The 72,089-nt window shown below is 39.0% G+C and overlaps 1 protein-coding gene and 1 long non-coding RNA gene across 2 annotated transcripts; one reads left to right on the forward strand and one right to left on the reverse strand.

The window, feature by feature from the left end:
- Nucleotides 1-7,084: 7,084 nt before the first annotated feature.
- Nucleotides 7,085-16,998, reverse strand: LOC143753731 (uncharacterized). The gene is made up of 5 exons (XR_013207809.1): nt 15,530-16,998; nt 8,779-8,900; nt 8,525-8,624; nt 8,296-8,443; nt 7,085-7,551 (listed from the first exon to the last, which is right to left on the reverse strand). It is a non-coding gene; the product is annotated as an uncharacterized LOC143753731 (long non-coding RNA).
- Nucleotides 16,999-23,845: 6,847 nt separating this feature from the next.
- LOC143753705 (uncharacterized) lies at nt 23,846-49,343 on the forward strand. The gene is made up of 67 exons (XM_077246360.1): nt 23,846-23,978; nt 26,319-26,368; nt 26,541-32,075; nt 32,183-32,304; nt 32,393-32,454; nt 32,598-32,698; nt 32,803-32,866; nt 32,966-33,120; nt 33,228-33,349; nt 33,438-33,499; nt 33,643-33,743; nt 33,850-33,913; nt 34,013-34,167; nt 34,275-34,396; nt 34,487-34,548; nt 34,692-34,792; nt 34,897-34,960; nt 35,060-35,214; nt 35,322-35,443; nt 35,532-35,593; nt 35,737-35,837; nt 35,942-36,005; nt 36,105-36,259; nt 36,367-36,488; nt 36,579-36,640; nt 36,784-36,884; nt 36,989-37,052; nt 37,152-37,306; nt 37,414-37,535; nt 37,624-37,685; nt 37,829-37,929; nt 38,034-38,097; nt 38,197-38,351; nt 38,459-38,580; nt 38,671-38,732; nt 38,876-38,976; nt 39,081-39,144; nt 39,244-39,398; nt 39,506-39,627; nt 39,716-39,777; nt 39,921-40,021; nt 40,127-40,190; nt 40,290-40,444; nt 40,552-40,673; nt 40,764-40,825; nt 40,969-41,069; nt 41,174-41,237; nt 41,337-41,491; nt 41,599-41,720; nt 41,809-41,870; nt 42,014-42,114; nt 42,219-42,282; nt 42,382-42,536; nt 42,644-42,765; nt 42,856-42,917; nt 43,269-43,369; nt 43,454-43,493; nt 43,577-43,755; nt 43,979-44,100; nt 44,204-44,274; nt 44,438-44,541; nt 47,410-47,497; nt 47,607-47,788; nt 48,018-48,133; nt 48,249-48,304; nt 48,466-48,715; nt 48,899-49,343. The coding sequence occupies exons 1-67, from the start codon at nt 23,956-23,958 to the stop codon at nt 48,992-48,994; spliced, it is 12,237 nt and encodes a 4,078-aa protein (XP_077102475.1). The 5' UTR covers nt 23,846-23,955; the 3' UTR covers nt 48,995-49,343.
- The last annotated feature ends 22,746 nt before the right edge of the window (nt 49,344-72,089 follow it).

The following is a 72,089-nucleotide window of genomic DNA, read 5'->3' on the forward strand; positions in this document are numbered from 1 at the left end:
AATTTAGAAGGATGTCCTGTTACTTTATCCACTACAGTAAAAGACCTGGATGTTATACTAGACCGCAACTTGTCTTTCGAAAATCATATTTCATATGTTACAAGAACAGCCTTTTTCCACCTTAGAAACATTGCTTAGCTACGTAACATGCTATCTGTTTCTGATGCAGAAAAGTTAGTTCATGCATTCATGACCTCGAGACTAGATTAAGGTAATGCTTTATTAGCTGGCTGTCCTGCATCCTCAATAAACAAGCTACAGTTAGTGCAAAATGCAGCTGCTAGAGTTCTTACTAGGTCAAGAAAATATGATCATATAACACCAATTTTATCATCTCTACACTGGTTACCTATTAAGTTCCGTATCAATTACAAAGTATTACTACTGACCTATAAAGCCCTAAATGGTTTAGCTCCTGTGTATTTAATGGACCTTCTATCGCCCTACAATCCATCGCGTTCTTTAAGATCACTAAATTCGAGGCTTCTGGTCATTCCTAGGATATCTAAGTCCACTAAAGGAGGGAGGGCGTTCTCGCATTTAGCTCCTAAACTCTGGAATAGCCTTCCTGATATTGTTCGAGGCTCAGACTCGCTGTCCCAGTTAAAAAATAGATTAAAGACGCATCTCTTTAGCCAAGCATTCAAATAATGCTTGCCTTTTACACCACTGTTGAATCAGATCGAATGCATTAATATTATGAACAGCACCTATGCTAATTATCTCCCATCTGCTCTTCTGCTGTTATCTCGGGATAATAGTCCCGAGGTAAATAGCGTTCGTCAGCTCCAGTTTGTATCCAGCATCTCACGGAGACTTCAGATGCCCCAACACCTGCGATGAGATGACTAAACGCCTGTGAAGAGACGACTCAACGCCGGCGATATGTTATGCCCTAAATTACTACATGATTAACTAACTGTATTTTTTCTATGTACATTTCTGAAATGCACTTTCTGTAAAGCTGCTTTTAAACAATATGAATTGTGAAAAGCGCTATACAAATAAATTTGAATTGAATTGAATTAAATGAAGTCAAAAGGGAACGCGCAAAAGAATTTCAAATGTCATTTGTCACGTCACGCAGGCAAAACATGATACAGGACTGTAAATACTGTGGCAGAGACCACCGTAAAATGAATCACTTTTCAAGGAAATGCATGTCCAAAGCATTGTCATATCCAACAAAAAAGCCAGTACACATGGTAGAAGAACATGTGAACATCAGTCTGACTCAGATTCAGAAGAAATGTTTATAGACATGGTAAAAGCAAATAATGGTGAAGACTCGGAAGTAGACCTCATAATAAATGACAGGAAAATAAGATTTAAAATAGACACAGGAGCTCAATGCAATATCATATCAGAATCAATCCACAGACAGACTCGTGCACAACTTGGGAAGTCCAAAGCAAAGTTAGTGACTTACGAAGGGCAATTATTAAAGCCAATAGGAAAATACCTGTTGCTGACAGAATACAAAAAAAAAAAAAAAGATTCCATCACGTTCAAATTCCAAGTTTTAAATCAGAGTTCAACACCACTACTAGGACTAACAACCTGCGTACGCCTTGCCCTCATAAAACCCATCAGTGTGGTAAAGACATGGCCAAGGCAAGATATACAGGAGAAGTATGCAGACATGTCTGATGGACTGGGCTGTTTGGAAGGAGAACAGCACATCAAGATCAGAGCGGACGCACAGCCTATCATCCATGCTCCAAGGAAGGTCCCCATGGCCTTGAGAGACAAAGTAAAGGCAGAACTGATAAGAATGGAAAACCTGGACGTCATTGAAAAAGTAACAGAACCCAGGCAGTGGGTAAGCAGCATGGTTACGGTATGAAAACCAGAAAAACAGAAGATCCGGATATGCATGGACCCCAAGGACTTGAATGCTGCTATTGAAAGGGAACACTACCCCAGGAGGACGATCGAAGAAGATGGCTCGGATGGCAGGAGTTAAAGTGTTCTGCACATTAGATGCTCAATGTGGATACTGGCAGGTCAAGTTGGATAAAGAAAGCTCAGCGCTATGGTTGAAAAGGGTAGAGGTTTAAAAGGGTGTTGGAGCGAGTGAGAGAAAATAACATAAAACTCAACTCAGAAAAATTCACATTCACTACACAAGAAGTCAAATACATGGGGCACATCCTAACAGCTGAAGGACTTAAGCCAGACCCCAAGAAAGTAGAGGCAGTCAGGAAAATGCAAAAACCCACTAACAAGACTGAGTTACAGATATATTTAGGGATCGTAGCATATTCAGGGAAGTTCATACCGCAGCTATCCATCTTAACTGCCCACTCCGAAACCTGTTAGAGAAGAACACAGAATAGAGCTGGATGGAGGAACAAGACAAGAGTTTTGAGAAGCTGCAAAAGATGGTCACAGAAGTTCCAGTACTAAAATACTATGACGCATCAAAACCAGTTAAACTGAGCACAGACGCTTCTAATTGTGGAATAGGAGCTGTGCTTTTTCAAGATGAGTGTCCCATAGCTTACGCCTCAAAAGCCTTTACCGACACACAAAAAAGATATGCACAAATAGAAAAGGAGTTGGCCGCCATCATGTTTGGATGCGACAAGTTCTACCAGTATCTGTTCGGACGGGCGTTCGAAGATGAAACAGACCACAAACCTTTGGAAACCATAATGATAAAACCCTTGGCCGAGACCCCACTAAGACTCCAGAAAATGCTCCTCAGGCTCCAGAAATACAACATGACTGTGAAATACAAAAAAGGAAAGGAACTTTAGAAGTAGAAGATGGAAGAGTAGAAGATGGGCTGATATTCAAAGGCAACAAACTAGTAATGCCAAACACCCTGAGAAGGATGATGCTGAAAAAAGTGCACTCCAGCCACCAAGGAATCGAAAAAACAAGGAGACTAGCAAGAGATGTCATATTCTGGCTGGGGATTCAAGCCCAGATAGGTGACACAGTCTCAAGATGTGCCATATGGAACAACTACAGAAGACAGAATAGAAAGGAGCCCATGATTGGGCATGACATACCAGAAAGGCCATGGCAAAAAGTAGCTACTGATATTTTCGAACTCGATGGAGAACACTACCTCGTCCTGGTTGACTACTATTCAAACTTCATCAAAGTAAGCAAGCTAGACATCAACATCTGTTCTCAAACAGCAGTTCTCAAATAGCAGTTCTCCAGACACGGGATACCCGATGAAGTCTGCTCTGACAACGGCACACAGCATTCCGCCGCCGAATTCAGGATGTTCAGTGAAGAGTATGGAATCAAACATGCCACATTATCTCCCACGTACCCCCAATCCAACGGGAAAGCTGAAAAGGGAGTACAGATAGCAAAAAGCCTTCTCAAGAAAGCCAAAGCTGACAAACGAGACCCTCACCTCGCCCTCCTGGATTATCGAAATACACCCCTGGATGGACTACCCTCACCTGCACAGCTGCTTATGGGCCGCAGAACAAAGACAAGACTACCCACAACACAAAAACTGCTACAACCAGGAACAGTGGAAGGGGTGCAGGATAGAATGAAGATCAACCAAGACAGAGAGAAACACTACTATGACAGAGAATCAGCCCTCAGCCCAGGAGACGCAGTGAGGTTAAGGGAGGGCAAGCAGTGGAGACCAACTAAAGTAGTATAACCAACGCCACGGTCATATCTAGTGGAAGGAGACGGACAGCAGTACAGGCGAAATAGAAGAGATCTCATCAAAACAGAGGAAGACACCCCTGCATGTGCAGGGGGGAAAGGAGAGAACACTGAGAGAAAGGAAAGACGATACACATTCAGAAAAACCAAACCCAAAGAAAGACTGAATTTGTAACCAAGAGAATGAACTTTTTAGGTTCAACTTTATGTAGTACTGTTGCCCTATATTTCTGTTAAATCACTTTAGAAAAGGGGAGATGCAATGATATGATAAGATCCCTAGGACACAAGAGGGCGCTGTTGTATAATGAATGTTCACAGACTAGTAGTTGCTATACAGGATGTTATTGTTTTCATTAAAGCATTGCAGTCTAGCACTCAATGGAGTAAGTTGCATTCTCATTACAGTCATTTATCTTTTTCCATATTGTTAAAGCATTTTGTTTTTTCTTTTCAGCTTCATAAACTGTACTTGATGTCTGCCTAATGCCTATAATGTGGCATATATAGCAGGTGTTTGTCTGAACAATTGAAGATAGTGTGAGTGTTTAGGAAAACCTTTTGAAAAAGCAATCAATATTTATGGAATTCTGTTTGGTGCTGAAAGAGTATTGCAGAAATAACACACTTGACATACTGGAAATTATTCTGTGAGTTCGTTACCTTTACATTTAGATGGACTTGATGTTTTGCATTTACCTTGATTATACCTTTTATTACAGTGGTCACTATAGTAAATGTCCACCATAACTACATCTATGGTAATATTAAATCACAGCCTGGTTAATGTAAATGTAACCCGTGAATGTATTTTATAGAAGTATTTTCTTGCTGACATTTATAATCATTAACTATTTTAAGTTGCCTTTCATTTAGTTACAATAAAAGTGAACAATAATCACAAGGATATAGAATTAATGTTGAGAATGTAAAATGTTGTGCTTAAGTTTTTGCCTATTTGTTCTTTAAAAGGAGGAAGAAACAAATATATTTTCACATAACAAAGTTGAATCTCATCTTTTGGTTTGTAAAAAAATATTATTATTACTTCATCGTAGTGTTTTTTTTTTTACGTTACTGTATGTGTCACTATAATAGATTGCCTCTGTATCAGGCTATTTTATTGTATAATTAACTTATTTTTATACTGTTGTGCAGTAGTTTTGGCACTACATTTGTCTTTAAACAGTGTGACATTAAATATTAGAATATGCTTTCAAAATTGTGTGCATTCATTATGCTATTGTAACATTTATTCGAATTCCAAGAATTCATGTAACGGTCACCAGTTGGAGTGCCTTTGAGAGCTACCAGAGGGGACTCCACATCAGACTATTGCCATTCCCTCACTGCCCGGACTCATCATCACTAATCACATTCACCTGTATGACATTACCTTGTTTAGCTCACCTCATAAAAGATTGGCTCACCCTGTCACTCACTGTGAAGTTTTGTATGTTGTTGTGTTGCATTTTTGAGCTTTTCTCTGGTTCCAAGTATTTCATTTTTTGGACTCTCTGCCTGCCTCTGGATTACCCGTTTGCCTTGTTCCCAGCCTTGTGTGTTTTGTTTGTTTGGACTGCCTACATGTGTTTTGACCTGTTGCCTGTTTATTGGATTAAGTGTCTGGATTGCCCCATTATTAAAAGCTACATTTGGATCTCAAACTTCTTAAGAAGAAGACAATTTTTCTGACAATTGTCTCAGAAAAGTTTGAAACAGTTCAAATGGTGGAGAATGGCATAAAGAAGTGTTTAAGTTTATACCTTTGATATGCTATACATACATTGTAAATGTTAGAAGCACTTTAGTACATGCAATTATATTTAAGTAAAATACTGCAAAACTACCCCCTGTAGGCCATTGCTTAGAAAAAAAGTTTCTCTTTCAAATGTATTGATGCATCACTCTAATTAAATAAGTGGATTTGTGGATGGTAACCACACAAAGGAGTCTTTTAGAAGGAATACATATTTAATATCCCCAAATATTCAATATTTAAGGAATCTATCCCTGCAGCCCAGGAATGGGCAACTCCGGTCCTCGAGGGCCACTGTCCTGCAGAGTTCAGCTCCAACCCTTACAAAAATTATTTTTTAGTAATCCTGAAAACATTGATTAGCTTGTTAAGGTGTGTTTAATTAGGGTTGGAGCTAAACTCTGCAGGACAGTGGCCCTCGAGGACCGGAGTTGCCCATCCATGCTGCAACCGAACCAGAAGAGATCTGTCATAATTTAACATAAATGGGCAAGTAAGTGTGAAGCATCTGTTCAGCTGGGTTGTCATTGGCTGTGACTTTATCGCAGAACTTGCTGTGATTGGACTATCTTTTAACCCATATAAAACGGCGCTTCATGTTGCAAAGTATGTTTTGGTGTTATAATAACGTTAGTTATACATTAATTTAATTATAAAGTGTCTCTATGTTGTGAGAAATTACTCCTTTACCGAGATCCTAACCCTAAGCATTTCTGCACATTTCAATGAACTACAGCACCATGTTTCCTGTTCCATTGATAAAATGACAGAGATATGTGGGTAATGTAGTTTAAAACGTTTAGCAATGAAACAATAAATGTTAAATAAATCATATTTATTGGACAACTGGATATCTAAATATGTTCATTGTGAAAACATTTATGACATATATGAGGGATAGGCTGAAATTTGATATTTTACTGTGAGCATTTTTTTTTTAAAACGTTATGCCAGCTTTCCATATACAGTATGTCTGAAAACTGTGCCCAACATTATTTAGTAGACATATAGCATAAGCTGGTGTCCTGCATATTTTCTCTTTGATACACTAACCGGACTTTGAGTTATATCCATTTGAAATGTGTATTTGTTAGCTCTTGCGGAGACCGTGCTGGGCCCCTGGGGGTGGAATGAAAGTACAATCTACACAGATCTATCAATTAAAAAAATCAATATAATCAATTTATATATTTACACTTCTCTATTACTATTACACAAGGATAATGCACCATTCAGTAAAACAACAAAGAAACAGTGCCAAAATTTCCTTTTCACCCCCTCTGATTGCTTCTTATATGGTGTATATATACACCAGTAATGTCTATTCATTTTAGTTTCATTTTAAATGCAGTAGTAGATGTACTAGAATGATCGTCATGGATCATCTTTAATTTGCTTGAAGTGTTTGTAGCAATTTAGCCCACTGCAGCCGCTCATAATTCACATACCTTCCCTTTATTTCACTGAAAACTGGCATACTTCTCACAACATGCAAATATGTGCAACTTTTGGTGCATTGTTGTCCCAAATATCATTAACCAGGTCAAAAATGTGTATGTCCTAAGTAAAAGAATCTTGGTAATTAATTATATGTAGTTATTTTTAAATTATGAACTGAACTCATAAGAAATTAAAATTTCTCAAATAAAATTGTACATTTACTGTACCAAACACCACTTTCAATACACAATATTCACCATGCTTTATTACACAACACTTTTGGAGGACACAACACTATTGGAGGACACAGCATAAAGATGATAAAGTAGCATAAAGACAAATGTGATGAAGATAAATACAAATGGGTCTTCAAAAATACATTAAAATCATATTAATCAATTCACAGCTGCTGAAGCCACAAGATTGAGTGCCAAAGAATCCTATTCAGTCACCTATGATACAGAAAACAGATTTGATTTTTTGGAAAATAATGATTCATTATAACAGCTAAACTGGTTTCTTACTCTTCCCTGTACATGTCTCTATCATGTCCATGGTCTTCTTCCTCGTCTAAATAGTTTGTTCAGTTGTACCCTACTTTACAACTGATGAAAAAAAGATGTGATCACTGATGTGGTGTAGCTTTTTCTCAACCAGAGGAAGAAGTCTCAACATCCCATTGTCAGGCATTCTCCAGTCCTGGTCTGAAAGTAAAACAAAAAACACAAACAATTCAAATTACATTGTTGGTTACACCTTATTTCAATAGTCCACATTAGACATTCTACTAATTATAAGTAACTTTTCAACTAAGTGTCAACTAAATCTCATTAGAGTATTAGAAGGCTGTAGTAGACTGTCAATATACTGTTAGGTTATGGTTAGGTGTTAGGGTTCGGGTTAGTAGAATAAGTTGACTTGTAGTTGCCAAGTTACTAATAGTCAGTAGAATATCTGTTGGGGCACCAACAAAATAAAGTGTTAGCATACAGGCTACTAATCCTCTAATGACAGTTAGTTAACATGTAGCTGCAAAGTTACTAATAGTTAGTAGAATGTCTAAAGTGGACTATCGAAATAAAGTGTTACCAAGTTGTTTAATGGACAGTCAGGTCAGCTTATGTTCTGCATGATTTAAAGCAGTGATGGTCTACTCTGGCCCTCGGTATCCACTGTCCTGCAGATTTAGCTCCGAACTCAAACCCACCTGCCTATTGTCTAAAAATAAATCTAAAGACTTTGGTCAAAAATTTCAGGTGTGCTCAATTAGGGTTGGAGGTAAACCCCCCACCTCAAAAAGGAGAATGCAAAAGGGCCAGAGTTGCCCGTTCCTGATTTAAATTTACAAAGCAGCAGTCAGTATATAATATAATATACACATTAAAGTATTATATATATAAAATTGCAGCACATAATATAAGCTAAGTACTGAACAAAAACTGTTTTACCCATATCAACAGCAACCTGTTTTAAAATATATTTTAGAAAGGCATGGACTTTTGAGCCTTTGCCAGTGATGCTTGATTTCTTTCAAGGCAACATGATCTTCTGTCACTTGTTTCAAGTATTTCACGTGGTCAAAAACCAAGTATTGACCTGTAAAATATAAAATTGTCAACATCAACTTACAGTATGTACTACATATTACAGCATTGTTTCAATACAAGACTAGCGCACCTTTCTATCTTGTTTGGGCACCAGATGTTCCTTCCTCATCCTAAACAAAGGACTTATTCGATTAGCTTGCTTTGATAAAAAGACTGGTCTTTCTTCTTTGCTGTAAAACAAGAAAGTCTCTACTTACTCTATGTGCAATTACTATTGTTCTTGAAACATAAATTAAGACAGTTATACATAAGGTAATTTACCATATGATTCAGGAGAGAGCATTTGATGAGTAAATACTAATTTAAATATTCTATAAACTGTACCTGGGAAGGGCTGATCACGGCAAGATTCGCTGTGACTCACTAGTAGCTCTTGTGAGGGTTGGCTCTTAAAAGAGCTGTTGAATTGGATGTTGTAGAGATCTTAAAAAAAGGACCAAGAAATCCTGCAAGACAGAAAGGAAGGTAATTTTATTACATTATATGCAAGTTAAAAACAATAAAGATTATCCATAACTGTAGGATTTATTACTGGATTATTTAGGTTTAAATCCATTTTTATGTAATAAGTTTACTGATATGATGGCATTTCTATGAATGTCTTTAATAGCTAGCAATATTCATATGAATTTGTTTAAAAATAACACGATTTACATGCAAACGGGACAGTTATCAGCAGTGTAACTGATCTGATCATGACAAAATAATCAAGCATCTGATGTCATGTGACAAGTCAAATTAGCTTTTCCACTCTTGCAGACAGAGGTACTGTAGGTTATGAGGTGTGAAGAGACATCATGTATCATTGGAACATGAACCGACAGGGCCCAATTTTTAATAACTTTAAAGAATTATAACAATTTTTAATAACTTTAAAGAATTTTTTTTTTTTTTTTTTTTTGAAGATCAAGATGGCGGCGCGAATACATCGCGAGGCTCGCGGTCTCTCCAGATTCTGCAATTTTGCTTTATTTTTCTTGCTCATTTCGGGTCTGTTCGTGCAGAACAGTTGTGCCTTCACATCGTTCACCCGATGCGAGCTTTTGGATATTGGTTGGCGAACTTCCAACAGTTTTATGGACAACCTTCGACTGCTTCCTGAGATCGCCAGAACACCCGAGGCTATGCACCCTGCCCGGCCGGGCGGAAGTGCTCGCAGGCTGCGTCGAGATCGTAAACAAAGGCGGGGGAAGCGCGGAGGACTAAGAGCTAAGCTAAAGCTAACACCACATAGGCTCTCTTTACCCAGCATTTTCCTTGCCAATGTACGGTCGCTGTTGAACAAAATGGACGAGATTCGACTCAACATCACATGCAACAAGAGACTTTTGAACTGTAATGTCCTAATCTTCACAGAAACATGGTTAAACAGCGGAATACCGGACAACGCTATTGAGCTAGCGGGACGCCATACATTTCGGGCGGATAGAACATTAGATGGCTCCGGTAAGACCAGAGGTGGTGGATTGTGCATTTACATTAACAAAGCTTGGTGCACAAACTCTGCTATTGTTGGGAGACATTGTTCAGCTAACCTTGAGTTTCTCATGGTTAAATGTAGACCGTTTTATCTACCGCGGGAGTTCACTTCCACTATTATCACTGCAGCCTATATTCCCCCGGATGCTGATGCCAAGTTTGCTATGAAAGAACTTCACGCAACCATCAGTAAACAACAGACCGTCCACCTGGAAGCTGCGTTTATTGTTGCTTAAAGTCAGTGCTACCGAAATTTCACCAGCATGTTTCCTGTCACACCAGAGGAAACAAAACTTTAGACCATGTTTACACAAGCATGGCTGGAGCTTACGTCGCGACACCCCTCCCCCACCTGGGACAGTCAGACCACCTTTCTTTGTTCCTCACGCCCAAGTATGCACCTCTCATCAATCGCGTGAAGCCATCAGTGAAGACCATCAAGGTGTGGCCTGCGGGGGCAGATTTCTCACTCCAGGAAAGGTTTCTACACACTGACTGGAGTATGTTTGCCTCTCAAGCCACCAGTGACTCTCACACGGACATTGACTGCTACATCTCCTCTGTACTGGATTATATTAATACCACCATTGACAGTGTTACAACCCAGAAGCAGATCACCACATACCCAAATCAGAAGCCATGGATGAACAGGGAAGTGTGACTCCTATTGAAGACACGCAACACTGCCTTCAGATCAGGAGATGCACAAGCCTATAGCACTTCCAGAGCAAATCTGAAAAGGGGCATCAAAGAGGCCAAGCACTGCTACAAGCTTAAGATAGAGGGACACTTTTCCAACGCTGACCCTCGACGCATGTGGCAGGGCATTCAGGCCTTCAGTGACTACAAACCCACTCACTCCACCTCCGCACCCACTGATGTCAACTTCCTGAACGAGCTAAATGACTTTTATGCTCGCTTTGAAAGAGACAACAGTGAAACTGCCACCAAGCTCAAATCCCCAGCAGACCACCCGCCAATCACACTCTCCTCCACAGATGTCTGCAAGGCACTGAGCAGGATCAGCGGGCACAAGGCTGCTGGACCAGACAACATCCCTGGACGCGTACTCAGGGCATGTGCGGAGCAGCTCGCTGGGGTTTTTACAGACATTTTCAACCTGTCTCTTGCCCAAGCAGCAGTACCAACATGCTTTAAATGCACTTCCATTGTGCCAGTGCCAAAACACTCCAGCCCGAAGTGCCTTAACGACTACCGCCCTGTAGCACTCACACCCATCCTAATGAAGTGCTTTGAGCGGCTGGTCCTGGCACACCTAAAAGACTCTCTACCATCCACATTTGACTCACATCAGTTTGCCTACCGTAGCAATAGGAGCACAGAGGATGCAGTTTCCATGGCACTGCACTCTGTGCTCACACATCTGGACAAAAAGAACACCTATGCACGCATGCTGTTTGTTGACTTCAGTTCAGCATTCAACACTGTCATCCCAACTAAGCTAATAGCCAAACTTGGAGACCTGGGCATCAACACCTCCATGTGCAACTGGATTTTGGACTTTTTGACCAAGAGACCCCAGTAGGTTCGATCTGGCTCCACCTGCTCCACGTCCATTACACTCAACACTGGTGTACCACAGGGCTGTGTGCTAAGCCCGTTTCTCTACTCCCTCTTCACCTCCGACTGCAAGCCTGTGTACGGATCTAATTCCATCGTCAAGTTTGCGGACGACACTACGGTGATTGGTCTCATCAGCAACAACGATGAGACTGCCTATAGGGAGGAGATCAAGCACCTGGCCACATGGTGCAATGAAAATAACCAGCTCCTCAACACCACCAAAACAAAGTAGCTCATTGTGGACTTCAGAAAAGAGTGAAGAGGCACACATGACACCATCCACATCAATGGAATGGCTGTTGAGCGTGTCTCCAGTTTCAAGTTCTTGGGAATCCACATCTCGGCGGACATGTCCTGGACAACCAACACCTCCTGCCTGGTCAGGAAGGCTCACCAGCGCCTTTTCTTCCTGAGGACACTGAGGAAGAATCAGCTTTCCTCGACTATCCTGGTGAACTTCTATCGCTGTGCAATAGAAAGCATCCTGACCAACTGTGCTACAGTGTGGTATGGGAGCTGTTCTGTTGCAGAGCGCAAGGCACTGCAGCGGGTGGTGAAAACCGCCCAACGCATCACTGGGACTCAACTACCTGCCATCGAGCACATCCAGAGGAAACGCTGTCTGCACCGAGCTCGCAGCATCCTTAAGGACTTTTCTCTACTGCCCTCCGGCAGGCGTTTCAGGTGCCTCCGGACCAGGACCAGCAGACTAAAGAACAGCTTTTTCCCCAGAGCTGTCTCTTTACTGAACTCTAACCCTCACTGATCCCACTCCCCTCATATACTGATAATCTCTCCTCTCCTTCCTCACACCTAACTCCATTTTGTTATTGGTTATTTGTTATTTGCAATGCTATAATGTTAATTTGCACTGCTGACTATTATCATAGTAACAACTGTTTACATATGCATCTTGCACTACTCACCTGACTAGAATATCAATTTGCACTGCCGACTGTTTATTTACAGTACCAATTGTTTACATATACATTGCAATACCGTACTTTAACTGTAATATGCAATTACTCTCCATTGCACTTTTACTCGGATAGCTTCTGTCCAACTTAATTTGCACTATTTTAAATCCATTGTTATAATGCTCATTTAGCCTTACTTATTACATATATCTATCTGAAAATCCTGTTTATAGTAATAACCATCTGTTTATTATGCTCACATTCTGTATATTATCACATTCTATATATATCACATTAGTACACTAAGCTCACATTCTGTTTATAGTAATAGCCATCTGTATATATATTCATAGTACACATTCACCTGTAAACTCTGTTTATAGTAATAATCATCTGTATATTATGTTCATTGTACATATCTGTAAAAATTCTGTTTATAGTAATAGCCATCTGTATATTATATTCAGTACATATCTAGCTATATTTATTCAGTACATATCCATGTACTGCACTTACGGAACCATTGTATATCCTGCACTTGCTGCTATTGCACTTCTGGTTAGACCCAAACTGCATTTCGTTGCCTTGTACCTGTACTTGTGTAATGACAATAAAGTTGAATCTAATCTAATCTAATCTAATCTAATACAATGCGATTAATATAAACTTTCTGACAGTGTGCGGGACATCTGACTAGTTTCCAAGAAGGGAAGCAACTGATTTACAAATATCGCGATAAATATACAGGAATTGAGGCAGTAGCCAACAGTGTTGTGCAAGTTACTTCCAAACTGTAATACATTATATATTACTTGTTACTGGTATTTAAAAGTAATTCATTACCTTACAATATTACTGTCTCAGAATTGTAATGCGTTACATTACTCCTGTATTACTTTGGAGTTACTTTCACCAAAATAACTATACAGAAGTAGAACTTAACATTGTAAAATGATTAGGGCTGTAATATGCGATATGAAACCGAAATCGAGACACTCAGATCCACGAACCTGTGAGACAGAATGGCGACACACCCCTTCCAACTCCCAGCGTTATCCATACCGTCCAGATCCAATGCTACCACATCTTTAAATTACTATTAGCCTAGTATTATTTGAAGATAACTTAACATTATAAAATATGTAGACCTACACCACAAAGCTAGTTGAGGATAAATTATTTAAAATTTGGGAATTCCAGCGTTATGGACATGACATTTGCAGACTTGCAGTCAAAACTTATATATAAATTCTCAGAAAATGCATTAATACCAAAATATTGAAACGTCTGTTTATCCATAGGCTCCTCCCAGAAAGGAGTCCAGACATTAGAAAAATATCAGTCTACACATGCGTTTTATATTTAATATTAGGGAAATCGACAGTCATGTGTGACAAAAAAAAAATCTTTAACTTTTAGGAGGCAACGATTTTTTTTTTGTTGTAATTCTGTAAATTACACTGCGCAAATCTAATGAAGAAGGGTTGGCTCTCCACAGAACATAAAATATTCATTTTAATTTATTTTTCGTGTTCGCATTTATGAGGAAAAAATGTTAGAGACGTGACAGTTCTCCGTTACGGACGCGACCGCTCTGAAGCGGCACTAAAAGACTGCTTTAAAACTTTCACAGACACCTTACACAGAAGACACGAAGCCTTTCTTTAAAGTGAATTTCGTTTTGTATTAATTGTACGGACCTGAAAAATATATCTATATTGAAATGTCTACTTGTAAACAGAACAATTCAAAACGAAAGAAAACAGACTGCTCTCTGCTTATGAAATGAAATGTGCATTTCTCTCTGGTGCATTCAATACTGCGAAGATCGCGAGTCAGCATAGTCAACTTCATCTTGACTTTATTAATAAACAATCAACATGTCTCCTTGCTATATTTGACATATGCATAATCATTGCTTTTGCCGGTTCTTTGTGACAGCTTTTAGGTGCTTTATCGGCAGCGCCGCCGCCCTTACATGAACGCGTCACCACCTCACCAAAAACATGATTGCGTGATGAAAACATGAAAAATACCATATAAACATAGCCTAACTGTTTAGAAAGAAAACACAGAACGAATAGCCTAATGCGCATACGTCCATCTCGCGAATGTAGTCTTCTTCATGCCATCTTCACCATTAGCCGCTTTTCCTCTGGCCAGCGCGAGCACAGAGGCCGAAATCATACCTCACGGCACTCCTGTAAAAAATAAATCGCTATACAAATATATCAGACGCTGCCATTTAGTCTTTAATTACAGACTTGGACACCACACGCGGCTATTGACTGACCACGAACAGGTAATTTAGCCTACTTGCATCTTTCATTCGTTAATGTCTGGCGGTCTTGCTGTTTTTTTTTTTTTTTTTACAATTAAAACTAAAAGTCTGTTGTAACGCAAGCCTTACCGAACATGTACCGAGTAAAATATTACTGAAAATTGATTAGTAATGCCTTACACTACTGCGTTACAGCAAAACGTAATATGTTACTGTAATGCATTACTTTTGTAACGCGTTACTCCCAACACTGGTAGCCAATGACAGCAGTAGGAGTAAAAGCTGCAGGATTCTGTACGAGTATACAAATATGTACGAGTATCGAACAAATTTGACAACTTGTTAAATCTTGTGAATTATTACGACTTTGAAAGTATGTTTGTTCTAATTGGGCAATGGGTTTTGTAAGAAAAGGTTTAAGAAACAACAAATGCTTGATAAAATGTTTGATCAAGGGTTAAAATCAATGTCACAGTGTTGTGCGGGTTGAAGAAGACTGCTGAGTCAAAAGGCTCCAATTCACACGATTTACTAATATAACTTCAGGCAGGTACAGGCAGGCAGGTACAGGCAGCCAGGTAGGTTCAAACAGGCAGGATAACACTCACACACACTAAATACCACTAAGACTGACTGAACTGAACGAACTAAATACAGACACTGTTGAACATAACCAGGTGATACAGATGAAGGTGATTAACAAGACACAGGTGATGAAGATGAACTAATGACGGTAGGCATGGTAACAGATGAGTGGTGGGAAAACAAAAGATGTGACTAAGAATGAAAACAGAAGATCAAAACAGACACAAACTTGACATTACTCCAAACCCCCCAGGGAGGAGTAGCAGGATGAGCAGGCGGCCAGGCCGAAGACGACCCTTCGGGCGGCCATGGCGGTGAAGACCCTTTGGGTGGCCATGGTGGTGAGGACCCTTCGGGTGGCCATGGCGGAGACGATGGAGGGAGGAGCCATGGAGGAGCCGGGGCTGATGACTCCAGGGAGCCGACTGACGGGGGCAGAGCAGGTGATCGAGGAGACCAGGGTGGAGCCATAGAGCCGACGAGACAGCGCGATGTTGAAGGACTGGAGGGACATGGTGACACCGAGGCCTAGGCGGAGATCCAGAAGACCGCAGCGGAGCCGGGGCGCCAGTGGACCAAGGTGGAGCCGGAGGGAGAGAAGAGCCCAACAGAGCCCGAAGGATGGAGTGACGAGGCTAAGCCAGAGGAGGGTACTCCCAGGGCGAAGACGGGTCGATGAAGGACCAAGGGGGAACTGGGGGGTTGAGGAAGCCCGGAGGAGCTGGTGGGCTGAAGGGTCACGGCGGCGGTGAAGGAGGTAAGAGCCACGGTGGAGGTAATGGACCGGAAGGCTGCAGCAGAGTCCAGATAGAGGAGGTCCGAGGAGGATACCGGGGATCCTCTGACCCTGAAGGAGTTGATGACAGGCAAACCCACGGCGACTCCACCTCCTCGAAGCCCTCCAGGGGAGTAGCGGGGCTGCAAGGCTGTGGTGGAGGAAAGGTCAAAGAGTGATGGTTAGGAGGAGGTGTGAGAGGGAGGCTGGGTGGGAATTCGGGCTCTGGTGTCGTGACGAGCTTTGGCTGGGCATTCTCTGGCTGGGCAGGCTCTGGCCGGGCAGGCTCTGGCTGGTGAAGGCTCTGGGCTGGACGGCGCCAGCGGTGAAGGCTCTGGGCTGGACGACACCAGCGGTGAAGGCTCTGGGCTGGACGGCGCCAGCGGTGAAGGCTCTGGGCTGGACGGCGCCAGCGGTGAAGGCTCTGGGTTGTACGGTCTCGGCGGGACGAGACTCAGGCTTGGCAGGTTGTGTTCCGGATCGGGACTCGACGCTCTCCAGACACTGGCCGACGGTCTCCCTCCAGTCTAGTCCGGTGGTGTCTGGGAGGTCGATGTGCTGGTTGAAAGTGGCCCCGATCCTGAACAATGTGCTCAAGCTCACATCATCCAGGTCCCTGACGGTGGCAAAGCCCACAACAAAAGAGAAAAAAATGTGGCTCTCCTGAGCCGGGACGATAATTTTAACCCAGTCGTCCATTTTAGGGCGGTCCGTTGTTCTGTCACGGTGTTGTGCGGGTTGAAGAAGACTGCTGAGTCAAAAGGCTCCAATTCACATGATTTACTAATATAACTTCAGGCAGGTATAGGCAGGTACAGGCAGACAGGTACAGCAGGCAGGTACAGGCAGTTACAGGCAGGCAGGTTCAAACAGGAAGGGTAACACTCACACACACTAAATACGACTAACAACGGACAAAGACTGACTGAACTGAACAAACTAAATACAGACACTGATGAACATAACCAGTTGATACAGATGAAGGTGATTGACAAGACACAGGTGATGAAGATGAACTACTGACGGTACAACTAAATTTCCATCAAAACAAGCTTTATAATAATAGGCTAAATGGATCTCTATGAGCAGGCGGTTGAGAGACACGTCCGAAGGGACCGTCTGCAAAGTGCAATATAACCCCAAAAAACGTGATTACAAAAATAGTCATTAACTTCAATGTTACAAACTGTAGATAAGATAAGATAAGATAAGATAAGATAAGATACGATAAGATAAGAAGATAAGATAAGATAATACTTTATTGTATGTTACACAAGGGTTACAGAAAATTTTCTTTGACAAGGCTTCAGTCACAAAGAGGCATTCACACAGACATATACTGTAAATGTCACACAGACATACAAAAATAACTGACTATAGTGTTCATATTATGCTGTTCAGTATGGCTATTGCAGAGGGGATGAATGATTTCTTGTAAATGTTTTTGTGGGCCAGTGGTACCTTAAAACGCCTGCCTGATGGTAGTAGCTGGAAAGAGTGATGAAGGTGGCAAGAGGGGTCCTCTGTGATCAGGTTGGCTTTCCTGATCACTAACTAAGCGGCTGTACAGCTGAGATAGGGAGGGATTAGGGGAGGCAGTTATTTTGGCAGCGTGATTCACTATACGTGAAAGTCTTATTTTGTGTTTGATGGTGAGTTGATTGTACCAGGAAGAGATATTGAAAGTAAGAACTGTTTCAATGACGGAGCGGTATACCAAGTTTAACACGTCCTTGCTGATCTGAAAAGTTCTGAGTTTTCTGAGCAGATGGAGACGTTGTTGTGCTTTTTTGTATGTTGTATCTGTGTTGTGAGAAGGACAGGGAAGTGTCTATTGCTGTACCTGAATACCTGCACTTGTTCCACTGGCTGACCCCGGATGCTAAGTGGCTGGAACAGGGGTGATGCTTTTTCTCTGCCCCCACAGCATACCTCCTTCGTTTTTGTAATTTTGAGCTCCAAAGAGAGACCAACAAAAGTTTGGGACAGATTATTTACTACCTGCTGGTAGCGAGATAGGGCATCAATGTTAGACGTGTGCAACCAAAGCAATGTCATCAGCATATTTATAAAGTGCCATACCTTCACTGTTACACATGATGTTGTTGGCCTACAAAGAGAAGAGGATTGGGGATAAAACACAGCATTGGGGTAGTCCAGTATTTAAAATAAACTTGGTTGATTTAACCCCATTAAAAGACACCTGTTGTGGTCTATCCAGCAGAAAACTTTTAGTCCACAGGGTCAGTGTTGGGTGAACCTGAAGATCAGAAAGGTGATGTAAAAGTTTGTCAATGCTCACGGTGTTCAAAGCTGAGGACAAGTCCATGAATAAAGTCCTGATATGTGGATGGGCTGAGTCCAGATTTTTAGTGATAGTGTCTAAAAGTGTGAGGCATGCATATCACACCACGTCCTGCACTGTAGTCAAACTGGAATGGGTCCAGCTTGTCTGACGCCATGCCTGATATGAGGTTACAGACTACCCTCTCCATACATTTGCACAGCACAGATGTTAGTGCCACTGGTCTGTAGTCTTTTAGATCCTTAGCAGGTGCCTTTTTGGGGATTGGAATGATGGTGGATTCCCTCCACTGGTCAGGGAGTCCAGGAGATGTTGGAACAGTCTGGTGAGAACGCCACTTGTGTGAGCTGAGTGAAGTATACAGTATCCTCGCAGAATAAAATGTAGGAGGTAAGTAAATATGTTAGAAAGTTCAAATCATTGTCACTATCGTTAAAAAACAAATCCCGGTCTGCTAATTCAAAACAGCCCCATCAGGATTTGGCTGCCTCCTTATTCGATACTCTAATGCATTGTGTTATGGGTTCCCCCGTTTTCAAATGTGACCTGTATCTTGGCAGTAACAAAATTACATTGTGATCAGAGCGGCCGAGAGGTTTTTGTGATTTTGAAATTAATGCATCTGGGGTGTTACTGTAGCATAAGTCAAGTGTGTTCTAAATTTGGCAGATAGGTGGTGATATCGCACGTGTTAAAGTCACCCAGAATAAAAACTGGTTGGTCTCCTTCTGATTGACAGCTCTGTCATTGCTCTCAGCTATGTAGTGCCACCCAATTCAGTTTACACATCAATGGTGTCCCACTGGTTATACTACACTGCTTTTGCACATTTTATATTATGAAAAATATTCAATAACTTCACTGTAACACACCAAATTTAGTTCACACACCACTGCACTAATGTACAACACTTAGTTTGGGAAGTAATTGCACATACAAAATAAGTAGGCCTATTCTTTACACAAAGTATATTGGTACTGTACGCAGCTAAAATAATAGTTACAACCATAGCTTTTGCATTATATTTGCTTACTTAATTTGATGGCATTACACTGTTTAACAGTGTGAAGTTATTGAATATTTTTTTCTAAAAAGGGTTGTTTTAAAAAAGTTTTTTATTTTGTTTCATAATAAATAATCATAAAAATTTTGCATTTCTATTAAACTAAGTATTGTAGTATAACCAGAAGGAGAGCAATGATGTGTGAACTGAATTGGGTGACAGTACAGTGTGTCACAGTGAAGCTATTGAATATGTTTAATAATATAAAATGTGCAGAAGGGTTTTGGACTTTGCAGTCGGCCCCTTATTCAGACTTGTCTCTCAATTGGCTGTTTAGAGACAAGTTATATTATAAAGCTCATTTTGAGGAAAATTGGATTGCAGCTCGTTGGCTACTGTAAATAGGTGTCATTTGTGTTTTAACAACGTTTAGCTCACGGATATCCGGAAACTTCAAATAGCCTATGTGAATTGCCAACTTCACTGAACTCCTTGAGTTAAGCACTGACCGCATTTCTTTATATTTGAGTCCATCCAAGTTCAAACACTATGAAACGCTCCATTAATATACCGACGTCCACGTCCACGTCCCTTTAGGGCAGGGGTGCCCAACCCTGCTCCTGCCGATCGACTGTCCTGCACAGTTTATCTCCAAACCTAATTAAACACACCTGAAGCAACCAATTAAGGTCTTCAGGATTAATTGGTTGCTTCAGGTGTGTTTGATTAGAGTTGGAGATGAACTGTGCAGGACAGTCGATGGCAGGAGCAGGGTTGGGCACACCTGCTTTAGGGGCTCCATAGTAAAGCACTTTGTGTCAACTCTGTTGTTTTTAAATGTGCTATAAAAATAATAGCTGACTTGACTGGACTTGAAACTGCCACTGAATTACACAAAAAACACATAATGATGGATCTAAAGGCATCATAGAGGACTGTAAAGATATTTCACTGGAACTTGGTCTTCACATCTTCTTTCTGTTTCTATTCTGTTATGGTATTTTACGTATTTATTCATGTTCAGTGTCATTTGTCTTTTATAATGTATTCAGCTAATTACTATTGTTACAGCACTGTCATTTCTGCTACAATTTCACTTGTCAATAAAAAAGTACTTAATTTACAATATACTGTTGAGTTTTTATTTTTATATTAAACCCTAACAGAGGCTACAAGATATACGGTCAGGCAGATAGAGGGGTAAAACATAATTTAATTTATATATTAATAAATAATATATATAACATAATATAAATACACTACTGAAAATAAACTACTGTTAAAAAGGTTATTTATAACACTATTAAGGTCCTATATTGCACTTTCAAAGCATGGTTCTTTATTAAACCCTTTAAAAAGTGTTCTATTTAGAACCAAAAAGGATTCTGCTATTATTTAAAGCTGACGAACTGGTACTGTTTAGAACATTTTTTCTTAATAATGCAGTCCTTTTTATGTAGGTAAGTTTCATTATCACCTTAAAATGTGGCAACCAAGCTTTTGTTGATCTATGATGATTTATTGTTGATTCGTATAGCCTGGCAACTTTAACCGCAGTCTCACTCCAGTATTTGTATTAATTAAACTGCATACCACGGAAGCTGGTCAAACTGGTTTAGTTTATTGTGCATTAAAAAAAAAAGAAAGAAAAAAACCCTGTCTTTCAAAAACACAATCTTCCATGGCGTCTTTGCTTCAGGCATGTTTTTTTGTTGCTGAGCCAGTAGCCATATAGTTTTATTCATAATGTAAGTAATGTAGTACATAATGTTATATTACTTATATTAAATTATAAATTAACAATAATAATTAGACAAATTCATAATCGAATAATAGGAGTGACCTGCAACTATTGCTAAATCTTTGCACTTGGCCCATCCCAAGTGAGATATTTGTACTCAGGGCAGTCTACACCCTCTTCAGAGGTAAGCAACATTTTGATTGAAGTTTGACATCATAGGAAAAAGAATAATTTTTTTTGCATGTGAACTGAATAGTCTGCATATCCACAAACAGTGAATAGGCAAATATACATGAATGAACCCGAGTAGCAGTGAATGGTCAACAATTTGACTAAATGGTTTACACTTTTATGTTTAGATGATTCTTTTTATGTTTAGGCTACACATTTACTTATGGTTTTGCCCTTGTTTATAATATTGTTTTGTGTGTGTGTGTTTTTCATTTTATAGCTAGGCTGGACCTATTTGTGACTGAGCAACTTTGAAAATCTGAAAGTCACACATCTAATCTATATAAAACCTTCCCATTTTCGGAAGCGATTCATTTTCAGTTCTTAACAGTATTATTATTGTGGATGTCAGTAATGTATAAGATATAGGCTATCAGATCAATTCCCACTGGATAAGCAACATCTGTAATATATCACAGAGTTGGGTATATGTCTACTGCCTTTACCCATTGCTGTCAACTTGAGCTACCAATCAAAAATGTATTTAGGTGCTAATCAATTAAGCAGGATGTAATAAACAGGAGCAGATACCCGTCACAATGCAGGTTGAAGCAGGAAAGGATGCAGGATCTACTTGCAGCAGCTTTTATTTAAACAAACTCTAACACTCATAAACTGGAAACAAGACACAAAAACAGAACAACCAAACATAACACGACAATGACAGACAAGGAACAGACTGAAACATAGGGCTTAAATACACAGAACAGATCAGGGTAACGAGACACAGCTGGGACAAATGAACTCATAATGATTAATTAACAAGACAACAGGTGACAGGGACAACATCAATGAAACACATGGACAAACTGGGTGTGCCACAGGCAAACACAACATGAACACAGACACTAAGGCCACATTTACACATAGCCGGGTATTCAGAGAAACGAATAGGGACCGCAGGGAAATATCTGCGTCTTCCCTTCGTATTAACGGGGCATAAACGTGACAATACCAAAAATACAACAGCGGGTCAATAATTCTCTATTGGACAATTTCAGCACAAAAAAGTTATGAAATATGGCTGATTCACTGGCTTTTACTGGCATATGAAATCGCACATGACATTGACCAACGGGACTATATAATTACAAAATGTCTTGTAAATTATGCTCAGTTCTATCAGCTGGCTTTCTTTTACAAGCCGTTCAATAGAAGACAGGTTACAAGACGCTGTAACCTTTATAGCATGTGATCAAGCGGTTTGAACAGTAAACCTAAGATGGTTGATTCAGAAGTGATTAAAATTACAGAAAAGCAATTATTAGTTAAATCTGTAATAGCCCTTGCTTTAGGTTACAATCAGTTGATACACAGTTGTATTGTTGTACCTATATATAGTCTAAATAAAATTAGGCCTAGTGATTGTTCATTCCAAATAGCCTCTGTTTTGTGTATGCAAGTTGCTCTGTGTGTGTGTGTGTGTGTGTGTGTGTGTGTGTGTGTGTGTGTGTGTGTGTATGTGTGTGCGCGCACTTTGTTCAACATTCCAAGACACACCTTATACTAGTATGAGAACAAAACATGAGAGCAATCCTATTTTTGTCTGACAGACGTCCATCTGTGCGTATGCATGATAGAAACATTGAGACTCGCCCTAAATCTATTATTATATATATATATATATTATTTTTTTTGTATTGAGATTAGTTTATGGCTTTGCAGGTAGCTTTATTGTTTTTTTAAATCGAATCAATATACTGATCACACAATTATTAAATTAACATATTAAACATGATATCACTCCTTAGCCTATAAAGGGAATTTGACAAAAAATCCTATTCAATATAATGATTTAATTGTTCATTTGAGGATTATAATTTTACATTTGATGATTAAATCAAATCCTCTCTTCTCCTCTCTTCTATCAAATCGAGGTAGAAGGCTGACCCTTGGCAGGGAGGTGGGGGTCGGATCTACTCTTTGTGCCCAGGGGAGAGGGTACCCACAATTTTAGAAACAGCCTAGTGCTTTATCAAATGTATAAATCATTTATAGTATCAGCACGAATGTACTATTCATAATGTATATTTACCCCCCCCAATTTTTTTGGTTTTAATTAAATAATTGTTACTGACAATATAGCCTTTTAAATTGTCTCTGTTAAAACATTATAGCTTTGAAACAAACTTTTTATAATGAAACATTTATAGGCTTCTACAACAATTAGGACCACTGATTATGTGCATGTGTGTAGCAATTAAAATCTGATTTATTCTGGTTTATTGTTCATCCATTGCACAAGTTCTTTTATAGGTTTTATTTTACCTTATATGTATTTATTTGTCTTCCATCAAAATATACACTTTGTTGTCACCAAAGGCCTTTTATCATTCTGACAGAAATTAATTCTTGACATTCACCTTAGCAGTAATCAGCATCATATTTACACCCTTCATTGTGGGAATAATTCTATCAGCATGTTTCTGTATTGCGTACTACAGGGTTTGGTCACCGAACTACACTTTTTTACCACACCCTACAAACGTCAGTCTGCCTTTGATATAGTATCACCCAAAATTGCACTATTCAGTTTTTCACTTTTGAGATAAGAAGACAAATCGCATAGAGCGCTGCAATACTGTTTGGTGTACATTATTATGACTTTGAACAGCAAATGGAGGTAGGCAAATTATTACATATGAATTGATTGACATAATGTAGCTTATAATACTATATAATGCGTTATTCAATGTATACGATGTAAATATGTTATATGATTACATTAGCCCCTGTATCTGCGTGTATGATTTGTTGTCAACTTGTATCAACTTTATTTCAAAGGAGAGTTGTGCACCATTCAAAATTGAATTTGGAATGCCTTTTAAATTACAATTACATTTTTGAATATGAATTAAAAATTGAACTGGGTACCAAGGAAGCAGAATTAAAGTGAATTGAAAACATTGGATCAAATTTGTAACTAGAAAAGCAAAGTTTGTCAAGACCTTAAAAACTACGTACTAACATTTAAATTAATAATGTAATACAATGCACTTATTGTGTTCATCCATGTTTTTACATTTAAAAATATTTGCATGTAATTACAGCTGTAATTAATTTCTGTAATTACATATGTAATAAAACTGTAATTCTGTTTATACATCTATGATTACACTGTTGAGCCTGTATCCCACATCAATAGCAGCAAAAGTGTTTTGCCATACAATTTGAACACAATAAGTATATTGTAGACTACTTATTTTTTGATGTAAGTACATAGCAGTTAAAGACACCTAATATAAAGTGTGACCAAAGACTTAACATTTTCAGATTTATAGGCATTATCAACAGAGAGAAAGATAGAATGATAGACAGACAGATACACAAAGATAGATAGATAAATAAGTAAATAAATAAATAATCATAAATAAATTAATATCTTAAAAGTCTATTCAAATCCTATTTGTTTTACTAAAATACCCAACATATAACATGAAATCAGATCACATCACCATACAACACTTGAAGCTAACAGCTTGAAGCACTTGAAGCTTTTTAATTTATTTTTTATTTAAACACCCATGTAAATTCACGGCTATGTCTCTTCATTGAGATAATTTAAAGTTTGTAAAATACAAGATGTAATTGAAGGAAACATAGACTACAGGCAGCAGCAGCATATGTTTAATGTTAAGCAACAAACATGTTAAAAGAAGTCCAAACAACTATAATTAACAAACTATAGGAAGCATACACCAGTGTTAATGTCAACAAGCAGAGGCAGCCAACCCTTTGGGAATTAAGCATGTTGCCATTGACCACTTCGCCCGAAGTTAACTAAAGTCCAACAAATGTGATGCAGTGGTGTTTGTAACATTTGGCATATACTGTAGGTGATTGTATATAGTCCACTGTATTTGGCAAAAGTGTGTATTGAGGCTATATATTTGGTTACCAAAGGGGGGCGCATTTGAGCAACCCTTTGAAACCTAAAATGACAGAAAAAAAAAACAAAACAAAAAAAACAATGGACTTCAAAGACATTAGCATGTGACCGTCATAGCTACGCCATGAGTACACATCAAATGTATAATTTGCTTCATGGCCTGATTAGTCTAAAAAAAAGCATTTAAGGACCTAAGTGCTTAAGCAGCCCTATGTTTGTAGCATTAGCATTAGTATTGTGTAAAGCAGAGAAGATCAAAAATGCTTACATCTATGCCAGTTTAGCTCTTCTGAATAATGACTATTTACTTTATTATACAGAACTACTGCAACATAATGAATCTGAAACTCATACAGATACATTGTGACTTGCTTGACATCTACCAATTATTAATGTAATGCGGATTGGAATGGCACCGCAGTGCCTTGTGTCTTATTGTCTGTAATCCACACTTAATCTGTTTCAATGTTTGCTTGAAAGCTCTGTGCATTACTGAAGCACAAATAGTATAACTTGATATCAAGGTCATGGGTTTGATTCCCAGGGAATGCAAGAACCAATAGAACTTTATACAATTTAAATGTCAAATGAGCTGCATCAGACAATGACATGAAAATATATGTCATGAGAAATATTTCAACATAGAAGGACATTTTTAGACACAAGCATACAAAATTGATTTGATAGAAAGCATACAAATAGTGCTTTGAAAACTGGTCCATGTAGTTCGACCTGGCTTTTTAAAATGATAAAAGCATGTTTGTCATAGATGCCTCAGTTTAAACCTTTTCAAATCTACTATGTTTGTCACAGAATTAATAGGTAAAATGTTTTAGTTTATCTGAAAACCTGACAATTGTTCACGATTTTAGTACTTTAAATCTTCTCTAAAGGAAAGTTTACTACATAGATGTATTACTACAAAGATGTATCATTTGTAGATTGGTAATTCTGGAACAGAAACAATATAGCAAATAAATCATAACTCATAAAGCTCTTTGAATGTAAATCTTCTGAAATTGCTTAAAGACATAAAATAAATGAAAATAAATTTAAAAAAAAAATCTTTTTTAGGGGGTGTTTCATTTCAAAAAGTGCCAGATGGACAGTTTTTCTCACCATATGTAAGTATACTCATCATTAAATATGGATATTATGTGCTGAGAAATTAATAAAAAAAGAAAATAACACAAGTAATCAAAAGCTATTAAATATGTTCATCCATATCAAAAATAGTCTAAATTGAATTTTAAAAGATCAAGGTAATGATGACATATGTTTCTTTTTTCTTGACAGTATGTGTATGGTGTACCGTTTTTGGAGGTATATCCTCCCAAACTACAACTGCACCAACAACACCGGTTTCACAAACAACCAGTGAAGTTTGTATAATAAAAACTAAAGCGTCCATTACCACAGCTATGACCTCCACACCAAATCAAAAATGTACAGCAGTGACTTTCACAACTACACCTCCTACAACTACGGATTCAACATCAACCGTGTCTTCAACAAATAAAGATTCTACAGAATTTCCAACAACAGCTACAGGTTCAAACACAGTATCATCTACAATGACAACAGAAACTGAAACTACAACAACGACAGATTCAGCCGCTTCAACATCAACAAAGGCAGAATCTTCAAACACATCTATGACACCCCCAACCACAGTCACATCCTTACCAACTACAACGGCACCAAATGCTGCTCCATCAACCACTTTACAATCTTCAACAACTGAAGCTTCAATAACCAAAGCTGTGAACTCCACAATCACACCTGTATTCCAAGAATTTACAAATGCACCTCCAGCCACAGAAAATACTGCTCCAACAGAGACACCATCTTCAACAATAACATTTGAATCTTATACAACCCCAGATGTGACCCCCACAACCACACTCATATCCTCACCAACTACAACTGCAACTTCAACAGCAACAAATGATGCTCCATCAACCAGAGCACAATCTTCAACAACTGAATCTTCAACAACCATAGCCGTGAACCCCACACATATGCCTGTATTCTCAGAACCTACATCTGCACCATCAGCCACAGAAAATACTGCTCCAACAAAGACACCATCTTCAACAATAACAATTGAAACTTATACAACTACAGATGTGACTCCCACAACCACACTCACATCCTCACCAACTACAACAGCAACAAATGCTGCTGAAACAACAACTGCACAATCTTCAATAACAGGAGCTTCAACAACCACAGCTGCGAACTCCACAACCACGCATGTATTCCCAGAATCTACAACTGCACCTCCAGCCACAGAAAATACTGCTCCATCAAAGACACAATCTTCAACAATAACAATTGAATCTTATACAACCACAGATGTGACTCCCACAACCACACTCATATCCTCCGCAACTACAACAGCAACAAATGCTGCTGAAACAACAACTGCACAATCTACAACAACTGAAGCTTCAACAACCACAGCTGCGGACTCCACAACCACGCCTGTATTCCCAGAATCTACAACTGCACCTCCAGCCACAGAAAATACAGCTCCAACAGAGACACCATCTTCAACAATAACAATTATATCTTATACAACCACAGATGTGACTCCCACAACCACACTCATATCCTCACCAACTACAACTTCCCCTTCAACAGCAACAAATGCTGCTCCATCAACCACAGCACAATCTTCAACAACTGAATCTATAACAACCACAGCTGTGAACCCCACACATATGCCCGTATTCTCAGAATCTACAACTGCTCCTTCAGCCACAGAAAATACTGCTCCAACAGAGACACCATCTTCAACAGTAACAATTGAATCGTATACAACCACAGATGTGACTTCCACAACCACACTCATATCCTCACCAACTACAACTGCCCCTTCATCAGCAACAAATGATGCTCCATCAACTACAGCACAATCTTCAACAACTGAATCTTTAACAACCACAGCTGTGAACCCCACACATATGCCCTTATTCTCAGAATCTACAACTGCACCTCCAGCCACAGAAAATACTGCTCCAACAGAGACACTATTGTCAGCAGTAACAATTGAATCTTATACAACCACAGATATGACTCCCACAACCACACTCATATCCTCACCAACTACAACTTCAACTTCAAAAGCAACAAATGCTGCTCCATCAACCACAGCACAATCTTCAACAACCGAATCTTCAACAACCACAGCCGTGAACCCCACACATATGCCTGTATTCTCAGAACCTACATCTGCACCACCAGCCACAGAAAATAGTGCTCCAACAAAGACACCATCTTCAACAATAACAATTGAAACTTATACAAGTACAGATGTGACTCCCACAACCACACTCACATCCTCACCAACTACAACAGCAACAAATGCTGCTGAAACAACAACTGCACAATCTTCAACAACTGAAGCTTCAACAACAACAGCTGCGAACTCCACAACCACACCTGTATTCCCAGAATCTACAACTGCACCTCCAGCCACAGAAAATACTGCTCCAACAAAGACACAATCTTCAGCAATAACAATTGAATCTTATACAACCACAGATGTGACTCCCACAACCACACTCATATCCTCAGCAATTACAACAGCAACAAATGCTGCTGAAACAACAACTGCACAATCTTCAACAACTGAAGCTTCAACAACCACAGCTGCAAACTCCACAAACACGCCTGTAGTCCCAGAATCTACAACTGCACCTCCAGCCACAGAAAATACTGATCCAACAGAGACACCATCTGCAACAATAACAATTGAATCTTATACAATCACAGATGTGACTCCCACAACCACACTCATATTCTCACCAACTACAACTGCCCCTTCATCAGCAACAAATGCTGCTCCATCAACCACAGCACTATCTTCAACAACTGAATCTTTAACAACCACAGCTGTGAACCCAACACATATGCCCGTATTTTCAGAATCTACAACTGCACCTCCAGCCACAGAAAATAATGCTCCAACAAAGACACCATCTTCAACAGTAACAATTGAATCTTATACAACCAAAGAAGTGACTCCCACAACCACACTCATATCCTCACCAACTACAACTGCACCTTCAACAGCAACAAATGCTGCTCCATCAACAACTGTACAATCTTCAACAACTGAAGCTTCAACAACCAAAGCTGTGAACTCCACAACCATGCCTGTATTCCCAGAATCTACAGCTGCACCTCCAGCCACAGAAAATACTGTTCAACCAGAGACACCATCTTCGACCGTAACAATTGCATCTTATACAACCACACTCATATCCTCACCAACTACAACTGCAACTTCGACAGCAACAAATGCTGCTCCATCAACAACTGTGCAATCTTCAACAACTGAATATTCAACAACCACAGCTGTGAACCGAACACATATGCCCGTATTCTCAGAACCTACATCTGCACCACCAGCCACAGAAAATACTGCTCCAACAAAGACACAATCTTCAACAATAACTATTGAATCTTATACAACCACAGATGTGACTCCCACAACCACTCTCATATCCTCAGCAACTACAACAGCAACAAGTGCTGCTGAAACAACAACTGCACAATCTTCAACAACTGAAGCTTCAACAACCACAGCTGCAAACTCCACAACCACGCCTGTATTCCCAGAATCTACAACTGCACCTCCAGCCACAGAAAATACTGATCCAACAGAGACACCATCTTCAACAATAACAATTGAATCTTATACAACCACAGACGTGACTCCCACAACCACACTCATATCCTCACCAACTACAACTGCCCCTTCATCAGCAACAAATGCTGCTCCATCAACCACAGCACTATCTTCAACAACTGAATCTATAACAACCACAGCTGTGAACCCCACACATATGCCCGTATTCTCAGAATCTACAACTGCACCTCCATCCACAGAAAATAATGCTCCAACAAAGACACCATCTTCAACTGTAACAATTGAATCTTATACAACCACAGATGTGACTCCCACAACCACACTCATATCCTTACCAACTACAACTGCACCTTCAACAGCAACAAATGCTGCTCCATCAACAACTGTACAATCTTCAACAACTGAAGCTTCAATAACGAAAGCTGTGAACTCCACAACCATGCCTGTATTCCCAGAATCTACAACTGCACCACCAGCCACAGAAAATACTGTTCCAACACTCATATCCTCACCAACTACAACTGCAACTTCAACAGCAACAAATGCTGCTCCATCAACCACAGCACAATCTTCAACAACTGAATCTTCAACAACCACAGCTGTGAACCCCACACATATGCCCGTATTCTCAGAACCTACATCTGCTCCACCAGCCACAGAAAATACTGCTCCAACAAAGACACCATCTTCAACAATAACAATTAAAACTTATACAACTACACATGTGACTCCCACAACCACACTCACATCCTCACCAACTACAGCAGCAACAAATGCTGCTGAAACAACAACTGCACAATATTCAACAACTGAAGCTTCAACAACCACAGCTGCGAACTCCACAACCACACCTGTATTTCCAGAATCTACAACTGCACCTCCAGCCACAGAAAATACTGATCCAACAGAGACACCATCTTCAGAAACTGCTGATTCAACAACAACAACAGCGCATTCTTCACCAACAACAAATAAAGAATCTACAAACAAAGCTGTGACACCCACAATCACACTCACATCCTCAACAACTACAGCTGCACCTTCAACAGCAACAAATGCTGCTCCATCAACCACAGCACAATCCTCACCTACTGAATCTTCAACAACCACGGCTGTGGACCTCACAAATATGCCCGTATTCCCAGAGCCTACAACTGCACCTCCAGCCACAGAAAATACTGCTCGAACAGAGACACCATCTTCAACAATAACAATTGAAGCTTATACAAACACAGCTGTGACTCCCACAACCACAGTCACATCCTCACCAACTACATCTGTGACAAATGCTTTTGAAACAACAACTGCACAATCTTCAACAACTGAAGCCTCAACAACCAAAGCTGCGAACCCCACAACCATGCCTGTTTTCCCAGAACCTACAACTGCACATCCAGCCACAGAAAATAATGCTTCAACAGAGACACCATCTTCAACAATAGCAACTGAAACTTATACAACTACAGATGTGACCCCCACAACCACACTCATATTCTCACCTACTACAACTGCAGCTTCAAAGACATCAAATGCTGCTCCAACAACAACCACGACGACACCAGTGTCTTCAAAAACCGAAGCTTCAACAAACACAGCTGTCACTCCCACAAATATGCCCGTATTCTCGGCACCTATAACTGCACCTCCAGCAACAGAAAATGCTGCTCCATCCACAGCACTATCTTCAACTTCTTCACTTTTCACGACAACAAACAGAACTGCTACCACAACATTTTTCACTCCCACAACCATGCCAATGCTCTCAGAAATTACAACATTTATGACAACAACATCTTTACAAAATGCAACTCAAATTTCAGCGACACACAATCCAGCTCCAATTACATTAGAAGCTCATAGCACTACGTCATTAGCAACCAGTGCACCGGCACTCATAACTGTTACTCAAGAGACAACTTTGTCATTGTCAATGTCAACAGCCGCTGCCTCCCCAACTACAATTGTGACTCCAATGACTGAATTTGGAGCAACAACAACTACACACATTGCAACAACTCACACAACAGCAATTGTCGAAAGCAAGCTGCTGTTCAACTCCTCATCTCCAGTCCCCAGTGATACTCTGGTCCTCAGTGCTATCAACACTCTCCTGAAATCCAGACAGTCACAGCTCAATGATTCAGTGAAGGTGGTGAATTTCAAATATCAGAGTAAGTTTCATAATCTTGAATTGAAAAGTATTTCAGCTTCAAATTTATAACCAGTGATTTAATATCAAGCTTTGACTGAATAAATTTGTGTGATTGTTTGCCAACAGAAATCTCAGAAACCTCCTATGCCCTTGTCATTATGTTTAATCTGAGTAACATCAGCATGTCTGAAGTCCCTGAGCTCAGAAACAGCACTTACGTGCAAGTGCAAGATGTCATCAATAATGCGGTAAGAAATCAGAATTAAAGGAATAAATGTTTTTGAGCCCATTATAAACCTTCTCCAGTTTAATGAAAGATTTGATCTTCACCCACAGCTGAACACTCTTCTGAATGAACCTAGTAGTCCAACATTGAAAGTCAATTCATCCAACTTTGTGTAAGATGCAAACTGACAATCCAATTTTTATTTTATCTGTTGTCACATTCTAATTTATTAAAGCAATGGAAAATTAAAAACACACAAAAAAGTCAAAACCTTTTGAATCTGAATTGGACACATACATATTGTTTGTCGCACAGGAGCTCTTCAAACCAGATTGATGGCAGGATGGAATACACCTTCCAGGATGGAGATGTCATTCAACCAGTCAGCTTCCTATATGTGCTTCGTTCACAATTGGGTGTGTTAAAAATTATGATCTGCAGTTAAATGGATTCACAAAGAATTCAAATAAAAAAAATGTAGATTTTTAACATTTTACCTTTATTTGTGTCTCTTTAAAAGTGACCACTACAACAGTGTTTCCAGAATCAACAACTGGTTCCTCTGTGGCTCCTCCAAACCTAATGTTAGTGTTGATTTTCTATTTTGAGAGCTCATAATCAGTCATGGGGTGATTTTATTGTAAAAATGTGAAATATATTAAACAAAACCTGTAATTTTACAGATCTGGTTCAGCGGTAGTCACGAGCAAACTGCTGTTCAACTCCTCATCTCCAGTCCCCAGTGAAGCTCTGGTCCTCAGTGCTATCAACACTCTCCTGGAATCCAGACAGTCACAGCTCAATGAATCAGTGAAGGTGGTGAATGTCACCTATCAGAGTAAGTTTCATCATCTTGAATTGAAAAACTTTTGAAATGAGAATAAGTACAACAGTCAAGACTGACATGGTCTGGACAAATAGAAATGTACCTTTATTTCCAAACAGAAATCTCAGAAACTTCCTATGCCATCATCATTACGTTTAATCTGAGTAACATCAGCATGTCTGAAGTCCCTGAGCTCAGAAACAACACCTACACGCAAGTGCAGGATTTCGTCAATAATGCGGTAAGAAATCAGAATTAAAGGAATAAATGTTTTTGAGCCCAATATAAACCTTCTCCAGTTTAATGAAAGATTTGATCTTTACCCACAGCTGAACACTCTTCTGAATGAACCTAGTAGTCCAACATTGAAAGTCAATTCATCCAACTTTGTGTAAGATGCAAACTGACAATCCAATTTTTATTTTATCTGTTGTCACATTCTAATTTATTAAAGCAATGGAAAATTAAAAACACACAAAAAAGTCAGAACCTTTTGAATCTGAATTGAACACATACATATTGTTTGTCGCGCAGGAGCTCTTCAAACCAGATTGATGGCAGAATGGAATACACCTTCCAGGATGGAGATGTCATTCAACCAGTCAGCTTCCTATATGAGCTTCGTTCACAATTGGGTGTGTTAAAATTTATGATCTGCAGTTAAACGGATTCACAAAGAATTCAAATAAAAAAAACTCTAGAATTATTAACATTTTACCCTTATTTGTGTCTCTTTAAAAGTGACCACTACAACAGTGTTTCCAGAATCAACAACCGGTTCCTCTGTCGCTCCTCCAAACCTAATGTTAGTGTTGATTTTCTATTTTGAGAGCTCATAATCAGTCATGGGGTAATTTTATTGTAAAAATGTGAAATATATTAAACAAAACCTGTAATTTTACAGATCTGGTTCAGCGGTGGTCACGAGCAAGCTGCTGTTCAAGTCCTCATCTCCAGTCCACAGTGAAGCTCTGGTCCTCAGTGCTATCAACACTCTCCTGGAATCCAGACAGTCACAGCTCAATGAATCAGTGAAGGTGGTGAATGTCACCTATCAGAGTAAGTTTCATCATCTTGAATTAAAAAACTTTTGAAATGAGAATAGGTCACACAGTCAAGACTGGCAAGGTCTGGACAAATAGAAATGTACCTTTATTTCCAAATAGAAATCTCAGAAACGTCCTATGCCATCGTCATTACGTTTAATCTGAGTATCATCAGCATGTCTGAAGTCCCTGAGCTCAGAAACAGCACTTACGTGCAAGTGCAAGATGTCATCAATAATGCGGTAAGAAATCAGAATTAAAAGAATAAATGTTTTTGAGCCCAATATAAATGTTGTACAGAGTTTGATAAAAGATTTGATCTTCACCCACAGCTGAACACTCTTCTGAATGAACCTAGTAGTCCAACATTGAAAGTCAATTCATCCAACTTTGTGTAAGATGCAAACTGACAATCCAATTTTTATTTTATCTGTTGTCACATTCTAATTTATTAAAGCAATGGAAAATTAAAAACACACAAAAAAGTCAAAACCTTTTGAATCTGAATTGGACACATACATATTGTTTGTCGCACAGGAGCTCTTCAAACCAGATTGATGGCAGGATGGAATACACCTTCCAGGATGGAGATGTCATTCAACCAGTCAGCTTCCTATATGAGCTTCGTTCACAATTGGGTGTGTTAAAATTTATGATCTGCAGTTAAATGGATTCACAAAGAATTCAAATAAAAAAACTGTAGATTATTAACATTTTACCTTTATTTGTGTCTCTTTAAAAGTGACCACTACAACAGTGTTTCCAGAATCAACAATTGGTTCCTCTGTGGCTCCTCCAAACCTAATGTTAGTGTTGATTTTCTATTTTGAGAGCTCATAATCAGTCATGGGGTGATTTTATTGTAAAAATGTGAAATATATTAAACAAAACCTGTAATTTTACAGATCTGGTTCAGCGGTAGTCACGAGCAAGCTGCTGTTCAAGTCCTCATCTCCAGTCCCCAGTGAAGCTCTGGTCCTCAGTGCTATCAACACTCTCCTGGAATCCAGACAGTCACAGCTCAATGAATCAGTGAAGGTGGTGAATGTCACCTATAAGAGTAAGTTTCATCTTCTTGAATTGAAAAACTTTTGAAATGAGAATAAGTAAAACAGTCAAGACTGACATGGTCTGGACAAATAGAAATGCACCTTTATTTCCAAACAGAAATCTCAGAAACTTCCTATGCCATCATCATTACGTTTAATCTGAGTAACATCAGCATGTCTGAAGTCCCTGAGCTCAGAAACAACACCTACACGCAAGTGCAGGATTTCGTCAATAATGCGGTAAGAAATCAGAATTAAAGGAATAAATGTTTTTGAGCCCAATATAAACCTTCTCCAGTTTAATGAAAGATTTGATCTTTACCCACAGCTGAACACTCTTCTGAATGAACCTAGTAGTCCAACATTGAAAGTCAATTCATCCAACTTTGTGTAAGATGCAAACTGACAATCCAATTTTTATTTTATCTGTTGTCACATTCTAATTTATTAAAGCAATGGAAAATTAAAAACACACAAAAAAGTCAGAACCTTTTGAATCTGAATTGAACACATACATATTGTTTGTCGCACAGGAGCTCTTCAAACCAGATTGATGGCAGAATGGAATACACCTTCCAGGATGGAGATGTCATTCAACCAGTCAGCTTCCTATATGAGCTTCGTTCACAATTGGGTGTGTTAAAATTTATGATCTGCAGTTAAACGGATTCACAAAGAATACAAATAAAAAAACTCTAGATTATTGACATTTTACCCTTATTTGTGTCTCTTTAAAAGTGACCACTACAACAGTGTTTCCAGAATCAACAACCGGTTCCTCTGTGGCTCCTCCAAACCTAATGTTAGTGTTGATTTTCTATTTTGAGAGCTCATAATCTGTCATGGGGTAATTTTATTGTAAAAATGTGAAATATATTAAACAAAACCTGTAATTTTACAGATCTGGTTCAGCGGTGGTCACGAGCAAGCTGCTGTTCAAGTCCTCATCTCCAGTCCACAGTGAAGCTCTGGTCCTCAGTGCTATCAACACTCTCCTGGAATCCAGACAGTCACAGCTCAATGAATCAGTGAAGGTGGTGAATGTCACCTATCAGAGTAAGTTTCATCATCTTGAATTAAAAAACTTTTGAAATGAGAATAGGTCACACAGTCAAGACTGGCAAGGTCTGGACAAATAGAAATGTACCTTTATTTCCAAACAGAAATCTCAGAAACTTCCTATGCCATCGTCATTACGTTTAATCTGAGTATCATCAGCATGTCTGAAGTCCCTGAGCTCAGAAACAGCACTTACGTGCAAGTGCAAGATGTCATCAATAATGCGGTAAGAAATCAGAATTAAAAGAATAAATGTTTTTGAGCCCAATATAAATGTTGTACAGAGTTTGATAAAAGATTTGATCTTCACCCACAGCTGAACACTCTTCTGAATGAACCTAGTAGTCCAACATTGAAAGTCAATTCATCCAACTTTGTGTAAGATGCAAACTGACAATCCAATTTTTATTTTATCTGTTGTCACATTCTAATTTATTAAAGCAATGGAAAATTAAAAACACACAAAAAAGTCAAAACCTTTTGAATCTGAATTGGACACATACATATTGTTTGTCGCACAGGAGCTCTTCAAACCAGATTGATGGCAGGATGGAATACACCTTCCAGGATGGAGATGTCATTCAACCAGTCAGCTTCCTATATGAGCTTCGTTCACAATTGGGTGTGTTAAAATTTATGATCTGCAGTTAAATGGATTCACAAAGAATTCAAATAAAAAAACTGTAGATTTTTAACATTTTACCTTTATTTGTGTCTCTTTAAAAGTGACCACTACAACAGTGTTTCCAGAATCAACAACTGGTTCCTCTGTGGCTCCTCCAAACCTAATGTTAGTGTTGATTTTCTATTTTGAGAGCTCATAATCAGTCATGGGGTGATTTTATTGTAAAAATGTGAAATATATTAAACAAAACCTGTAATTTTACAGATCTGGTTCAGCGGTAGTCACGAGCAAACTGCTGTTCAACTCCTCATCTCCAGTCCCCAGTGAAGCTCTGGTCCTCAGTGCTATCAACACTCTCCTGGAATCCAGACAGTCACAGCTCAATGAATCAGTGAAGGTGGTGAATGTCACCTATCAGAGTAAGTTTCATCTTCTTGAATTGAAAAACTTTTGAAATGAGAATAAGTAAAACAGTCAAGACTGACATGGTCTGGACAAATAGAAATGTACCTTTATTTCCAAACAGAAATCTCAGAAACTTCCTATGCCATCATCATTACGTTTAATCTGAGTAACATCAGCATGTCTGAAGTCCCTGAGCTCAGAAACAACACCTACACGCAAGTGCAGGATTTCGTCAATAATGCGGTAAGAAATCAGAATTAAATGAATAAATGTTTTTGAGCCCAATATAAACCTTCTCCAGTTTAATGAAAGATTTGATCTTTACCCACAGCTGAACACTCTTCTGAATGAACCTAGTAGTCCAACATTGAAAGTCAATTCATCCAACTTTGTGTAAGATGCAAACTGACAATCCAATTTTTATTTTATCTGTTGTCACATTCTAATTTATTAAAGCAATGGAAAATTAAAAACACACAAAAAAGTCAGAACCTTTTGAATCTGAATTGAACACATACATATTGTTTGTCGCACAGGAGCTCTTCAAACCAGATTGATGGCAGAATGGAATACACCTTCCAGGATGGAGATGTCATTCAACCAGTCAGCTTCCTATATGAGCTTCGTTCACAATTGGGTGTGTTAAAATTTATGATCTGCAGTTAAACGGATTCACAAAGAATTCAAATAAAAAAACTCTAGATTATTAACATTTTACCCTTATTTGTGTCTCTTTAAAAGTGACCACTACAACAGTGTTTCCAGAATCAACAACCGGTTCCTCTGTGGCTCCTCCAAACCTAATGTTAGTGTTGATTTTCTATTTTGAGAGCTCATAATCAGTCATGGGGTAATTTTATTGTAAAAATGTGAAATATATTAAACAAAACCTGTAATTTTACAGATCTGGTTCAGCGGTGGTCACGAGCAAGCTGCTGTTCAAGTCCTCATCTCCAGTCCCCAGTGAAGCTCTGGTCCTCAGTGCTATCAACACTCTCCTGGAATCCAGACAGTCACAGCTCAATGAATCAGTGAAGGTGGTGAATGTCACCTATCAGAGTAAGTTTCATCATCTTGAATTAAAAAACTTTTGAAATGAGAATAGGTCACACAGTCAAGACTGTTAAGGTCTGGACAAATAGAAATGTACCTTTATTTCCAAACAGAAATCTCAGAAACGTCCTATGCCATCGTCATTACGTTTAATCTGAGTATCATCAGCATGTCTGAAGTCCCTGAGCTCAGAAACAGCACTTACGTGCAAGTGCAAGATGTCATCAATAATGCGGTAAGAAATCAGAATTAAAAGAATAAATGTTTTTGAGCCCAATATAAATGTTGTACAGAGTTTGATAAAAGATTTGATCTTCACCCACAGCTGAACACTCTTCTGAATGAACCTAGTAGTCCAACATTGAAAGTCAATTCATCCAACTTTGTGTAAGATGCAAACTGACAATCCAATTTTTATTTTATCTGTTGTCACATTCTAATTTATTAAAGCAATGGAAAATTAAAAACACACAAAAAAGTCAAAACCTTTTGAATCTGAATTGGACACATACATATTGTTTGTCGCACAGGAGCTCTTCAAACCAGATTGATGGCAGGATGGAATACACCTTCCAGGATGGAGATGTCATTCAACCAGTCAGCTTCCTATATGAGCTTCGTTCACAATTGGGTGTGTTAAAATTTATGATCTGCAGTTAAATGGATTCACAAAGAATTCAAATAAAAAAACTGTAGATTATTAACATTTTACCTTTATTTGTGTCTCTTTAAAAGTGACCACTACAACAGTGTTTCCAGAATCAACAACTGGTTCCTCTGTGGCTCCTCCAAACCTAATGTTAGTGTTGATTTTCTATTTTGAGAGCTCATAATCAGTCATGGGGTGATTTTATTGTAAAAATGTGAAATATATTAAACAAAACCTGTAATTTTACAGATCTGGTTCAGCGGTAGTCACGAGCAAGCTGCTGTTCAAGTCCTCATCTCCAGTCCCCAGTGAAGCTCTGGTCCTCAGTGCTATCAACACTCTCCTGGAATCCAGACAGTCACAGCTCAATGAATCAGTGAAGGTGGTGAATGTCACCTATCAGAGTAAGTTTCATCTTCTTGAATTGAAAAACTTTTGAAATGAGAATAAGTAAAACAGTCAAGACTGACATGGTCTGGACAAATAGAAATGTACCTTTATTTCCAAACAGAAATCTCAGAAACTTCCTATGCCATCATCATTACGTTTAATCTGAGTAACATCAGCATGTCTGAAGTCCCTGAGCTCAGAAACAACACCTACACGCAAGTGCAGGATTTCGTCAATAATGCGGTAAGAAATCAGAATTAAAGGAATAAATGTTTTTGAGCCCAATATAAACCTTCTCCAGTTTAATGAAAGATTTGATCTTTACCCACAGCTGAACACTCTTCTGAATGAACCTAGTAGTCCAACATTGAAAGTCAATTCATCCAACTTTGTGTAAGATGCAAACTGACAATCCAATTTTTATTTTATCTGTTGTCACATTCTAATTTATTAAAGCAATGGAAAATTAAAAACACACAAAAAAGTCAGAACCTTTTGAATCTGAATTGAACACATACATATTGTTTGTCGCACAGGAGCTCTTCAAACCAGATTGATGGCAGAATGGAATACACCTTCCAGGATGGAGATGTCATTCAACCAGTCAGCTTCCTATATGAGCTTCGTTCACAATTGGGTGTGTTAAAATTTATGATCTGCAGTTAAACGGATTCACAAAGAATTAAAATAAAAAAAACTCTAGATTATTAACATTTTACCCTTATTTGTGTCTCTTTAAAAGTGACCACTACAACAGTGTTTCCAGAATCAACAACCGGTTCCTCTGTGGCTCCTCCAAACCTAATGTTAGTGTTGATTTTCTATTTTGAGAGCTCATAATCAGTCATGGGGTAATTTTATTGTAAAAATGTGAAATATTTTAAACAAAACCTGTAATTTTACAGATCTGGTTCAGCGGTGGTCACGAGCAAGCTGCTGTTCAAGTCCTCATCTCCAGTCCACAGTGAAGCTCTGGTCCTCAGTGCTATCAACACTCTCCTGGAATCCAGACAGTCACAGCTCAATGAATCAGTGAAGGTGGTGAATGTCACCTATCAGAGTAAGTTTCATCATCTTGAATTAAAAAACTTTTGAAATGAGAATAGGTCACACAGTCAAGACTGGCAAGGTCTGGACAAATAGAAATGTACCTTTATTTCCAAACAGAAATCTCAGAAACGTCCTATGCCATCGTCATTACGTTTAATCTGAGTATCATCAGCATGTCTGAAGTCCCTGAGCTCAGAAACAGCACTTACGTGCAAGTGCAAGATGTAATCAATAATGCGGTAAGAAATCAGAATTAAAAGAATAAATGTTTTTGAGCCCAATATAAATGTTGTACAGAGTTTGATAAAAGATTTGATCTTCACCCACAGCTGAACACTCTTCTGAATGAACCTAGTAGTCCAACATTGAAAGTCAATTCATCCAACTTTGTGTAAGATGCAAACTGACAATCCAATTTTTATTTTATCTGTTGTCACATTCTAATTTATTAAAGCAATGGAAAATTAAAAACACACAAAAAAGTCAAAACCTTTTGAATCTGAATTGAACACATACATATTGTTTGTCCCACAGGAGCTCTTCAAACCAGATTGATGGCAGAATGGAATACACCTTCCAGGATGGAGATGTCATTCAACCAGTCAGCTTCCTATATGAGCTTCGTTCACAATTGGGTGTGTTAAAATTTATGATCTGCAGTTAAATGGATTCACAAAGAATTCAAATAAAAAAACTGTAGATTATTAACATTTTACCTTTATTTGTGTCTCTTTAAAAGTGACCACTACAACAGTGTTTCCAGAATCAACAACTGGTTCCTCTGTGGCTCCTCCAAACCTAATGTTAGTGTTGATTTTCTATTTTGAGAGCTCATAATCAGTCATGGGGTGATTTTATTGTAAAAATGTGAAATATATTAAACAAAACCTGTAATTTTACAGATCTGGTTCAGCGGTAGTCACGAGCAAGCTGCTGTTCAACTCCTCATCTCCAGTCCCCAGTGAAGCTCTGGTCCTCAGTGCTATCAACACTCTCCTGGAATCCAGACAGTCACAGCTCAATGAATCAGTGAAGGTGGTGAATGTCACATATCAGAGTAAGTTTCATCTTCTTGAATTGAAAAACTTTTGAAATGAGAATAAGTAAAACAGTCAAGACTGACATGGTCTGGACAAATAGAAATGTACCTTTATTTCCAAACAGAAATCTCAGAAACTTCCTATGCCATCATCATTACGTTTAATCTGAGTAACATCAGCATGTCTGAAGTCCCTGAGCTCAGAAACAACACCTACACGCAAGTGCAGGATTTCGTCAATAATGCGGTAAGAAATCAGAATTAAAGGAATAAATGTTTTTGAGCCCAATATAAACCTTCTCCAGTTTGATGAGAGATTTGATCTTTACCCACAGCTGAACTCTCTTCTGAATGACCCTACTAGTCCAACATTGAAAGTCAATTCATCCAACTTTGTGTAAGATGCAAACTGACAATCCAATTTTTATTTTATCTGTTGTCACATTCTAATTTATTAAAGCAATGGAAAATTAAAAAAACACAAAAAAGTCAAAACCTTTTGAATCTGAATTGAACACATACATATTGTTTGTCGCACAGGAGCTCTTCAAACCAGATTGATGGCAGAATGGAATACACCTTCCAGGATGGAGATGTCATTCAACCAGTCAGCTTCCTATATGAGCTTCGTTCACAATTGGGTGTGTTAAAATTTATGATCTGCAGTTAAACGGATTCACAAAGAATTCAAATAAAAAAACTCTAGATTATTAACATTTTACCCTTATTTGTGTCTCTTTAAAAGTGACCACTACAACAGTGTTTCCAGAATCAACAACCGGTTCCTCTGTGGCTCCTCCAAACCTAATGTTAGTGTTGATTTTCTATTTTGAGAGCTCATAATCAGTCATGGGGTAATTTTATTGTAAAAATGTGAAATATATTAAACAAAACCTGTAATTTTACAGATCTGGTTCAACGGTGGTCACGAGCAAGCTGCTGTTCAAGTCCTCATCTCCAGTCCCCAGTGAAGCTCTGGTCCTCAGTGCTATCAACACTCTCCTGGAATCCAGACAGTCACAGCTCAATGAATCAGTGAAGGTGGTGAATGTCACCTATCAGAGTAAGTTTCATCATCTTGAATTAAAAAACTTTTGAAATGAGAATAGGTCACACAGTCAAGACTGGCAAGGTCTGGACAAATAGAAATGTACCTTTATTTCCAAACAGAAATCTCAGAAACGTCCTATGCCATCGTCATTACGTTTAATCTGAGTATCATCAGCATGTCTGAAGTCCCTGAGCTCAGAAACAGCACTTACGTGCAAGTGCAAGATGTCATCAATAATGCGGTAAGAAATCAGAATTAAAAGAATAAATGTTTTTGAGCCCAATATAAATGTTGTACAGAGTTTGATAAAAGATTTGATCTTCACCCACAGCTGAACACTCTTCTGAATGAACCTAGTAGTCCAACATTGAAAGTCAATTCATCCAACTTTGTGTAAGATGCAGACTGACAATCCAATTTTTATTTTAACTGTTGTCACATTTTAATTTATTAAAGCAATGGAAAATTAAAAACACAAAAAATCCAAACCTTTTGAATCTGAATTGAACACACACACACACACACACACACACACACACACACACACACACACACACACACACACACACACACACACACACACACACACACACACACACACATATATATATATATTTTCTTCTTTTTTTTTAACACACACACACACACATACACACACACACACACACATATATATATATATATATATATATATATATATATATATATATATATATATATATATATATATTGTTTGTCCCACAGGAGCTCTTCAAACCAGATTGATGGCAGGATGGAATACACCTTCCAGGATGGAGATGTCATACAACCAGTCAGCTTCCTATATGAGCTTCGTTCACAGACAGGTTTGTCAAAACTTGCTCCACTGACTCCAAATACCGCAAGCATCCTCCACTAATCATTGCTTTATTTTACATCCTTAACAACAGCCAGCACCCCTACAACAAGCACAACTTCTCCACCGACTGTGTAAGAGCAATGATTCCAGTCTTATCTATAACATTTTCATTTTCATTTTCTATCTTAATGTGTATTATTTATCATCTTTGTAGGCTTGGCACAGTGATTATATATATTCGCCTGGTGTTCGTCACTCTTGGCCCCCTACCAAATGAAAATGATATCATTCAGGTGGCCAACACACTGCTGTCCTCGCGTCTCGCAACTAAACTAGACACCAGAACACAAGCCCTGAGTGATCCTGTGAGCTTTGTGAATGTCACATATACAAGTTAGTTTTTCTTTCCTCCTTTGGGTTCTTTTTGTTGTGTATTATGTAATTTTTGAATGCTAATGGTGCACATGATGTAGATCTGTAGTAAGCTAATATAGCTGATTTTGAAGGAAAATAGTCAATTTGGTTATTTAATAACCTTAAAGAATGCATAAGTGAACTTTTATACTATCCACATATACTACCACACTACTAATTATTTTCCTTATGTATTTTTAAGAAATTAATGAGACCGCCTATGCTCTCGACTTCGGATTTGAAATCAGCAATGTAACCATGTCTGAGAAACTTGAATTCAGGAATCTCACCTACCTGTCAGTACAAGACTCTGTAAATTCATTGGTGAGTTAGACACATTTCAATACAGTGGTCTTTTACAAAAAGTCATTATTTTAACCACATTAATCTCAAACTAATTAATCTATTTTTTTGCTGCACCTTTCAGCTGAACAAGATCCTAACTAATGCCTCAGCTCCTGTAATTAATTTCCAACCAGGCGATTTCACACAATTCTTGTAAGTTCTGAATTTTGAGCAAATATGTTCTGATAAAAAAAAAAAAAAAAAAAAATCTTCTTTGGTGTTAGTTGGGTAGTTTTTGTACAAGAGTAGGCGTCTAAACATAATTTATCAGTTATTGACTTTTATTTCTCATTTTAACATTTTAATTTCCCAACAGGGGTAATTCCACCACGATTCAGGCCAATGTTACTTATGTTTTCTCAAACCGTAACATCTCGCAACCTAGCCCCTTTATCCAGCATCTTCTCCAGGTTAACGAAGGTATTGCCATATACACCCTACAGTCTGAAACAATCATTTAAAGGGCACCTATTATGCAAAATTCACTTTTACATGACGTTTAAACATAAAAGTGTGTTGGCAGTGTGTGCACACGACCACCCTATAATGATAAAAATCCACCAAGTGCTTTTTTTAAAATCGCCATAATTCATAAGCACTGTCTCAGAACAAGCTATTCTCAGATTCGGGGCACTGTGACGTACTTTTGCACAAGCCCCTCCCACGACTGTTGACGGACACTGCAGTTTTAGCGTAGACCCGTCCTGAGTGAGCCGTACACATAAAAAACATAAAAAATAACATTAACTTTCTTAATCTTTCACGTAGTAACGACTACGGCAAATCAGCTGTTCTCCCGTAGTAGACGGAGTTGTAAACCTTCTTCTTCTTTATGTGTAGAAAAACTACCAGGAGACTTCTTTTAAGCAGGATTCTTTATTTTCTGTAGTCTGCTTCGTCCAAAATCTTACCCAAGTCAAGTCTAACTCAATAGCCAAACACAGTGTTTTATACCTTTCAAGGGGGAGGGATTTTTATATAGAGACAGAGATTAGTATGACAGTGTAACTCAGAGCCTCTGAAAACAAAGTAGGTAAATAAAAGCCTGTTCCCGGAGATTCCTCCGACCTGAGAAAAAAGGTAGGTCAATAAAAGCCTGTTCCCAGAGATTCCTCAGACCTGCATTATCAAAGAGAAACAAAGCCCAGCTGTTCTTGAGTCATCATCTATGCCTAAAAATGGAAAAAATAGTGTGAAACTTTCTCAGTTAAAATACTATAGTATTGGAAGCTCAATTAAACATTTAAATACAATTTGCAATCCTACAACGTTTACAGTAGAACGTCGCGAAGTAGCAGTTAAAGTCGGGCTTGCGCAATAGAAGGCCTGAATGCCGTTGCCGTTCCACCAGAGGCTGTTGCTTAAAGTCCCTAATAGGGTTTTTGTTGGGATATTGTTTTAACGCCGGAGCAGCTGTAGACAAGAATATCTTCTAAGCGATTGAGGTGTTTTGTTGTTGGATGTAAGAATGAACATAGCAGTCTTCATTTACTCGAGGCTGGATCTGTACCAACTGTTCGTGATACAGTCTCCGGAGCGATAGGTCTATTGTTAAAGGATTAGTTCTACTCAAAATTTAAATTTCCTGATAATTTCCTCACCCCAATGCCATCCAAGATGTTCATGTCTTTCTTTCTTCAGTGGAAAAGAAATTAAGTTTTTTGAGGAAAACTCGAGACATCAGTAGCTGTATTAATATCAGTGATATGGCCTTCATAAAAAGATGCCATTAAATAATTATTTAAAATATACTGTCTTTATGTTGTTTCTACATTACAGTGGAAATTGAGTCTCACATTATTTAAATTTCATTTATACACAAAACATTAATAGCTAACATGTTTTACAAGTCTTGGCAATTGGCCCCTATTAAACAATAAAGAAAGTAAGACATCTTTTTTCTTATACATAGTTTAGTAGACTACTATTCTTTTTGGCAGAATTTATCATTATAATCAAATTATTTCCTGGATTTTGTATCATCATAGTCCATAAATGTATGTAAATGCAGGAAATGGGATTCAAATCGAAAATATTCGCTTTTCCAATAGGTGGTAGGCCTACGACTCGACTCGGCGCGGCATGGCTCGGTTCGCTTTAGCCCGGTTTGCTTTTCCACTGCCGTTAGTACCGCTTCAAAGTGGGGGGGACTATGACTAATCGTTATAGTTTATCCGCTCCTCGGCAACCAACGAGAGGAAAGTCTGCACTTCTTGTCCACTGACCACGATTCAGCCATTTCTTTTTTGGAAGTTTTTTTTTTCTTCAAGTAAGTCAAGCGAGTAGTTTTAAAACAGGTGCTACAGCTGTGGCTGTTACTGGCTATTTAAATCTAGCGGGTTTGATGTCTCGCAAATACAATGACACTGGTAGTGACTGGTAGTCACGTTTTAGTGTCGGTACGGTATGCTTGGAACCTCAATAGAGGTGGTACCATTTAAAGCAAGCCGAAGTCAGCTGTACCGTACCATGCAGTGGAAAAGTGCCACAAAGTGTAAATGTATATGTCCCACTTATAATATTACATATAGGCTATAGCACAGTAAATGTGAGAGAGAAGAATAATATATTTTATTTATTCATGAACGAATAAATGCTACAGAAATATGAAACAAATAACAAAGAATATGAGACAGGCTATGAGTGGAAAATATAAAGACAATAGTTGTAGATATTTTAAGTCTATTTGTATTCATAAAGGACCAAGTTAAAAAAAATAAAAATAAAAATAATAATACATAGGCTAGGTTATAGGCTATTCAAAACACCCTCATTGCTTAAATAACATTTAAATAACTAGTATAGCTAGTGTTTCTAATGAAACAAACATTTGTATATATTTATTCTATCTTTAACTCGGCATTACAGTTTAAATTACATTAAATACGAGATTAATACATGCGTTAAAAACCATTCCTATTCCGCGCATGTGCGTCGAACATCAACTACGTATTTAATTAATCAAGTACGTCATCATCGCGCTACAGGCTGCAGCGAGTACAGTCTCTGTATTTCTGAGCCCCAAAAAGTGACAATTTAAACATGCTTTAAAAATTATCTGTTGGGTATTTTAAGCTAAAACTTCACACTCTGAGGACATCAGAGACTTATTTTACATCTTGTGAAAAGAGGCATAATAGCTGCCCTTAGAAAGGCCAAACTGACAGTGAGATGTTGCATTAACATTTAAAAAAGAAAAGATGTCATGTTTTATGTCTTGCACCAAAAACACCAAATACTGTAATTGAAAGTCTGATCTCCTCCTTCACTTGTTATTTTCTTTTACAGCGAGCGCTTTGACAACAGCGAGCGCTTTGACAACAGCGAGCGCTTTGACAACAGCGAACATTTTGACAAGCACAACTACTCCAAAACTGTAAGTCCAACGAGTCCAATCATTAATTTTATGAAATCCAGTTGTTTTCATTTTCTATGTTTACATTTTCAATTATTTATCATCTTTTTTTCTTTTCTTTTTTTTTTAGTATTAGTGGTGTGATTATTAAGATTCGCCTTGTGTTTGTCACACTGGGCCCAAAACCAAGTGAGAGAAACGTTCTACAGATAGTTCGTTCTCTGCTGGCCTCAAATCTCACAACTAAACGAATCACTAAAGCAGCAGTAATCCCAAATGACCCTGTGATCAGGACAGAGGTCACGTATTCGAGTGAGTTTTTCTCTCTTCTTTATGTGCTATTTGTGTGTGTGTGTGTGTGTGTGTGTGTGTGTGAATATACATTTGAATGCAAATAGTGCACATCTGACAGACCTGTAGTAAGCTTTTATGGCTTATTTAGAAGGAAAATAATCAATAACGGATATTATGAATGAGAATGGATAATGAATTTTTTTCCACCCACACATACAACTAATTATTTTTGTTATATGTCTTTAAGGTATTAATTTGACTGCCTATGCTCTCAACTTTGAATTTGAAGTCAGCGGTTTATCTGTGAATGATACACAGAAGAATCAAATCTATGATGAAATACAAAGCAAGATAAATAATTTGGTGAGTTGGAGAGGCTAGGATATTGCGGTCCTTAAAAAAAAAAAACTGAAATTAAAATTGCCTTATTTTAATCACATTAACTGTTATTCTCTATATGTATTGCTGTATTCTGCAGGTGAAGCAGATCCTACAGAATCCCACAGCTCTTACATTTATTATAGCCAATTTCACGTGAGTTTGAATCCACTATTTAATTTGTTGAGCAGAAATGTCTAAATGATTTTGAGAAATCTGCTTTTGCCAGTGGGATGATTTTGATAAACGGGTGAATGGCAAAATAATGTTTAGTTATTTCCTTTTGCTTATCATTGAACGTTTTAATCTCCCCACAGTGATTCAGAGAATCCCTCCGTGCTTGTGGCCAATGTTGCCTATGTTTTCTCAGAACGTGACGGTGGATTTGCAGCTTTTGGTAGCTTAGTCTCACAACTTTTCTTGACCTTTACCACACCTGCTCCAACCACTATAAACACTATAAACACTACAACTTCAAACAACGGCAAAAACTTAGCATGGATTGTGGCGATCATTGTCCCTGTGGCTATTGTCCTCGGGCTTATACCTTGCTGGATCCTCCTTTGCGTAAGTTTTATGATGATTGAATGTCAAATATGTGCATAGGTAGTAAAGTGATTCATGACAGCAGGGATGTGTTATCCGTAAATCTGCCTTTTAATTGAGGTTTATAATTGTATAGCTGAATCATTTTTTTAAAGTGTTATCTCTCAGGATGTTAACTCTCATTTTGTCTGTTTATGTCTTTAGTGTTTACTCTGTGGATGCTGTGCAGCATTCAGAAGACGTTGGCACAGAAGACAGTCGTACAACGTACAGTACACCACTCGAAACAGCCTCTTCTAGAGATTTTCAAGATTAAAACATTGATGCTCAAAATATACATTATTTTCTTGTATTGCTGGGCATACAGGACCTTTGCAACTGTGTTTTTAAACCTGTTATTTAAGACATTTTATTTATTTGAAAATTCTGTCATATAAAGTGCTGATAATCTTGTTCTCCAAATAAACAATTTATTTGGTCGTACATTTAATGTAGAATGTGATAACAAATGTAGAATGTGTTGATCACGTTTTTATTTACACTCCATGTACCTTATCTTCTAATATATTGCTCCCTACTGAAAAGTTTCCACAAATTCAGTGTGAATGTTTTAAACTGTTAAAAAAATAAAAGCAATTGTTCATTATAAGAATGTTGTTGTATCCATCACTGGAATATACAATGCAGAGCTGTGCAGGCAATATTTAAAGATAGAAAGGTTATAATGATTATAAAGCATTTTCCTCACTGACACTCATCACAATCCATTTCCTAAATGGGGTGTCAGCCATTTTGTAGTGCCGTCTGACTCTCTTTTGTTTGTAATTATCATTTAAAAGGGGTAAGCGGGGCACAACCTACGCGGGGCTAGTTGTAACACACTTGTTTGAAATACTTCCACACATGCTAGCATGATGAAACTTAGTGTATTTACTAGTTGCCATATCAAAAATATATAGATACAAATAATGCGGCAAAATTGGGACTGGCTGAGAAACGTTTACAAAACTTTAATTCAAACAACACTTAATATTAGGTAATATAATATCACTTAATGAATTCAACAATTCATATTAAGCCTATATATATATATGGAAAAATATATATTTTTAGTACCAGCTACTAATTTCATAAACATCACTTCAAAATTAATACTATTAAGCTGTTACCTTGATTTTTCTTGGTTATCCATATTGCATATTGCATTAAGCAGTTCCTATTAACTTATTTAACAGACACATCTTTCTTCTTTTTGAAAAAACATATTTCACACTCCCTATAAAAACTTCTTCTGAGAATTCTTTACCAAAAGCTTGAAACAATTAAGAACATCAAAAAGACCTTCTAATCTTTTACATTTTAAAAACAAATGTTCTAAATTCTCTTCTTCTCCACAAAACCTACATCCAACCCCTACTGCTGGGTTCAGGTGTGCCATGTTTGTCTGTGGCTATTGCACCATGAATAATTCTCCATTGAAGATCTGCTGTTCTTTTCTCTACTGGAGGTTTACACAGATTTCTTGTTACGGAAGCAGACGGACAACAAGGTAGGTAGTGATTATAATGTTTAATTCAAACAGCAGAGTTTCAGGATACTTCAACGTGCAGAAATGGGTGAGTAACAGAGTTCAGATATGGATAATACTTGAATGCAGTCCGTGGATGGATAATGGATATTTCCTTTGCAGGAACGTCGGATGGAGATATCCTGAGTGGAGAAGAGGCTAACAGGCTGACGGCACACACTCACGCACCCCTTGACTGGACTGAAAGGCTTACCGCTCTTACACCACGGCAGAGATGATCTGGACAGACTGGGATCGGCACAGAGAACTGGTAAGTAAACACAGGGTAGATAGGTTAGTGATACTCGTAGAGAGAAGCACTATAAGTCCGCTTCGTATGAACGAGCCCGGACAATGAGAGGTGTGTGGTGTGTGCTTATGAAGCAGAGTGGCTAATGGGGTGCAGGTGTCTCTTGTTAAAACTCAGGTGACTGTGATCGTTGGGTGATTGTGGTGGAAGAACCTGGCCAATCCGTGACATTACCCCCCTCCCCAGGGCCCGCTCCTGAGGGCCGAGGTCTCCGGCGCCGTGGTGGTCTTCCTCGTCCACGAGGTCCAGGGTATTGAGGATGGCTGGAATGGAACTCTTCCATGATTGTGGGATCTAGAATGTCGACTCTTGGGATCCATGATCTCTCTTCTGGTCCGTATCCTTCCCAATCGACGAGATATTCCAATCGACCACCACGACGTCGGGACTGCAGGATTTCTCGAACGGAGTAGATGGATTCTTCTTCCAGCATCAAGGGGGGAGGAGGTTCCTCTTCGTGGCCAGGTTCTGTAGAGGGAATCAGAGGTTCGTGAAAGGGCTTGAGCAAAGAAATGTGAAATGTGGGGTGAATTCTGTATTGCGGTGGTAGTTGGAGTTTGAAGGTGACGGGATTGACCTGTTCCAGGATGGTAAAAGGGGCAACAAAGCTGGGACTAAGTTTTTTGGAGGGCAGACGCAGACGCATATCACGAGTGGAGAGCCAGACCTTATCTCCCGGAACATAGACTGGGCCCGAAATCCTCCTCCGGTCAGCGACTGTCTTAGATCTGCGTACTGCCCTTTGCAGATGATGGTGAGCTTCGTCCCAAATTCTCTTACTCTCCCGGAACCAGTAATCCACTGCGGGAACCTCAGATGGTTCACCATCCCAGGGAAATAGGGGAGGTTGGAATCCAAGAACACACTGGAATGGTGTGAGGCCGGTCGTGGGTTGCCGCAGTGAATTTTGGGCATACTCTGCCCAGCCCAGAAACTGGTTCCAGGAGTTCTGGTGGCCATTACAGAAGGTCCTGAGGAACCGTCCCACTTCCTGGATCTTTCTCTCCGTCTGGCCGTTGGTCTGGGGGTGGTAGCCAGAGGAGAGACTGACTGTCACACCTAGGAGTTTGAAAAACGACTTCCATACCCGGGATATGAATTGGGGTCCCCTATCCGATACAACGTCTTCTGGGATCCCATAATAGCGAAAAACATCATTGAAGAGAAGTTCGGCAGTCTCCAGGGCAGTGGGAAGACCTCTTAGGGGCAATAGCCTGCAGAACTTAGAGAATCGATCTACTATGACGAAGATGCAGGTGTTTCCATCCGATGAAGGCAAGTCAGACATGAAGTCCACTCCTAGGTGTGACCAGGGACGGTTAGGAATTGGCAAGGGTAGGAGCTTTCCTGCAGGTAGATGTCTGGGACTTTTGGACATTGCACACTCCTTACAACCTCGTACATACCTCTTCACATCCCCTGCCAAACCTGGCCACCAGAAGCGTTCGGATAGCAGCGAGATAGTGTTGTTGGCCCCTGGATGCCCAGTGCCCAGAGAGGTGTGAATGGTATGAATGAGATCCACCGTTGTGACCTAGGGATGAACTGACGATTAGGTGGACAGCCCGGCGGAGGTCGTGGGTTAGGAGTGGCGACGGCTGGAGGAGTAGACCATTCGATGGGACTGATGATGATATCTTCGGGTATAATGTTGGTGGTTATCTCGGGAGTTTCTGTAGAATCATGTAATCTAGACAAAGCATCGGCACGGACATTCTTAGGACCAGGACGGTAAGTAATGGAGAAGTGGAATCTTGAGAAGAATAACGACCATCTGGCTTGACGGGGACAAAGTCGTTTCGCATCCCGGAGGTACTGGAGGTTTTTATGGTCAGTGATAACTTGAAATGGATGGGTGGCACCTTCCAGCCAATGTCGCCACTCCTCCAGGGCGAGTTTGATGGCCAGGAGTTCACGGTTGCCGATGTCGTAATTTCTTTCTGCCGGGTTAAGCTTCCGGGAGAAGTAGGCACATGGATGGAGTAATTTAGGTGTCCCGTGAAGTTGAGAAAGGACGGCTCCAACTCCGGAAGTCGAGGCGTCTACCTCCAGGACGAAAGAAGTTCAGGATCTGGATGCGTCAGGAGAGGTGCCTGTGTGAAAGCAGATTTGAGGGATTGGAAGGCTGCGGCCAATTCAGGAGTCCAGAGGAGACTTTTTGGTTTACCTTTGAGCAAGTTGGTGAGTGGAGTGGTGATGAGGCTGTAACCTCGTATGAAACGTCTGTAAAAGTTGGAGAATCCAAGAAATCTCTGAAGTTCCTTGATCGTGGTGGGTTCTGGCCAGTTAGTTACTGCAGTGACCTTCTTCTCATCCATTCGAACCCCCTGACGGTCAATGAGGTATCCTAAGAACTGTACTGAGGGGAGATGGAAAGAACACTTTTCTGCCTTCAGGAAGAGGTGGTGATCTCTGAGTGTGTGGAGGACCTCCGCAACGTGGTGACGATGTTCAACTCCACTCCGTGAGTAGATGAGGATGTCATCTATATAGACGACCACGAAGCGATGCAGAAACTCCCGGAAGACCTCATGTATGAAGTTTTGAAACACGGAAGGGGCGTTGACCAGACCATACGGCATAACCAGATATTCATAGTGACCAGTAGGGGTCACAAAAGCGGTCTTCCATTCATCCCCTTCTCGTATTCTCACCAAGTTGTAAGCGCTGCGGAGGTCCAACTTCGTGAAGATGGTAGTAGAGCGAAGTTGTTCGAGGGCCGCAGGGACGAGAGGAAGGGGATATTTGAATTTGACTGTACCTTGGTTTAGAGTCCGATAATCAATGCATGGGCGCAGCCCTCCATCCTTTTTGGCAACAAAAAAGAAGCTGGATGCTGCAGTAGATGTGGAATGCCGAATGCATCCTTGATTGAGAGCTTCCTGTATATACTCCTCCATGGCCTTGGTCTCTGGCAGTGACAACGGATAAATCTTACCTCTGGGCAAAGGAGTATTGGGAATCAGATCAATGGCGCAGTCCCATGGCCGATGTGGTGGTAACTGGGAAGCGCTCTTGGGGCAGAAGATGTCTTGAAAAGAAGAGTAGATATCAGGAATTTCCGTGGACTGTTTCTCGAGAGGACTTTCAACTGATGTGACATAGACTGGAACAGGATTCGGTATCGGACGTGGAAGAACCGGAAAGCATCTTGGTAAGCACTCTTTGCCCCACTTTATCACTTCCCCGGAACCCCAAGAGATGATGGGATTGTGTTTCACCAGCCACGGACGCCCAAGGATGATGTCCACATTGGCTCCCTCCAGAACCAGCAGCTGAATATCCTCTTTGTGTAGTGCTCCGATTTGGAGCATAACGGGTTCACATTTCTGGTGAATACGTGGACGTGCAGTGATGAACTTGGTTATGCGTTGGATCTGGTAAACATTTGACGAGGCTTCGGTACGGAGCTGGAGCTGGCGACAGAGGGTTCCCGAGATGAAATTCCCTGCTGACCCGGAGTCGATGAGAGCGTGGGCAGAAACAGAGGATGTCTGGGTGGTTAACTGGACACAAGTAGTGAGAGGATGCATTTTTTCTTCATCAATATGAAACACACTCACCGATGTTCGTATGGGACGAATTGGACAGTTTAACCGAACATGCCCACTGGCTCCACAATACAGGCATAGACCCCGGTTCAGTCTCCTCTGTCGCTCAGCAGCGTTGAGTTTACCAGAGTCGATAATCATGGGTTCTGGTTCTGGAGGGCTGGCGGTTTCAGATGGGCGGAAGAGTGGAGTAACATTAGAATGGGACTGATAAGATTGTAGACGGTCTGAGCATCTGATGGATTGTTGAATGAACTTTTCGAGCCCCATATGATCATCCAAAGCGGCCAGTTGTAGACGGAGCTGGGGTGTGAGACCAAGCCGGTAGGTGGTCAGTAAGGACCGCTCGTTCCATCCACTGGCTGCAGCAAGAGAGCGGAAGGGAAGGGCATATTCACGAGTCGACATCTTTCCTTGAGATAAATGATAAAGTTGCTCACCGGCTGATATCTCTCCATCAGGTTGGCCGACACCTCCTTGAAGTGAGAAACGAAAGCTTGTATAGAACTAATGGCTGGACCAGCTTGCCTCCAGATCGTTTCTGCCCATTGGAGAGCTGGACCGGTGAGTAACGATGTGATGAATGCTATTTTTGATTGGTCGGTAGGATATAAAGTGGGTTGCATGGTAAATATGAGAGAGCATTGAAGCAAAAATCCGTTGCACTCCTCCGCCCCGCCAGAGTAGGGCGCTGGTCGGGCCATGGGACTGGAAGCTGCGGTTGCCGAAGAAATGCTCGGTGGTGGTGGCGCTGGCGGTGCCGGAGGCGCGATGGTAGGAGAAGATATTAAAATCCTCTTCAACGAATCCACCAGCTCTTGAAAGGGATCTGGAACACTCATGCTGTTACTGTCTTTAGGTCCGGGCTAACTGTTACGGAAGCAGACGGACAACAAGGTAGGTAGTGATGATAATGTTTAATTCAAACAGCAGAGTTTCAGGATACTTCAACGTGCAGAAATGGGTGAGTAATAGAGTTCAGATATGGATAATACTTGAATGCAGTCCGTGGATGGATAATGGATATTTCCTTTGCAGGAACGTCGGATGGAGATATCCTGAGTGGAGAAGAGGCTAACAGGCTGACGGCACACACTCACCCACCCCTTGACTGGACTGAAAGGCTTACGGCTCGTACACCACGGCAGAGATGATCTGGACAGACTGGGATCGGCACAGAGAACTGGTAAGTAAACACAGGGTAGATAGGTTAGTGATACTCGTAGAGAGAAGCACTATAAGTCCACTTCGTATGAACGAGCCCGGACAATGAGAGGTGTGTGGTGTGTGCTTATGAAGCAGAGTGGCTAATGGGGTGCAGGTGTCTCTTGTTAAAACTCAGGTGACTGTGATCATTGGGTGATTGTGGTGGAAGAACCTGGCCAATCCGTGACAGTTCTCCATCAATCTCTTACAAGAAATTCTGGCTTCAACAAAACTGGCCACCTTGAGATCTTTTGTCAAGCGCGAGGACTTCAATCCTGTTACTTCTTTCAAGGTTTCCACGGATTCTCATCGGTCATTATTTAAAAGTTGCCCCAGCTTCACAATGCCATGTCTTTGTAAACATGCATGCACGCTTACAGATGACAAAAGTCTTGTCTGAATCATTGGGTTGAAAAACAAACATTCCTCTCATATCCAACTCCCAGATTCATCAACATCTCTTTGCACTTTAAAAACAGTTATCTAAGAGTGCAACATTGACTGGTAAAAAGGTGTAACCTCAGAAAAGTTCACTTTATCCAGTTCCATTAAAAACAGATGTCTGTCTAATTTAAGACCACCTGCTTTTTGTAAAATCATTTTTGCAGTCTCAGTCCAAGTTAAGTCCTTATAATACAGGAATCTCTGTGCTGCTTGTATTCTAAAAGCACAGATCTTACTCCACACATCCACCCGACCTTGATCAGTCCTTGTAAACGGGAAGGTAGAGGGCTGCAGCTCTAATCCAATGTTCTCCACTCCAAAAAGAAAACTCCACAAATGTCCTCTGTATTTTGCAAATCAATTCTTCAGGTGGTTCCATTACAATGAGTCTATGCCATGAAGTTGAGGCAGCCAGATTATTCACAACCAGAACTCTTCCTCTGTATGACATCAATTGTAATAACGATTTCCATTTAAACAATCGGGCAGACACCTTTTTCCAGCACTCCCTCTCTATTTTCATTCTGAAATTGTCCCCCCCCCCCCCCAAAAAAAAAAACTAGAATTTTCAGCCCAACTCTTTCCCACAACAATCCATCAGGTAATTTTGGAGGTCCTTGCCCGCCTTTCCAGTGACCAATAATAAGTCCCTCACTTTTTCCCCAATTTACCCTTCCTGATGATGCTTTTTCATTACTCCCCATTATTTCAGTTAAAATATTAACATAATTTTGATTTGAAATAAAAACAGCAACATCATCAGCATAAGCTGATATCGAGATTCCATGCATGACATTAATTCCATTGAGATCCCTTCTTAGCCTGCACAACAATGGCTAAATAACAAGGCTATATAATGGTCCAGACAGTGGACAGCCTTGCCTAATCCCTTTTAACACAGGTATTGGTCCACTCAATCCTCCACCAGCTTTCACAATCACAAAAACGTCGGAATATAGCAGTTGAATATATGATATAAAATTCTTCCCACACCCACATTTTTTCAAAACCTCAAACAAATATGAATGATTGACTATCAAAAGCTAACGAAAACACACCTATGTCAACATTATTGAATTGATTCAAATCAATGACATCTCTTAACAAAAAAAGATTATCCTAGGCAAGGATAATGATCTTTCATAGACAAGATCATTGAAAAAGTTTTCTTCAATCAGCTGAACAAATTCTAAAGCTCAAATGGATACTTTGACAATTTTCAATCTGGTTTCCAACCGCACCACAGCACAGAAAAAGCACTCATAAAGATAATAAACAATATTCGCTTAAATACTGATAAGGCAAAGTATCAGTGCTGGTACTACTTGACCTCAGTGCTGCATTTGACACTGTCGATCACAACATACTTCTTGACAGGCTGGAAAACTAGGTGGGGCTTTCTGGGATAGTCCTAAAATGGTTCAGGTCATACTTGGTAGGGAGAGGTTATTATGTGAGTATAGGAGACCATAAGTCTGAGTGGACATCCATGACATGCGGAGTCCCTCAAGGGTCAATTCTTGCGCCCCTCCTATTCAACCTGTACATGCTTCCAATGAACCAAATAATGAGAAAGAACCAAATCGCTTACCATAGCTATGCAGACGATATACAGCTCCACTTAGCCCTATCACCTAACGATTACAGCCCCATTGACAATTGGATGTGCCAAAACTTTCTTCAGTTAAACAAAGACAAAACTGAACTGCTTTAATTATTCTGATTTCTTTTGATTACTTTAATTTACTATGTACATCACTTTGAATTACCATTGTGACTGTTTCTACTGTATTTTATTTTTTTATTCTAAACTGTTTTAACCCTTTGATGCACAACATGAGTCTAAATAGATTTTTGAATAAAAATAGTTTTTGTATCGCAACCCTTCTAATGCGCAACATGAGTCTAAAAAGACCCCTATTCATTTCCTATGTTATTTCAGTGATGGCTGAGTGTTTTCTTTGCTGAATCTTTAAAATATATGTATTTTATCATAATTTTTTATTATTTTTTATTACAGGTATTCATTAAATATCTTGTTTTTGATTTCCACAAATCATTGTGTTTATGTTTCCTTTCTTACTTTATAAACAAACACAGTTTTTGTATTTCTACATCAATTTTACATACATGGGTCTAAAATGACCCGTATTCATTTCCTATACCATAATTAACCATCATCCAAGATGGCAGCATGTCTCCACTCGTCTTCAGCTCTGTCTGTGTGATTTGTAGTCAATGTCATTGTCTCTCAATAGTGCTGTCTCTAGTTATTGATCTTGCTTTGAGTAAGCTAGGTTACTGTCTCTGATCTGTAAATCGATAGTTAATCTGGCAGACGAATGTTGCAGGTTTACAGTCATTTGTGCTGGGACTAACATACATTTGGCGTTTTCTGTAATCATCGTTTATTCATAATAACTGTGTATAAAGGAACCAGTCCATCACACATTGAACTTGGATTCAATTGAATTGAAACTTACTCTCTTGCCGTGTTGGATGACTTGGATCGCCCTGTTAGTGCGGAACTTGTATCCTGTCATTGGAGCCAGATCGCAGACACCACGTTTGAGTCTTATGAGTCTAAACGTTTCACGACAAAGGGAAGGGCTTTTTTCTTGCCTTTATGACTTGTCCTTGAAATATTATCCCTATTGTTTTAAACCCCGGCTGGTTCTGATTTTGAATCACTTTCTTCACAGCACTGTTTCATTGAGTTGACTTCCTGTTTACATGTGACGTGACGCAACGTCATCTGTCTCAGAAGGTCGAAAAAAAAACTGGACTGGATCACTAAGGCATCGGCTAGAAACGGAACGAAATGGCGCTGCCCTTTTTTGTATTGTGTTTATTAACTTTGAGCGGAATGTGTGGAAGCCATCACAGGACCAACTACTCCTGTGCATGCCTTTTAAATACCGTCACAATACGCTGGGGGACGTGCACATCAGTTTGTGCGTCGGACACTAAATCACTGCCCTTGCCTCTGTTCTTCTCTGATGCTGTGGACTTGGCCTTTCTTATCAGTGTGATGGCCTTACAAGATAATTTTACTATTTCTGAAAGCTGCCTTCGCAACTTTATACTAGAAATAAATTCTAAGAATGAATCCTCTAATCAATCACTTAAATCTCCTAAGTTGAGGTGTTTAATTGTTCTCTTGCTGTTGATTTCAGGAAATGTGCAACCCAATCCAGGCCCAGACTCTGTTTGTTTTAATACCCCTGATGATTTTAAATCTAGGGCCGGTCTTGGTTTTATTCATTTGGACGTACACAGCTTGCTCGCAAAGATGGATATGATTCGTATTTGGGCACACTCAACTGATGCTGATGTAATTGTTATATCAGAAACTTGGCTAAACAAATCTGTTCTGAATAAGAATATCGGCATTGATGGTTATAATGTATATAGGACTGATCGTCCCAGAAGGGGTGGGGGTGTCGCAGTATATATCAAAAGTAAGTTTAGTGTAAATGTGCTTGTTTCCAAATCAGTGAGTAAGCAATTCGAATTCTTAGCTCTTGATCTCTAGGACTCTCCACATTACAGTAGTTGGTTGCTATAGGACACCCTCAGCTGTCAGGGATGCTCTGCCTTCTTTAATGCAGCTTTTATGAGGTCTGAATTTTAATGAGATTGTAGTCATTTGAGATCTAAATTGGAACTGGCTACATCCAGTAGCTGATGATTTTAAAGCGTACTGTGACTCGTTAAACCTCTTTCAGCTTGTCGATAGTCCTACTAGACCTAATCTGAAATGTCCAGAAAAATCATCGTTAATTGATCTTATTACAACCAACGTTCCCTATAAATACTCAGCAGCTTCTGTGTTTGCAAACGACATTAGTGACCACTGTGTTGTTGCCACATTCAGAAACACAAAAATTCCCAAAACCAAGCCACATATCATCATGAAGCGTGATTTGAAACATTTTATGTAACAAGGGTTTTTCTATGACCTATTTTATTTTGACTGGGACAAAATGTATCTTTTTGCTGATGTTGAAAATGCTTGGACATTTTTTCATGATAGTTTTAAAGAAATTGTTGACAAGCATGCTCCCCTCAAAAATATAGAGTAAAAGGCCGAAACAATGCATGGTTCACTGTAGACTTAGCCAACTCTCTTCACGAGCGCAATAAGGCCTGGGCAAAAGCCAGGAAAACAGGCCTGGACTCAGATTGGCTGCTCTTTAGGAGACTGCGCAATTTGTGCACAGTTGCTATTAGAAAAGCTAAAGCAGACAATTATCGAATAGAATCTTCAAACAATTTAAATAAGCCCTTAAAATTTTGGAAGACGATTAAATCACTGGAAGGAAATCAATTTGGCATTGAGCTGCCACCATGTATTCTTAAGGACTCACGTAAAATATCTGATAAGGCTGAAATTCTGGGTTGTTTTAAAAAGCATTTTATTGCCTCTGGTTCACTGTTCGACTCCCTCAACACTTCGCATCAGAATCACCCTAAAGGTCTTACTCATGGTCATAATCCAGTTAGTAATTATTTTAGTTTTAAACCATTTTTAGTCTCAGAAGTGCATTAAGCCCTTACACTTTCAGACATTAGAAAATCGCCTGGTCCTGATAACTTAGAGCCTTACTTTCTAAAATTAGCATCAGATTTCATTGCACCGCCTCTGACTTATCTTTTTAATCTCTCTTTGGACACAAACGAAATTCCACTTTTATGGAAATCTGCATTTGTTATTCCTCTGTTAAAAGGGGGAGACCCAACAGATTTAAACAGTTACAGTTAATATGTTTTATGTTTATGTTATATGTTATATGTTTTTTTATGTCAGCAACTTTGTTAATTGTGCTGCTGCCTGTCTTGGCCAGGACACTCTTGGAAAAGAGATTTTTAATCTCAATGAGTTTTCTTCTGGTTAAATAAAGGAATACACCTATGTTATTTCAGTCATGGCTGAGTGTTTCTTTGCTGAATCTTTAAAATATATGTATTTTATCATTTGTTATTCCAGATATTCATTAAATATTTATATTTATGTTTCCTTTCTTACTTTATATATAAACACAGTTTTTGTATGTCTACATCAATTTTACATACATGGGTCAAAAATGACCCATATAGAAACCTTTGATATTTGCACATATTTGTCGCATGTTTTCTCAACAAGCTCCACTACAGCTGTGGGACGTATATTTCACAACAATGTTGTAAAAAAACTCACTTGCAGCACCCTCCTGCCCCTTTCTACCGCTGCTCATGTGCATTTGTTATTATCGGAGCCGGCCAACTTTATCGTGTGGAGCTATATCTACCGAGGTGGGTAATACATCATACACATTGAGGGCGGTGTGTGTGTTTATGTCGAATTGCCATAAAGCAGTTTGTGTTTCTCGCTCGTTCTCACTTCTCACAAGACTTCCTGTTTCCAACTTACTGGGACGTTAGTCCCCATGTTGAAAGGTTGGTTTTCCACCTAGGAACGTTGGGGGGAGCAGGGAAAGTCACCATTCTCACCAGAACAGGTTATTTAACCCTCCAAATGATTTCTAAACGGTTTTATTAAGTTGAAATAGTTGCCGAATGCCCCTTACAGATAATAGATAAATAATGCTAGATACATATATATAAAGATAAATAATGCTAGCTTATTTACAGGTAATAGGCCTAAATGTTCTATTAAGAACCGTATAGTCTTGAATAAGCCATTATGCTGAAATGGTTCGATGTGTTAAGAGTTTAGGGTCCTTTTTTCCCCGCCTTTTTGATTTTAAAATCTGTAACTGTCAAAGCCACCTGAAATAACATAGGAAATGAATACGGTCATTTTAGACCCGTGTATGTAAAATTGATGTAGAAATACAAAAACTGTGTTTGTTTATAAAGTAAGAAAGGAAACATAAACATAATGATTTGTGGAAATCAAAAACAAGATATTTAATCAATACCTGGAATAACAAATGATAAAATACATATATTTTAAAAATTCAGCAAAGAAACATTCAGCCATGACTGAAATAATATAGGAAATGAATACGGGTCTATGAATACTGAGACCCATGTTGCGCATTAGAAGGGGTATCCATAGCTTGCGCATCAAAGGGTTAACTATTCTGATTTCTTTTGATTATTTAAATGTCTTTTATGTAAAGCACTTTGAATTATCATTGTGTATGAAATGTGCTATACAAATAAACTTGCCTTGCCTTGCCTATTCCTTATACTTTCCAATACAACTTCATATAAGTAATTTCGTACATTCCAAAATGTCTGATACAACTCTGCTGGCAAACCATCAACTCCTGGAGAACGGCCATTTGTTAACTGTCTCATTGCCTCAATGATCTCCTGAAATTTAATTAGTCCATCCAAAGCTTCTTTCTGTTCATTTGTCAGCTTCGGTTGATCATTCAGCAAATCAGAAACGCATTCAAGATCACAAGTCTCAACATCATTCAAGTCTGTATAAAAATTAACTGCAAGTTCTTTCTTTTTATTCAAATGTTCATTTTCATTTTTTTCATCATCATTATTTATCACAAGAATATTACCAAAGCTGGTATAACCCTTTGAAGTTTTTGTATCGCTGCTTTCACCATAGAAGTAGAATGTGAACTATAATTCTGACAAAAGATTATTATGTTTGCTTTAACAACCTCCCACCACATATGCATATGTTCAAAAGAAACCTTTTTTAACTTCCAGTCATTCCAAAATAAATTAAAATTCTCACAAAATTAAGCATCCTGCAATAGTTTAGTATTAAAATACCAAAAAATATTTTGGTTTTGAAGTTATTTTCATATTCAAAGCAAATAATATCAAATGGTGATCTGAGAACCCAACAGGTAAAATAGAAACATCCATAATTTTATTATTCCATTCTCTACCTATATAAAATCTATCTAATCTAGCTCCACTAACCCTATTGTTAGATGCTTTGAGCCAATACTGTTTAATTCATGTGTTTCTTCTTCTCCAAATATCTATTAATTCAAACTCTTTTAAAAATGTTGACAATACAACACTTGATTCATGATGGGGTTCTTCTCCATTTCTGGCAATAATAAAATCAATAGTGCAATTCCAGTCACCTCCAATGATAGTACAAACATTGTCATCAATTTTCTGAATAGGACTCCTTAACGTTAAAAAATACCTCAGGTCCATTATTGGGTGCATATACAATCATCAGTACAAACACAGATCCTTTATATCCAATTTTTTGCTGCAATATTCTTACCTTTACAAATTCTTCTACAACCAAACTATTAACATTCATTTCTTTAGAAAATAAAATGGCTATGCCAGCACTTGTATTTGTCCCATGACTTAAAACACTTTTTACGTCCCACCATCTACTCCATTCAGATTCATTATCTAAACTAGTGTGTTTCTTGTAAGAAAGATACTTAAAAAAAAAAAAAGAACTCTGATACCATTGCTAATTTATCACCATCTCATTCTCTACCCCCATTCATATTTAAAGAGCCCACCTTCAACAGCTCCATAGAAGAAAGAAAATATAAAGAACAAAATAGCAAAAAGAAATATTCACCCCTTGTGACTTAAACATTTGATTTGTTTTGTGAATCATTCACTTTATCCCTTCTTAGGTTTGTTAACATCTTCTTCAACCTGAACCTTTTTTGTTTACTTAAAGCCTCATAGCTAACATTTCTCTGCATGCAACAATTTCACTGTATGAATGCATTTATTTTCATCAGGAAAAAACAAATCTTTTAACTTCAATAGTTCTACCAAAGGTCACATCCAGGAAATTAATTATATCTTGCAATACATACACATCGTCCACACTTCCACACTGTGACCCAATGTCAGATACATCAGAGAAAGCATCATCATCTCTCATCCCCAAATCAGCATCAGTACACATTTCACCAGAATTAGACATTTCAGAATTTTCATTGGAGACCCTTTCAACACTAACCGTAGCTGCATCATCATTCGTTACCCTATCGTCATCTAGAAACATCATGATTTCTACCAGGATCAACCATTTCATGAAGGTTCTCAGTCTGACTTTCAATCAATCCATCACTCTCGATGTTTCTCTGTGATCCAGCTTGAGGCTGCACATCCTCAGAAGCTGACTTGCTACTATCACCAGCAGCAGAATTACTAGGCCTAACTTCCACTTCACTAACCTGGGCCTTGTGTGGACATGTGTGCCTTTTATGCCCACTGTCCCCACACTCAAAACATTTCATACTACCAGTGTTCGTGTAGATAAAATATGCTTTACCTTCATGCATGACTCTGAACGAAATATCCAACTCTGGGTCATTTAAGACCATAAACACCTGCTGCCTGAAAGACATAACGTGTTTTAGAGCAGTGTTTTTACACCCCAGCGGGATCATCTTAATCTCACTAGCCATTTTTCCATATCACGTCAAAGCTTTTTCAATTTCTCATTTCTAATAAAATTAGTTGTCGGAGTAACAAGCGGTGAGATAAGAAAATCGCCGCTTATCAACTGATTTACTATGCCTTCCTTCTCGACAAAAACCACCACTGCTTTATTCATCCTGGAAGCTGTAGTAATATTTTTTTATAGCCAACTTTTTCCCCGATTGCAAGCAACACATCTTCAACAGTGACGCCCTGAGCCGGTACACACCTGATTCCATGGCGGAGCGACACCTGTGATGCTGCCCCCACAGGGATACACGCTTCTTCGTTTTCTTCTGTTTAATGGCGGATCATATCTTCACGAAATATACCGCCATCTACTGGACTATTACACAGGAGTGTGTAAAATTGACATTGCCACTTGAAACATTAAATCCACAAAAAAAAAAAAAAAACTAAATCTCTCTAATTAAACCAGCATCATTAAGATACATTAAAATATGTCATTTTTTGCATCGAAGTCTTTCCATTTCTTTCTAATTCGGTCAAATTGCTTACATTTAAATGGACTTTGCATTCAGAGCATATGCCATTACTTTTATCTATTAAGGATAATGTGGAATTAAGGCCTGTGTGGCCCAACCTCAATCTGGTTAGAACAACTTCTTCATGCCTACTAAGACCCAATGAGGTGATTCTTTTCCCACCAACACAGCTCTGGTTCCTATGATAGCGTCTGGTATTACTCTCTGATTCCCATTCCTCTTGCCACCTTAGCATAATCTCTGATTTAATTAATGCTTTAGCATCTCCTTTGGCCAATGGAATGGGAAATCCTACTTGGTCTAATTCCAGTGCTTTTTTTAGCTAATTTATCAGCCATTTCATTGCCATCAATTCAATAATGACCTGGAATCCAACAGAACTGAACAACTAATCCAAGGTTTATAAGATTTCAAAGAAGATCCTTCACCTCTAATACCAAATCTTCACGTATTGCATTATATGTTAGAAAACTTTGTAGCACTGCCAAAGAGTCAGTAAATATGACTGATTAGTCTAAGAGGTTTAGTCTCTTCAACCCACCTAAGGGCAATTATTATTGCAGTCATCTCTATTGAGTATACTGATAAAAAGTCACTCACTCTATATCCATATCTTTTGTCAAAATCTGGAATATAAATACCAATACCACATTGACCTTTGGGTTCTTTAGAACCATCTGTAAATATTTTCAGATAACCAAAATATGAAGTATTTATATAACTTAAACAGACTTCAGTATAATTTGTTTGGTGAGATGTTCACTTTTTTCGGCTAATAAATCATTGTTCATCTCTGGTTCAGGGAGCAGCCATGAAGGAACATAACTTAAAACTAATGCTGGGCCATACTTCAATTCTTTCAATCCATAATGATTCACTAAATTGTCAATATTCCAACCAAACCCACCAGACTTTTTAAAATATTCCCAACAATCACTATAAGCACTGAAAGAGCTGGGTTGTTAAAACTTCCTGTTAACCTAACTCAATAAGTTAAAGACACTTTCTGATACCTTAAATCAATAGGGGTTTCCTTAGATTCGACTAATAAAGCACTTGTAGGAGTTATTTTAAAAGCACCAAAGGCAATCCTCAAAGCCTTAAACTGCATTCTTTCAATTTTCTTGAGAGATGTCTTACATGCTGAGCTTTACATTATACAACCATAGTCAATCATTGTTCTTATCAATGCTTTATATATGTTCATCAAAGACTGCCTGTCAGCTCCCAAATTATGCCAAGTGAGCATTCTCATAAGGATTATGAGACCTTTACCTTTTTACACTTTGTTTCAATATATTCAATGTGATATTTCCATGTAAGCTTGGCATCCAACCATATTCTTAGGTACTTAAATTTTTCACTTCTTTCAAATTGCTGATTATATAGCATAATTTTGTAAGTTTCAGGGACTTTCTTCCTAGTAAAATACACAACCTGTGACTTTGGAATAGAAAATTTAAAACCCAAATCAACTCCCAACTGTTCAAGCATATGAATGTCCTTTTGGATCTTATCATTAACATATGAAATGTTACGTCCTCTTTTCCAAATGACAGCATCATCTGCATATAATAGGCCTTCATTACTCTCTCCCAGTTTTTCATATATGTCATTTATCATTATGTTGAACAAGATAGGACTAATAACACTCCCCTGAGGAATTCCAATTTCAACAATAAACTCATCAGACACTGTATCAACCACTTTGACCCTGATAGAACATTGTGAGAGAAAGTCAAGTATGTTATTATACACTTTCCCATTAATTCCCATTCCCATTAATTTAATCAGCAGACCTTCTCTTCACATATTGTCATAGGTTTGATCAATATCCAGGAAAACTGCCACCATTACTTCTTTTATTATTAAAGACTTTTCAATTTTATTGCATTCAACCAGAACATCAGTTGTTGACTTCCACCTCCTAAATCCAGTTTGATAACCTTTAAGTGGATTAATATATTTTAGAAAATAATTAAAATGCACCACTATAATTTTTTACATAAATTTTCCAAAATGTGAAGTGAATGCAATAGGCCTATAGTTTCCTGAGTCACTTGAATCTTTACCTGGTTTAAAAAAAATGGAACGATTATTGCCATTTTGCACATGCTTGGTAATTTACCTTCATTCCATGCTTTGTTAAACAGATTAAGTATTTTTTACAATATATTATCAGGTAATTTCCTAAACTTTGCATAGTCCATCCCTGGTGCAGAGTATGCAGTATTGTTCAATGCCCTTTTAAGTTCTGACATATTAAACTCTGAATCCATATTTGATTCCTTGATATTTAAGATATTCCTATTTATTTTCATTACCTCTTCTTTCCTTTTCTTATACCGCCCCCCCAATGTGCTACCCTTGTGTATGTCTGCAAAAGCTCTACCTATCATATTGGTTTTATCAATTGCATGGGTCCCATATTTAATTGAAACAGGAACACGAGGAGGCTTAAATGTGCCTATCATCTTTTTAATCATCATCCATACTTTATTCAAAGTGGTCTCTTTTCTTATTGTTCAGCATAACTGTCTCCGTGAATCTATCTTAGCCTCTTTAATAACCTTCAAGGCTAATGCCTTCTTCCTTTGTTAATTAATAAGATTGTCCATTGTTAGTGTTCTACGTAGAATCTTAAATGCTCTATTCATATCCTTGATAGCCTCAAAACACTTATCATTCCACCATGGAACATTGGTTTGCTTCTTTTGGTTCTGACTAACAGGAATGCTTTGGTTGCCAGAAACCAACATGAAAGAGCTTATTCGGCTATTCATTTGATCAATTGTCTGTTCATTATTAATTGATATATTTTCCCTAATCTCACATATTTCTACAAATTTCTCCCAATCTGCTTTTTTTTTTAATTCCATCTTTGAGGCACATAACTGTTCAATCTTAAACTCAATATCAACTTCACTAACTGTCACGATTCATAAATCGGCATGTTCATTAAAGCGTAGCCAGAAAAGTGTCTCTGGGTGTGCATAAGAAAAATTGGGTGTGCCACATTTATTGTCAGATTAATGTGCAAAAAAAACCTTGACTCGGCGTATCACTAACTTTACAGAATAGACTGGGCTGATGTGTAAAACTATACTCAGGCTCGGCACATAAACATAATACTATTCAAAATATAACTCAGGGCTCAACATTAAGGCTTTTATGGTCTTGCCGTTTCGGACAAGTAAATCAGTCATTCACTTTTCCAAGTAAAAAAATAGCTTGTCGAGAATTTTTGTTTTGTTTTGTGTGTGTTGTAAATACAATTTATTCTGAAGCAATATTCTCATCAGTGGCCAGTCAGCTTTTACATATTAAAATCTGCATATTTATGATATTTTAACCTTTATAAAGAGCATTTTTCCTTAATCGGTTTAAATATATGCTTCATCTTTAATTTTAAATTCTTAAATTTGATCAATAAATTCAATTGAAATAATAAGAAACTATATGGCTGTTACCAATCAAATTAATTAATTTACACTGAAATATTACAACTGCATTAAATAATGTTATGATATTGTTTTAAATATTGTTTTGAATATACAAATAGAATGATAGCCTACTTTAAAACACAAAACTAAACCACCAGTAGGGGGCGGCAGGTGACCGTCTTAATGAGTGAGTTATTGAGTCATTTATTCAAATGATTCGTTCAAACGGCTGAATTGTTCAGGAATGAGACAGTTGTTTAATGGGTCATTGAATCTTTGATTCAACCGATTCATTCAAAGCGCTGAATCATTCAGTAATGCGGTGATGTGTTCCGGTGAGATATGTGCTGTTGTTCTGCTGTGATCTTTGTTTTGAACTATTTTCGCTGCTCAAATAGAACAAAAACAGTCAATATTGTGTCTAAAATGTAAGTGACTTAATATTAATTACTGTCATATGAAATCAGTTTCACATTTTCAATTGTGATGGTATTATTATTCAGCACTCGTGGTCGTGTGATGTTGCTTAACTGTATTATTTCTGGGGGTGAAAACCCATAGACTCCCATTCATTCTGCACTCGCCTGCGAGCACCCCCGCATGGACAGAGATGTGTTACTGCAGCCAGTCCAGAAACCAGAAGTAACCAGACAGTGCCAATTCTCTTCCATTAGAAATTCTCTGGTGACACCCAGCCGTCCGAATAAATATATGGATACATTTTTGTCATTGGTTTTTGAGTTAAATCTTACCCAAATACAATAGTACTATTTTCTGATTGGCTATTGTGTAGCTCGACGGACAACACCAGAGGAGATGCGCTTGATTCCTTCCGGTTCCACAGTGAGAGCGGCGCGGCCAGAGTTTTGTGCGCTGCGGCATATTAAATATATTACAAATAGATTTTCAGTGAGAAATACAATGTGTGGCGGGAGAGCATGACAAAAGACTGAAATGAGTGACTGTCACGCTCAATGCGTGATATTTGAGAGCCCTGCAATACGGATTCCAGGTCGCCTGCCTGCAAACTGTGGCGTTTTGAGTACATTTCCCGTCCGGACATTACGGATTCCAGGTTGCCCGCCTGCAAACTGTGGCGTTTTGAGTATTACATTTACCGTCCGGACATTACGGATTCCAGGTCGCCCGCCTGCAACCTGTGGCGTTTTGAGTGTGTTCCCCGCTTGCCTCTTTAAACTGTCTTTACTTGCACTTGGATCTTGGGACTCGTTATTGTATGGCGGCAAATCAATGTCAATAAGAACCGAGCGCACAATTGATGCTGGCGCGCGCGGTAAATGACTTTCGCGAGAGAATAACAGATCTACACCAAGCGGCAACATTCTAATCTGAAAAATTAAGCCTACCCGGAAGTGCGAAAAACTGCAATACATCGAAAATCCGCTAGGGGCAGGTCCCAAAAGGGAGCAAATGTCCATAGACCCCATGCTAAAATGTCCGTTTTCACAGCCTAAATTCATGTTTTTACAGGTTGGTCCCATGGACTTTTATTGCATTTTTCGATAGGTTCCGAGTGCCTGACAACTGTGAGGGGGGTGAATTTTTTTCTAACTCGTTAGTTTAGATCGTATTTAGATATAAAATGTATGACAAATAAGGGCGTGGTTAACTTTGATTGACAGCTTGATTGACAGCTGATAACGGGCTGCGCCGAGGGGAATTCCTGAAATTTGACGTCTTGGCCATGATCTCACACAACACATCATACCACCTCTGTATCCTTTCTGAACATTTGTATTGAAATACCGTACATAAAATGGGTTGCTCTGCAATAAACTGCAGTAACCGACACTATAGAAGTTACTTCGCCCCATTTTTTCCGGTAAGTGATATTCCACTACTATTTCACACAGTTAGCACTATTAAGCATCAATGTTTGTGGGCAGTGGCACTGCAACAGTTAGCATTAAATCGCCTCAGATCAGTTAGCGTCCGAGGTACTTTACCTATGGTTATAACTGACGTTTGAAACACTGTAAATGCGTCTGCCAACTAAATAAATGTAACATAAGAATAGACTGATATGTCCAGAGGTGGGCTGTCAGGGCCATCAGGGCCTTCTCTGCTGGCCCTGACAGAATCTAAAATATAATATAATATAATATAATATATAATATGTAAAATATATTTTTTTCATTTTTACGATTATATTTGTATAAAGAATATGGTTATTTTTTATGAGGCTGAGCTGGATTTTCCATATGGTCATCTAAACGCATCACAGCTCCGTGGACCAGCACTAGAAGTATAGCTACCCTTCCGTTGAAGCTGCCTTTTCCCATTTGATCATAACTTTGACTGACATGTATCATTAGCCAATCAAATTTCGATGCGCAGTGACAGAACGCCCTCAGGGATGATGTCATAATCCGTTTGAAATGTTGGCGGGTTGTGAGCAATGTCAGTGAACTGAGCTATGGCCGCTGCCTTCACACCTCTTACCGGTCCAGTTGACGATCTTCTTTGTGTGCCTTTTTCAAGGCGTATGTTTGGAGAGAAGAAAGAGATCATTTAAAAAGGAAGATCTACACCTAAGCTGGATGGGCTGACCTAGGCCGGAAAAGGTTTTGTGCGGCACTTCACTGAGGGTAACTATGACCGCTATGACTGGCTAACAGCTATCACTGAGCGGAACAGGTTATTTATCATTCACACAGGAAGTGCAGCGAGGAGCGGGGTGCAGCCTTTCTTTAACTGTCTATGGGTGCAGCTGACAACACTGTGAGGGGTGTTAGTAAGGTTGTTACTCTGGCAGTGCTGTGAGCTGCCCCCTGTTCTCTCTCCCTCACATGCATGCACGCACGCACACAGACACAGACACAGTATTCACACAGGAAGTGCAGTGAGGAACGGGATGAAGAACCAAAGTGCAGTGAGGAACCACGTTCACGTCTGTCTGTTTAATGCTGGAGCCAGCAGACTTGTTCAACATGTTGACGTTAAAGGCCCTGTTGGGACCGAGTTTTTGTAAATGTTTTGTAAAAGAGTACGAGTAAGTTTTGTCGCTATGCAAGCATTTTCATCGACTAGCTTATTAATAAAAAAAGTTATGTTGTATGAATTATTTTTTATGTATTGTAATCAGTTTTAAATACATTTTAATCATTTTAAATAAATGCACAAAAATATTTTCAACATTCATGGTTGTGTGTTTCATATTATTTTTAAATCCATGTTATATACATTTTTAAACTATAAGTCCTTAGCTAAACTATGAGTTTAATGTAATTGGTGGCTAAGAGCCGTTTGTTAAACAGAGAAGAAGACTTAGTATAGACTAGAGTATAAATACAAGCTGTATACAATAATATTAGGCACAGTAAATTCTTTTCTTTTCTTTTTTACCAAGAACTTTATTGAACAATGTGAAAAACCATAAATGGCCTGGTACAAAATAGGTGTCACGAATTGCGTGGAAGCAAAGGCGGTAGTCGGATCTAAATGCAGCAGTAGACTTTAATAATACAGACTTGGGTAATACAGACACTTTATTATTGTTAATAATACAGACACCGGCTCAGGAACAGACACTGGCTCCGGCTCAGAAACAGACACTGGCTCCGGCTCAGGAACAGACACTGGCTCCGGCTCAGGGACAGACACTGGCTCCGGCTCAGGAACAGACACTGGCTCCGGCTCAGGAACAGACATTGGCTCCGGCTCAGGAACAGACACTGGCTCCGGCTCAGGAACAGACACTGGCTCCGTCTCAGGAACAGACACTGGCTCCGGCTCAGGAACAGACACTGGCTCCGGCTCAGGAACAGACACCGGCTCCGGCTCAGGAACAGACACCGGCTCAGGAACAGACACCGGCTCCGGCTCAGGAACAGACACCGGCTCCGGCTCAGGAACAGACACCGGCTCCGGCTCAGGAACAGACACCGGCTCCGGCTCCGGCTCCGGCTCAGGAACAGACACCGGCTCCGGCTCAGGAACAGACACCGGCTCCGGCT

Source organism: Siphateles boraxobius, unplaced genomic scaffold (assembly GCF_051911475.1).
Source record: "Siphateles boraxobius isolate OS27281-9 unplaced genomic scaffold, OSU_SipBor_1 29, whole genome shotgun sequence".
Taxonomy (NCBI): Eukaryota; Metazoa; Chordata; class Actinopteri; order Cypriniformes; family Leuciscidae; genus Siphateles; species Siphateles boraxobius.

Coding starts and splice junctions, on each gene's coding strand:
- LOC143753705 (XM_077246360.1), top strand. CDS start 23,956: ATGACTTTGAACAGCAAATGGAG. Junction 33,744..33,849: donor TGAGCTTCGTTCACAATTGG/GTGTGTTAAAAT, acceptor TCTCTTTAAAAG/TGACCACTACAACAGTGTTT. Junction 34,168..34,274: donor GGTGAATGTCACCTATCAGA/GTAAGTTTCATC, acceptor ATTTCCAAATAG/AAATCTCAGAAACGTCCTAT.